At 37.4% G+C, this 72,089-nt stretch overlaps 1 protein-coding gene across 3 annotated transcripts; it reads right to left on the bottom strand.

Moving 5' to 3' along the window:
* Positions 1-27,917: 27,917 nt before the first annotated feature.
* LOC113762369 (protein LONG AFTER FAR-RED 3) lies at positions 27,918-52,961 on the bottom strand. Of its 3 annotated transcripts, XM_027305792.1 has the most exons (15): positions 52,796-52,961; positions 52,540-52,703; positions 51,636-51,737; positions 39,585-39,657; positions 36,139-36,245; positions 35,934-36,057; positions 34,198-34,392; positions 33,763-33,848; positions 31,995-32,102; positions 31,776-31,871; positions 31,587-31,685; positions 31,386-31,460; positions 29,848-29,979; positions 29,590-29,705; positions 27,918-28,405 (listed from the first exon to the last, which is right to left on the bottom strand). In XM_027305792.1, exons 1-15 carry the CDS (start codon positions 52,914-52,916, stop codon positions 28,231-28,233), a joined length of 1,773 nt encoding a protein of 590 aa, XP_027161593.1. In that variant the 5' UTR covers positions 52,917-52,961; the 3' UTR covers positions 27,918-28,230. The 3 variants fall into 3 exon arrangements, with proteins under 3 accessions (XP_027161593.1, XP_027161594.1, XP_027161595.1); XM_027305793.1 differs by lacking the exons at positions 39,585-39,657; positions 52,540-52,703; positions 52,796-52,961 and having other exon boundaries at positions 51,636-51,722; XM_027305794.1 differs by lacking the exons at positions 39,585-39,657; positions 51,636-51,737; positions 52,540-52,703; positions 52,796-52,961 and adding an exon at positions 37,004-37,084.
* Positions 52,962-72,089: the final 19,128 nt, after the last annotated feature.

The following is a 72,089-nucleotide window of genomic DNA, read 5'->3' as shown; positions in this document are numbered from 1 at the left end:
AGTTGCTTCATATAGGCCTTTTGTTGAATGATGAAGTTTCATTCAAGAAAATCACAAGGCTGGTTTTGCTTTTTTGCTGCTGCACATGTCTTCCATGTGATTCTTCACTTGTCTTCATTTGATTTTAATGGTTTAGTGTTCATGATTGGGTTGCGTTAATCATAGTGGCCAGCTGTTAGGTGGTGTCGAGTGATGCTCTTTTGCTGAATTTTTGTTTGAAGTCCTGAAGGAAAATCTGCATTTTGAGAGCTTGAAGTTGCAGAAAGCTCCAAATGTATGTTGCAGAAGAAAGCCTTCTACGTTGCATGCATGCAAATGCTTTTTAAAATTGCACTTTAGCCTCCCAAGTCTCCCCTCGTTCTACTATGACCCAACCAATTGAATAATCTCCTCAATTTGGTCCTTGGTAGTTTTAATTTTTGCAACTTCATTGCTTGCTTTGCTTCAATTAACTACCATGCTTTGTCAATTGCACTTAAGTCATGACTTTGGGGGCTTTACGATCAAGTGAGCTTTGTATTTGCGCATTTCTTTTAATTTTTCTCAATTAAAGTGGTACCTTGACTTTTTTATTGTTTTGAAGCCATTTTTCTTTCATTTGGACACCATTCCAAGGGAGGTATAACTGCTTTTATCTTTTTTGTCTCTCCTCTATGTGATCCAACGTGCTAAGTGACAATTGCATGTCTACTTTGCTTTCCTTGCCTTTCCTTAATTCCTTTCATTTATTTCATTTCCTTTTGCTTTTATTAAGTTATTTTTTTATGGGGTATGTGTACACCTCTTGGCTTGTAATAGATAGGCCTGGCGAGCATTTTGTCCATTTTTCCCCTTCCCCTTTTGTTTTAGTTAGCAAATGTAATAGGTTCAATAGATTGATTGCTTGCTTTTGTTGCTACGTGTTAATTTGCTTTATTAGGCTCTTGCATTTAGTCGAGCATGCTAAGTGTTATGTGCTACGTGCTTATAGGTGATTGGCATGTCTACTTGCTTTCTATAGTCGTAGATGAATGTGATGGATGAATGCACGTCACCACACTAGTCCAACGCTAGTTGTGGCTCATTGTCCCGTTTTCCACTAGTCCAACGCTAGTAGGAATTCATAGATATGGGCTAGTCCAACGCTAGACCCTTAGGGATTTCCCTCGCTAGTTCATACTTGCATGTTTCACTACACTTCATGCATTTTTCTTAGTTTTCTAGCATTTGGCATGCTCCTCCAACCCTTTCCCCTTCATTTTAGGCTTTTGCATCTTCATGCTAGTTATAGGGTACATTTGCCTGAGAGTCCCCTTTCGATAAGGGAAACGAGCGAGTGTGGCTACAAAATAGCCTTAGCACACTAGTTCTTCCTTCTAATCAAAGGGAAAATTAAAGTCATGAAGTTAGGAGTCATTCCCGTACCCGACTTGATGCATTCCTATAGGTTCATACACTTTCATTCTCATCATGTCACTCCCTCACCCTCTTATCCACATTTTCTCACTACTTATATCCTTCTCAATACAAATGCCATGTTCACACATTTTTCTTCTTGTCACTTGTTTTTCTACCTCACAAATTGCACCCAATTGCACTTATATGTATCTACTATCATATTTTCATCCATTTGCACACAAACACCTTTATTTTCCCAATTTGCACACATGCACTTGTCTTACATTCGCACACATGCACGTTTTCTTACATTTTCACACTTGCACTCATATTTGAGTCTTCATTTGCATCATTCGCGACCTCTATGAGGACTTTCCTTATTGGCCACCACAACTCATGTGGTTGGGACCAAAAAGCCTCGTAAGAGACATTTTAGATTTAGGATTGCATTTCTTTTTCATATCCATTAGTCATATCCAACATGCAACGCATATTTTGGGTAGAAGAATTAGGAAACGTGGGGCTAAATCGCGCAACTAGCTTTGGCTAGGGTAAGGGAGTGCCTTAGGCTTTGCCTTTGCCTTCTCCCTTATCAAATGTGACCCCCGATCCCTTTCTTTGGTTACGTAGACCTAAAAGTTCTTAAAAAGGGGTTTGTTTACTTTGCTTTTCAAAAAATTCATTTTTGGGTGACTTGGTACACCCTAACTCTATACCAAGTGGCGACTCCATTTTTCATGCAAAAAATCCTTTTTGAACTCTGTTTGGACAAATCGTCGCATTTTCAAGTCCCACAGGCTTTTATTTTCATTTTCACACACATTCACATACATATTCCACACACTACTTTCACACACTCAAAAAGTGGGGCGCGACAGTTACAAAACTTCACCAATTCAACCAAAAATCAAGATATAATCCATAAAAGTGCATCTTATACTACCACCAATCATGAATTAAGCATCCTTAGAGGGAGGAGAGGGGTCCTTCACAACTTACCTTAGCAACACAAGAGAGAGAGAGCAACTAGTCACTTTAGCCTTCCAAACAACTCCACAAAACACCTCACTATCACTCCCTTAAGGGTTTCTATGGAACAAAAACAAAATTCAATGGTTGATTTGGTAGATTGAAGCAAAACTTGGAGAGCTTTTCCCTTTCTTTTTTTCTTGAAGTGGCCGGCCAAAGAGAAGAAGAAAATGGTGAAATTTTGGTAATTTTTGTGATTTATTTGGTCAAATGGAAAAAGGTGAATAGTGGTCTTCAAGTCCAACCAATCACTAAGTGACACTTGTCACTTTATTTAATGCATCCCTATCTTTTTGTTTCCTCTCACACCAATCCAAATAGCACCCTCTAATTATCTCTTAACACCCGATAAATTAATTCCAGTATCCAAAACTTAACATAATTGGCCGAATTTTTTCAAATTTTCTGCACTATCGGGTCCCACGTCCGATATATACTCTTAATTTCTCAAAACTAACCGATACTAGAAAAATCATTTAAAACCTATATTTACTCATAAAATTTATTTTTAAAATTTTTGAATAAAGAAAATGTGGAAAAACGTGCAATTAAAAGAAATTAAAACCTAGAAATTAAGAAAATTACGGGTCCTCACACTCTCTCCCCCTTAAAGAAATTTCGTTCTCGAAATTTTCTTATCAACGGAATCTATCAACATCTAAGGTACCCAACGGACAATACCTTCTACGTCCTCAGACGAGTCGGGATCCTGATAGTGTTCTAAAGAGTACACCTGAGCCGGTAACTTGGATCCAGTCCCTTCTTTTTCCGACTGTCCAGGGTTAGTCTTAGTTGGTTGCGGGGTCCCTTTTCCTTTTCGCAATCGAATTGGGCAGTCAGCAATCCGATGATCGGCACTTCCGCAGCGCAGATATTTTACCTCTTTCTTCCAACAATTTGCCTCCGTATGATTTGGCCCTACACAATATCCACAGGGACCACGAGTAGCAGAGACCGGTCTCCCCTGAGAGACATCACGCGACACCCCTGGTTGTCGTACTCCTCCGTTTCTTTTTCCAATCTTAGGGGGCGTACTTGTACCTTCTTGCTCAGAGCTACTCCCAGGAAAGCCCCTTTTATTGGCTTGAAAGTTTTTCACCTGCAGCCTAGCATTATCTACTCGTTGCGCCTTCTCTACGGCCTCGCTAAAAGCATTAATCTGGGCCACCGCGAGGTCCTTTTGAATTTCTACGTTCAAACCCTGGATAAAACGCCTTATTCGCCTCTGCTCGTTCATGATCAACTCAGGAGAAAATTTGGACAGGCGGGTGAACTGGCTTTCATATTCCGCTACAGATTGGGTCCCTTGGCGAAGTCGGATAAATTCATCTTCCTTCCGCTCCTGAACTAGGGGAGGGAAGAATTTCGCGTTGAACTCCCGCATAAAATTCACCCAAGTCCTAGGCGTTTGTTCCCGTTCCCATTTTTGCCGAATAACGTTCTACCAGGAACGGGCCGCCCCTTCTAGTTGGAAGACGGCAAGAGTCACCTACCTTTCTTCGGTGTAATGCAGGGCCGCAAAGATATCCACCATCTTCTCGAGCCACCTTTCGGCGACATCTGGGTCGAGCCCCCCAAGAAACTTGGGTGGAGCAAACTTTTGAAATCTTTCGAGAGCTCTGTCCTCGCTCTCGATGTGGTTGCCAGGGTTTCCAGGATTAGGGTTCGGGTTTTGGCCCTGTTGCTGCACCACTTGTGCCAGCAAGTTGGTCATTTGCTGCATAGCGGCAGCTATTTGCACGTTGGGATCAACCCTCGGTTCAGGATTAGGTCCAGATGAGGTTTCCCCAGCACCCCTGTCCGGCGTGGGTTACCTCCGCCTGCGCCCACATCCCCGGCCACTACGTGTGCCCTCCATCAATCTAAGTCAATCTAGGGTCGAGGTGCAAAGATAATATTAAAGATAATTATAAGCATAAGCAAATAACAAAAGGTACACACATATCAAAAACATATATACACACAACTGGACCGAACCAGTCACACAATAGCAGTCAATTAGATACAACTATGAAAGATCCATGAAAATAGCGGGGTCATCCGAAAGTACTATAGAAAGGCTAGGTCACGAGTACAAAATAACTCACGAAGAGCTTTTCCCCCTCTAGGGCTCCGTCCATAATCTATGACAACAACACCATCTATATCTTAATCAAGGTTGATTACGCATAACCACACCCGAACAGACCACACGAAGTTCCATAGAATCGCCTTTCTCGTCTCGCCTAAGTCCTTTCTAACCTAGGCCCTATGCTCTTATTAATTTACTAGCCGGGCACAAGAATCCCAAATAAGATAATTCACAACTCGAGCCAGCCGGTCCCAAGAGTAAATCATCCATATTGTAGATTTCTACCCGACATACATATCTATCTTCCTCAAGTCCCATGATAATGATCCTTACACTTATGACATGCATAGTTCTTAGCTTACGCTCAAAAGAGCACTTATACCTTTTGACGCATTCACGCAAGCAGGGCCATAACACCACATGGCCCAAGCTCTCTCCGCGCAGAGACCACGTGAAATGGCTCTGATACCACCTGTGACAGCCCCACTTTCCCCTAAGGCGTACCTAAGGGGTTAGCGGACTGCCTGCCTAGCTCTCGCCAGGACTCAGTCGAGTCGTTAAAAGAAATCGCAAACGTTCAGGAAGATAAGAGCGTACTCAAACGATTCAGAGTCGCCAAATGGCAAAACGAAAATCAACACCACAATGATTAGTGTTGCCACATCACCACTCAGCCAGGAGCCCAACGAATACAGATATTGCCATATGACTCGGGAAAACATTTTCAATCCAAATAGTATACATGAACAGGGTAAATAGTTTTATACACATGCGTTTGTAATTTACGGAACAAAAGAAGATAATCAGATCAAAATACATTTAGGGTTTTCCAACTATCGAGGAGCTTTACAAAACTAGAATAAAACTAGCTCGACTCGTGTGTCAAAACATCTTAGCCCCAAAAGTGGTTTCCTGTAAGGAAAACAAAGATGACGGGATGGGGTGAGCTTACGCTCAATGAGGTACCAAAATAATAGCAAATAAGAAACATGGAACTTCATATTCAATTAATCACATATGTGTATCAAATAAAGAAGTGAACTGATACAAGACGCGGAAGCTACTTCGGATCTAGAGGAACACGATGAAGATTTGATGGAGTTGAACCCGAACTTGGACCACTCAAGAACAGATTTAACGGTAGAGGACGCCACAATCAAGTATGTGTGCTTGATTGATAAGTCAAGAACAGCCTAGGATCGACTCTAGGATGTTCAACTTAGCTTTCACAAGCTAAGGGAATTTGCCACAAGGAATGGACGAAATTCTGGAAATTTTATTCAATACTCTCAAAAAACTGCATGTAACATGCGGCTTGAGGCTATTAATAGCCGTGACTAAGACCTAATAAAATGGAAAAATAACAAGGAAAGTTCGGCCAGCCCCTTGGGCCTATACTTGACCGAAAGCTAGCCCAACTAACTATAGATCATAAGCTTCGGGGGCGTTGCCCCCGAACCCCCGACTCGCCCCCTTGGACCCCCAAGCCAGGGGCGCGTCTCCCCCTTGGACCCCCGACTCGCTGACCGGACAGCGAGATCCCCGTACGGCTCAGCGAGGGTACTTAACTGCGGCTCAGCCCGCCGTTTGGAGCTTGAACACTCGCATCTTCAATTGTAAGCAGCATTTTAGTAGTCGTGCAAGGATATTCCAACTCAATTCCTTCAATGCCCGGTTTCTCTTGGGTTTGGATGGCACGTACCAAGGCTTGGAGGGACTCCTTGAATCTTTTAGCTCGTGCTCGTGTCACTGGGCCTTGGGGCACCTTCACAGGGTCTACTTGTACACTTTGGGCCTCGTGCTCAACCGCATCATTCCCCTCCTCTTGAAAAGGATTTGCCCTCAAATCGTACTCGTCCCCTGCAATAAATGGACTTAGATCAGCAACATTGAATGTAGCACTAACAGTATACTCACCAGGCAGATCTAAGCGATATGCGTTGTCGTTGATGCGCTCAATAACTTGAAAAGGCCCATCTCCTCGTGGTGACAGCTTGCTTTGCCGTTGTTTTGGAAACCTCTCCTTGCGCAAATGTAACCAGACCCAATCACCTGGTTCAAAGACAAGCTTGCGCCTGTGCTTGTTAGCTTGTTGGACATATTGGGCCGTCCTCCTCTCGATGTTGGTACGAACCTTGTCATGTAATGATCTCACGAACTCAGCTTTCTTCTTGCCATCTAAGTTCATATGCTCAGAAGAAGGTAATGGCAACAAATCTAAGGGAGTTAAGGGGTTCAAACCATACACAACTTCAAAAGGCGAGAATTGTGTAGCACTATGCACAACCCTATTGTATGCAAACTCAACATGAGGTAGACACTCCTCCCATGACTTGATATTTTTCTTTATGATTGCACGTAGGAGTGTGGATAAAGTCCTATTGACTACCTCAGTTTGTCCGTCCGTTTGAGGATGACTAGAGGTAGAGAACAACAGTTTGGTTCCCAACCGACCCCATAAAGATTTCCAGAAATAGCTCAAAAACTTGACATCTCTATCGGATACTATTGTCCTAGGTATGCCATGCAAACGAACAACCTCTTTAAAGAATAAATCAGCAATGTGTAAAGCATCATCCGTCTTATGACATGCAATAAAGTGAGCCATTTTGGAGAACCTATCTACCACAACAAATATAGAGTCATGGCCACGCTTTGAACGAGGTAAACCAAGCACGAAATCCATGGAGATGTCAACCCAAGGTTGGTGAGGTATGGGTAAAGGAGTATACAAACCGTTTGGGTTGACCCGAGACTTAGCTTTGTGACACACACCACATCTTTCAACAATCCTCTCCACGTCCTTGCGCATGCGAGGCCAATGGAAGTGTTCCTGCAATACAGCTAATGTCTTGGTGACACCAAAGTGTCCCATTAGTCCACCACTATGTGATTCCTGAATAAGTAAGTCGCGTATGGACCCTCGAGGAATGCACAGCTTGGTAAGATAAAATAAGAACCCATCATGTACAAAGAACTTTTCAAAGTCAGATTTTCCCCAATTCGCATAAGCGTTGGCAAAATCCAAGTCATCCTTATACAACTCCTTCATGAGCTCAAAGCCTAGGAGTTTAGCATCTAAGGCAGTGAGCAAAATGTGTCTCCGAGATAAAGCATCAGCTACTACATTAGACTTACCTGTTTTGTATTTGATGACGTATGGAAAAGACTCGATGAAAGCTACCCATCGGGCATGCCGTTTGCTCAGCTTTTGTTGTCCTTTTAGGTGCTTGAGAGACTCATGGTCAGTTTTGATGACGAATTCCCGGGCACGTAGGTAGTGTTGCCATGTCTCCAAAGCACGTACGAGGGCAAACATCTCCTTGTCATAAGTTGAATAGTTGAGGACCGCGCCATTTAATTTCTCACTAAAGTAGGCAATCGGTCTCCCTCCTTGCATGAGTACGGCTCCTACTCCTACACCTGATGCATCACATTCCACTTCAAAAGTGAGATCAAAGTTAGGTATTGCAAGGAGTGGTGCATGTGTGAGTTTGTGTTTCAGCAATTGGAAAGCCTTATCTTGGGCTTCCCCCCAAAAGAACTTCTCGTTCTTCTTTATGACCGCGGTAAGAGGTGCAGCAATGGTGCTAAAATCCTTCACAAAACGACGGTAGAAGCTTGCTAATCCATGAAAGCTGCGCACATCACTTACAGAAGTAGGTGCTGGCCACTCTTGGATAGATTTAATCTTCTCTTCATCTACATGAATGCCCTGCGCACTTACAACATATCCTAGAAACACAACACGATCAGTGCAAAATGTGCACTTCTTAAGGTTGGCATATAGCCTTTCCCTTCGAAGTACTGCAAAGATGGCTTTGAGGTGCTCAAAGTGTTCCTCTAAGCTTCTACTATAAATCAGAATATCATCAAAGTAAACCACTACAAATTTCCCAAGAAAAGGTCTCAAAACATGGTTCATCAAACGCATGAAGGTACTAGGTGCATTAGTTAAGCCAAATGGCATTACTAACCACTCATATAGACCATGTTTAGTTTTGAAAGCGGTTTTCCACTCATCTCCCTCTTTCATTCTTATTTGGTGGTAACCACTTTTCAAATCAATTTTAGTGAATATAATGGCACCATGCAATTCATCTAACATATCATCTAACCTAGGGATAGGGTGACGATATTTTACCGTGATTGCATTGACTGCTCGACAGTCGGTGCACATTCTCCACGCTCCATCTTTCTTTGGCACGAGAATCACTGGTACAGCGCATGGACTTAGACTTTCTCTAGCCCAACCTTTCCTTAGCAATTCCTCCACTTGCCTTTGCAATTCCTTTGTTTCCTCAGGACCCATTCTATAGGCTGGTTTGTTAGGCAATGGTGCTCCAGGAATGAGATCGATTTGGTGCTCGATTCCCCTTAGCGGTGGTAGTCCATCAGGTACATCCTCAGGAAATATGTCCTCAAATTCCTACAAGAGATGTAACATAGTAGAAGGCAAGGAGTCAGTAGGTATGGATGAATTGACCAACTCTTCTTTGCACACAAGCATAAGTAAGAGTTGGTTGGAAGACAAAGCTCGCCTTACATCTTTGGCTTTTGCTAGCAAGCTTAGCTTCCCCTTATTTTCTTCTCTCATAGCCGACCCACTTGTTGCCTTTTTCTTCCCTAGGGGTTCGGCCCTACTCTCTCCTTTTTCTTCCTCACTTTTCTCTCGCTTTTTCCTCTCAAGTTCTAGCTCATACTCCTTTTGGAGCCTCATTTGATCTTCATACACTTGTTTTGGGGTGAGAGGTACAAGTGTCACCTTTCTATTGCAATGAGTAAAGACATATTTATTAGCTCTTCCCTTGAATTCGACATCGCGATCATATTGCCAAGGCCGGCCAAGAATTAGGTGACTTGCTTGCATTGGCACGACATCACAAGTAACCTCGTCTTCATACTTGCCAATTCGGAATGACACTTTTACTTGTCTAAACACACGGACTTCTCCTTCATTGTTCAGCCATTGAAGGCGATAAGGTCTTGGATGTTTGATAACTTGGAGCCCTAGCATTTCTACCATGAGTAGACTAGCGACATTGGCACAACTCCCACTATCAATAACAACACTACACACCTTATCCTTGATATGACACCTTGTGTAGAAAAGGTTGTCCCGTTGTACCTCCAGTTCCTCCTCTTTGGCGCGGGTAGTGAGGACCTTTCGAACCACTAGGCATCCAATCTCCTCATGCGTAGGTATCTCCTCACTCGATTCATTCTCTTCCTCTTCTAGAGGTGGTATCCCCTCGTACTCCTCTTCCTCATCTGATACAATTTCCCCATTTGGCAACATCAGCATGGTCCTTTGGCTGGGGCATTGAGAAGCGATATGGCCAAATCCTTGACACTTAAAACACTTGGTGTCTCGACCACGTGGTTTGGTAGCTGCATTATTAGCCTTAAAGTCAGGCTTGGGCGCTGCCTTGGAAGGGAGGTTATTCGGCCTTGGAGGGTAAGAAGGAGCTGCGGCTTTCTCCTCCCTTTTTGGTTGAGAAGTACGCCAATTTCCAGCTTGATAAGTAGTGCTTTGTCGCACAGTACCCCTCCTCTTGAGGCGCCGTTCAATTGTAACCGCCTTCTCGAGCATTTCATTCATGTCGAGGTAGTGTTGGAGTTCCACTACTTCGGCAATCTCGGGCCTCAATCCATGTAGAAAACGAGCCATAGTGGCCTCTCCATCTTCACGCAAATCCGCCTTCATGATGGCCATTTCCATCTCCTTATAATAATCCTCAACTGACATGGACCCTTGGTTGAGAGCTTGCAGCCGACGGTGTAGATCTCGACTATAGTAGCTCGGAACGAACCTTTTTCTCATCAGACTCCTCATTTCCTCCCAAGTTTCCACAGGTCTCTCACGATTTCTCCTTCGGCTTAGCCTAAGTTGGTCCCACCAAATGGAGGCGTAGTCAGTGAATTCTACGGCTGCTAGTTTCACCTTTTGCTCCTCCGTATAGGTGTGGCATTCATAGACTAACTCAATTTTCCGTTCCCACTCCAAGTACGCCTCGGGGTCCGACTTGCCTTGGAATGAGGGAATCTTGAGTTTGACACCTTTAATGGTGTCATCTCCTCGACGTTGGAACCTTTGATCATTTTGGTACCTTCCCTCAAACGCTTCCTCTTCATCGTTTGAGTATGCAGATTCTTTGCCCTTACTCGGGGTAGGTGGAGGTCTCGAGTTCTCCAACTGATCAATTCGATCATGCAATGGTTCAATTTCATTCTTAAGCAATCGCTTGAACTTCCCCATCATGGCTTCCAACTGTAGTTTGATGTCCATGGTTTGGCTACCCACTCCACTAGACATATTTAGTTCACCTGCAAAACAAATAAACAAAAACGAGTTCCTCTCTCTCTCTTTTTTTTTTTTTTTTTTTTTTTTTTTAAATACGATGTATAGGTCACTCACACTCGTGTTTCACTCAAGTGTATCACTCTCTAATAATCTTACCAAGCAATTCCTTGGCTTGCTAGTTGCTCGAGTTGAACAAACTAGGCGTCACCGCAGTGTACGTTCTTGACTAGTCAACAAGTGACACACAAGCTAGTAGCAATAAATGGAGGTGAATGACTGAAGACCTAGACACGACTCAAGACTCAGAATATAGCTGGACAATAACTAACGACTCAAAAGAAAGTAAGACAATTAACTTGAATGCTGAAATTTTGAAAATCCTAGAAAACTCTACCCGAAACCCAAATTTCTGGAATGTGTTGAGCTGCTGGTCCGTGGTCTTTTTGGTCCGTGATCTGATTTGGACACTTGGGGTTGCCAAGATTAGAAACCTTGGAGTTTGGTCAGATTTGGGAGTCCCAAGTGGTCCAAATTCGAAATTTTGGGGCTGGTCAGATTTGGAAGTCAGATTTTGCACAAAATTTGGTAAACTTGTAGGCTGTCAAGAATTGGATGTTGTTCAGATTTGGAAGTCCAAGTTTGAATCAGATTTGGTGGCTTGAATGCTGACCAAGACTAGGGCTGTTCAGATTTGAAAGTCCAAGTTTGAATCAGATTTGGTAAAACTTGAAGGCTGGTCAAGAATTGGAAACTAGAGCCGTCTTTCTTGAAAATTTTTTTTTGACCTTTGAATCAGATTTGGTAAAACTTGAAGGCTGGTCAAGAATTGGAAACTAGAGCCGTCTTTCTTGAAATTTTTTTTTGACTTCTGTTGGGGTGTTTTCACACAATAGCCAGCTAGCTTAGACCACAATTTCACAGCAATTAACGTAAACAACTTGGACAGATTTGGTTTCAAGATCAAAGTTCCATGAAAACAAGAACACGGTTGAAGGTTTATTTCAGGTTTCAAGACTGCCAAGATTAACCTCTTTGATCCAAGAAGCTCAAGACTTCCCCAATAAGGTTTTGATGTTCGAGTTTTGCAAAGCAACAGCACAAAGGTTCAAGAAACAAGTGCAAACAGATTCGGCAACCCAGCAATTAATTCCATCAACGACTCAAGGGAATGACAATAAGGTATGCAACACAAGAGATTTTTTTTTTTTCTGGATTTAAACAGAACATAAACACAAGACAAAACTGGACAGAAAATTTCGGACAACAACTAAACAACAAAGACAGATTTCTGACAAGGAAACAACCAAGACAGATTTCTGACAAGGAAACAACAAAGACAGATTTCGGACTTGACAAACCCGAGCACTTGAGCTACGAATTTAGAAGACTAAAATAGATCTAAAAACGATAAAAAAGGATATTCGTGATACCTCTAACTAGCTCTGATGCCAGCTGATACGAGACGCGGAAGCTACTTCGGATCTAGAGGAACACGATGAAGATTTGATGGAGTTGAACCCGAACTTGGACCACTCAAGAACAGATTTAACGGTAGAGGACGCCACAATCAAGTATGTGTGCTTGATTGATAAGTCAAGAACAGCCTAGGATCGACTCTAGGATGTTCAACTTAGCTTTCACAAGCTAAGGGAATTTGCCACAAGGAATGGACGAAATTCTGGAAATTTTATTCAATACTCTCAAAAAACTGCATGTAACATGCGGCTTGAGGCTATTAATAGCCGTGACTAAGACCTAATAAAATGGAAAAATAACAAGGAAAGTTCGGCCAGCCCCTTGGGCCTATACTTGACCGAAAGCTAGCCCAACTAACTATAGATCATAAGCTTCGGGGGCGTTGCCCCCGAACCCCCGACTCGCCCCCTTGGACCCCCAAGCCAGGGGCGCGTCGCCCCCTTGGACCCCCGACTCGCTGACCGGACAGCGAGATCCCCGTACGGCTCAGCCCGCCGTTTGGAGCTTGAACACTCGCATCTTCAATTGTAAGCAGCATTTTAGTAGTCGTGCAAGGATATTCCAACTCAATTCCTTCAATGCCCGGTTTCTCTTGGGTTTGGATGGCACGTACCAAGGCTTGGAGGGACTCCTTGAATCTTTTAGCTCGTGCTCGTGTCACTGGGCCTTGGGGCACCTTCACAGGGTCTACTTGTACACTTTGGGCCTCGTGCTCAACCGCATCATGAACAAACACCATAGACAGAAAGGATACGGGTGGCTCTCAGGAGCCAAATTCCCATTTGCTTCACCGAAACTTGATCGAAATAACAGTTGACACTCCGTCAACGTTACAGAAGTAACCAATACCGTAGACTCCACTTTCTTCGATTCCTTCCACCACACATACCCCCACCGGACCCGAAATCTAATCAGATCAGAAATGATAATACTCGAATATACCGGAATCAAGGGTCTCAATACCCAAAGATCCCAAAACAGACTACCGTGGTTCGTTATCTAATCGATCAGGCCCTTGCCGGCCCGATTCGAGTAACTGGCCACAGGTGTTGAGCTCAGAGGTCACAGAAAGGTCGTTGGATACAAGCTTCCAAACGACGTCAGAACAGATACAGATAACAAATACAGATACAGATAACAGATTTAGATTCGCACCAAAATTGGCATATGATTAGACAAGAGAACGAGTGTGATAAAGTACACCCTCGTCTCAAACAGAACAAACAGATAGTACAGTCATTCAGATCACAGATTGCAAGTGCAGAAATCAAGTTAAGTAACAAATAAGGGGAGTGGTACACTCACCGGTGTCAGTACAGATACCTCAAAAGTTTTTGCCCAAAAGAGAGCTTTAATCACCGAGAAACCCTAAAATAATCAAAGTAAACCAATTGAAGGTTTCACATCCAAAATCGAGTAAACGGAATGCACAAGTGAGGCTCGACTACACGTCGTATGCCTCGCCAAATAATTATTAACGCAAGGGTGCAAAACATGATTTTTGGGAACGAAAAGGTAACATGAAGACCTAGACTCAAACAACCCAAAAGCCCTTCATTTCTACCAAAAGGCAATTCAAACTTAAAGGAACCAAACGGCCTAGAAAATTGGACAGCACTTCCCCTAAATTTGCTTACTTTTCCAGCCGTCATGGCTTCATTATTTTCCTCAGCCAGTCCCAAAGTCACACACAAAATAAGTTCATTCAATAGCCGCTCAGTAAGCTCCAAGTAGTACAAGTACAATGCATGCTAGGGAAAAGTCCGGAAATGAAAGTCAAGCCCTAAGATATTCAAATAAGCACGATAAGACTCGATTACAAGTCATAAACCAATTCCAAATACCACCAAAATAGGGCTCCATAAGCATACATAAGCATTAGAGGAAACCAGAAAAATCCGGAAATGGAGTTAAGCGTTAACCCGAAAAAAATAGTTTTTGACATCATTTTACGGTTTTGGTACCAATGGCACTACGATTGTCGGATGAAGGTACAAGACCCACCGTTTCGAAGCTAAGAGATAGGGGTACAATGTTGAAGAAAGTCACTTTGTCCAGTTTCGAGTGTAACTAGGTCGAAAATGCAAGATACTAAACCAGAACCGCAAAAATAGGTTTACAAACCGCATTCTGGTTCAAACATCATAAGTCAGGCTACCTAAGTCCAAATCAAGTGATTCCAAAGCCATACAAAAGCTAAGATACACGAATACAATTCATCAAAAGACCTCCACAATCAAATCAGAAGCATTCCCAACCAAAGTAACCAATTTCAGACGCAATTCTCAAGTTCGGGTGAAACCAGGGCAGCAAGTGTAATTCCATCTTTTCTCAAGCTATACTACTCCGATTGACCTGAAATTTTGCAGACATCTCTAAAATATCATTTCCTACAACTTTCATGTTTTAACCCAAGGCCAATTCGGCCTCTAACTATGAGCTACTGTGCCGGGCAGAATGTACAATCATAAAACCCTAACTTTCCAAATTTCTTCCAAAACAGAAATTGCTTGCAATTAACCACTTTTTCCACCTTCTAGCTTCCTTAAGTATCATTTCCAATCATCATACATGACCACATAATCATATTCATATGAAAACAGAAAAATCTCCAATAATTACAAAACTTCACCAATTCAACCAAAAATCAAGATATAATCCATATAAGTGCATCTTATACTACCACCAATCATGAATTAAGCATCATTAGAGGGAGGAGAGGGGTCCTTCACAACTTACCCTAGCAACACAAGAGAGAGAGCAACTAGTCACTTTAGCCTTCCAAACAACTCCACAAAACATCTCACTATCACTCCCTTAAGGGTTTCTATGGAACAAAAATAAAATTCAATGGTTGATTTGGTAGATTGGAGCAAGATTGAAGCAAAACTTGGAGAGCTTTTCCCTTTCTTTTTTTCTTGAAGTGGCCGGCCAAAGAGAAGAAGAAAATGGTGAAATTTTGGTAATTTTTGTGATTTATTTGGTCAAATGGAAAAAGGTGAATAGTGGTCTTCAAGTCCAACCAATCACTAAGTGACACTTGTCACTTTATTTAATGCATCCCTATCTTTTTTTTCCTCTCACACCAATCCAAATAGCACCCTCTAATTATCTCTTAATACCCGATAAATTAATTCCAGTATCCAAAACTTAACCTAATTGGCCGAATTTTTCTAAATTTTCCGCACTAGCGGGTCCCACGTCCGATATATGCTCTTAATTTCTCAAAACTAACCGATACTAGAAAAATCATTTAAAACCCATATTTACTCATAAAATTTATTTTTAAAATTTTTGAATAAAGAAAATGTGAAAAAACGTGCAATTAAAAGAAATTAAAACCTAGAAATTAAGAAAATTACGGGTCCTCACAAAGTATATCTTGAAGAGATAATAGTATCATCCATTTGTTTTGTAAAATCAAAAACTAGGAACTGAGATCAACATTCTAGTAAGGATCGAAGATAAACTAAGAGGGGGGTGAATTAGGTAGTTAAAAAACTTGGACAAGTTGTGAGTCACTTTTTGAGTGATTGCCCTCTTTTTCTAAAATACCACACAATGAATCAATTGATGAGAAAGTACAAGTGCTTGTGAGTAGAAGAGATCAGCAATTTATATATCAAGATAGTAAGTAAAAGAGATAGAGTATCAAACCGAGCACCAAACTACTCTTGACTTTGAATATCATTTTATAGAGCGAACTTCTTCAAGTTGATCAACTTACAACCAATCTTTTGTGTACAAAGGAAGAATCACTTCCTCCTTACCTCAAGCCACACTTGGTCAAGTAAGAAAATTTTACTATCACTCGGATAACTCTCACAAAGTTACACTATTGAAATAATTGAATCACACCAGAAAAACTTATCGAAAATTACACAACTAAGAGTATAAATCTTCTTTGAAGAGTATTTTTACACTAAAATCACTCTAAATCTCATGTAGTCTCAATGTGCAAAGTTATTTGAAAATTCTGACCACACTCTATTTATAGGAGATCGAGAAAGTGCTTCATTAATGCTTCCAACGGTTATAAAGTAGCTGAAGAGTCAACTAGCCGTTGGGAGTATCGGATGTCTGGTACTCTTATTTTTTGCGTCCCACAGCAGGCAGTGAGTTTGATAAATTTTCTTCAATTCTATCGAACGTCCGGTATTGTCTTTGTGAGTGTCCGACAGCTTTAGTCGAGTTTGAAGGATCCTATCAGACGTCCGGTACTTCCGTCCGATAACAGAAAAAGAGTTTGAAAGATTCTATCGGACATCCGATACTTGCGTCCAATCGAAGACAGTGAGTTAGGGGGAATGTCTTATTTCCTTCGAACGTCCGGTGATGGAGTTCTTCATGCGTCCGAAGTTGCGCAATGATTATCGGACGTCCGATCCTGTCTTCATCAGCGTCCGACAGCTTTCAGCAACTTTTGCTTCTTTCTATTGCACTTGATCTTTGAATTTGATTTGCTTCATAACTGAAAGTATATCTTGAAGAGATAATAGTATCATCCATTTGTTTTGTAAATATCAAAAACTAGTACTAAGATCAACATTCTAGTAAGGATCTAAGACAAGTTAAGAGGGGGGTGAATTAGGTAGTTAAAAAATTGGACAAGTTGTGAGTCACTTTTTGAGTGCTTGCCCTCTTTTTCTAAAAGACCACACAATTGAGCAATTGATGAGAAAGCACGAGTGCTTGTGAGTAGAAGAGATGAGAAATTTATATATCAAGACAGTAAGTAAAAGAGATAGAGTATCAAACAAAGTACCAAACTTCTCTTGAATTTGAATATCACTTTATAGAGTAAGTTTCTTCAAGTTGATCAACTTACAACCAATCTTTTATGTACAAAGGAATGATCACTTCCTCCTTGCTCCAAGCTACACTTGGTTAAGCAAGGAAGTTTTACTATCACTCGGATAACTCTCACAAAGTTACACTATTGAATTAATTGAATCACACTAGAAAAGCTTACCGAAAATTACACAACTAAGAGTACAAATTTTCTTTGAAAAGTATTTTCATACTAAAATCGCTCTAGATCTCATGTAGTTTCAATGTGCAAAGTTATTTGAAAATTCTAACCATGCTCTATTTATTGGAGATCAAGAAAGTGTTTGATTAATGCTTCCAACGGATAGAAAGTAGCTGACGAATCAGCTAGCCATTGGGCGTATCGGACGTCCGGTACTCCTGTTTTTGCGTCCGACAGCAGGCAGTGAGTTTGAGAAATTTTCTTCAATTCTATCGGACATCCGGTATTGTCTTTGTGAGCGTCCGACAGCTTTCGTCGAATTTGAAGGATTCTATCAGACGTCCGGTACTTCCGTCCCATAGCAGATAAAGAGTTTGAATGATTCTATCGGACGTCCGATGCTTGCGTCCGATCGAGGTCAGTGAGATAGGGGGAATGTCTTATTTCCTTTGGACGTCCGGTGATGGAGTTCTTCATGCGTCCGAAGTTGCGCAATGATTATCGGACGTCCGATCCTGTCTTCACAAGCGTTCGACAGCTTTCAGCAGATTTTGTTTCTTTCAATTGCACTTGATCTTTGAATCTGATTGAGGTTCATAACTGAAAGTATATCTTGAAGAGATATTAGTATCATCCATTTGTTTCGTAAACATCCAAACCTAAGAACTAAGATCAACATTCTTGTAATGATCGAAGACAATCTAAGATGGGGGTGAATTAGGTAGTTAAAAAACTGGCCAAGTTGTGAGTAACTTTTTGTGTGCTTGCCCTCTTTTTCTAAAAGACAACACAATGGAGCAATTGATGAGAAAGCACAAGTGCTTGTGAGTAGAAGAGATCAACAATTTATATATCAAGACAGTAAGTAAAAGAGATAGAGTATCAAACCTGGTAACAAACTCCTCTTGAGTTTGAATATCACTTTATAGAGCAAGTTTCTTCAAGTTGATCAACTTACAACCAATCTTTTGTGTACAAATGGAAGATCACTTCCTCCTTGCCCCAAGCCACACTTGGTCAATCAAGGAAGTTTTACTATCATTCGGATAACCCTCACAAAGGTACATCATTGAATTAATTGAATCACACTAGAAAAAACTTATCAAAAATTATACAACTAAGAGTACAAATCTTCTTTGAAGAATATTTTCATACTAAAATCGCTCTAGATCTCAGTAGCCTCAATGTGCAAAGTTATTTGAAAATTCTGACCATACTTTATTTATTGGAGATCAAGAAAGTGCTTCATTAATGCTTCCAACGGATATAAAGTAGCTGACAAGTCAACTAGCCGTTGGGAGTATCGGACGTCCGGTACTCCTATTTTTGCGTCCGACCGCAAACAGTGACTTTGAAAAGTTTTCTTCAATTCTATAGGACGTCCGGTACTTCCGTCCGATAGCAGACGAAGAGTTTGAAGGATTTTATCAGACATCCGATACTTGCGACCGATCGAGATCAGTGAGCTTGGGGGAATGTCTTATTTCTTTCGGACGTCCGGTGATGGAGTTCTTCATGCGTCCGAAATTGCGCAATGATTATCGGACGTCCGATCCTGTCTTCACAAGCGTCCGACAGCTTTCAGCAACTTTTGTTTCTTTCTATTGCACTTGATCTTTGAATCTGATTTGCTTCATAACTGAAAGTATATATTGAAGAGATATTAGTATCATCCATTTGTTTTGTAAACATCAAAAGCTAGGAATTGAGATCAACATTCTTGTAATGATCGAAGACAATCTAAGAGGGGGTGAATTAGGTAGTTAAAAAACTGACCAAATTGTGAGTAACTTTTTGTGTGCTTGCCCTCTTTTTCTAGGTATCAAACTAGGTACCAAACTCCTATTGAGTTTGAATATCACTTTATAGAGCAAATTTCTTCAAGTTGATCAACTTACAACCAATATTTTGTGTACAAAGGAATGATCACTTCCTCCTTGGCCCAAGCCACACTTGGTCAAGTAAGGAAGTTTTACTATCACTCGGATAACCCTCACAAAGGTACACTATTGAAATAATTGAATCACACTAAAAAAGCTTATTGAAAATTACGCAACTAAAAGTACAAATCTTATTTGAAGAGTATTTTCACACTAAAATCATTCTAGATCTCATGTAGTTTCAATGTGCAAAGTTATTTGACTATTCTGACCATGCTCTATTTATAGGAGATTAAGAAAGTGTTTCATTAATGCTTCCAACGGATAGAAAGTAGCTGAAGAGTCAACTAGCCGTTGGAAGTATCAGACGTCCGGTACTCCTGTTTTTTGCATCCGACAGCAGGCAGTGAGTTTGAGAAATTTTCTTCAATTCTATCGGACGTCCGGTACTTCCGTCCGATAGCAGACAAAGAGTTTGAAAGATTCTATCGGATGTCCGATGCTTGTGTCCGATCGAGATCAGTGAGTTAGGGGGAATGTCTTATTTCTTTCGGACGTCCGGTGATGGAGTTCTTCATGCGTCCGAAGTTGCGCAATGATTATCGGACTTCCGATCCTGTCTTCACAAGCGTTCGACAGCTTTCGGTAACTTTTGTTTCTTTCAATTGCACTTGATTTTTGAATTTGATTTGCTTCATAATTGAAAGTATATCTTGAAGAGATATTAGCATCATGCATTTGTTTTGTAAATATCAAAAACTACAAACTAAGATCAACATTCTTGTAAGGATCGAAAACAACCTAAGAGGGAGGTGAATTAGGTAGTTAAAAAACTGGCAAAGTTGTGAGTCACTTTTTGAGTGATTGCCCTCTTTTTCTAAAAGACCACACAATGGAGCAATTGATGAGAAAACACAAGTGCTTGTGAGTAGAAGAGATGAGCAATTTATATATCAAGACAGTAAGTAAAAGAGACAGAGTATCAAACCAAGTTGCAAACTCCTCTTGAGTTTGAATATCACTTTATAGAGCAAGCTTCTTCAACTTGATCAACTTACAACCAATATTTTGTGTACAAAGGAACGATCACTTCCTCCTTGCCCCAAGCCACACTTGGTCAAGTAAGAAAGTTTTACTATCACTCGAATAACCCTCACAAAGGTATACTATTGAAGTAATTGAATCACACTAGAAAAGCTTATCGAAAATTATACAAGTAAGAGTGCAAATCTTATTTGAAAAGTATTTTCACACTAAAATCACTCTAGATCTCATGTAGTCTCAATGTGCAAAGTTATTTGAATATTCTGACCATGCTCTATTTATAGGAGATCAAGAAAGTGCTTCATTAATACTTCCAACGGATAGAAAGTAGCTGAAGAGTCAACTAGCCGTTGGAAGTATCGGACGTCCGGTACTCCTATTTTTTGCGTCCGACAGCAGGCAGTGAGTTTGAGAAATTTTCTTCAATTCTATCGGACGTCCGGTACTTCCATCCGATAGCAGACAAAGAGTTTGAAGGATTCCATCAGACGTTCGATACTTGCGTCCGATCGAGATCAGTGAGCTAGGAGGAATGTCTTATTTCTTTCGGACGTCCGGTGATGGAGTTCTTCATGCGTCCGAAGTTGCGCAATGATTATCAGACGTCCGATCCTGTCTTCACAAGCGTCCGACAGCTTTCAGCAGCTTTTGTTTCTTTCAATTGCTCTTGATCTTTGAATCCGATTGGGTTCATAACTGAAAGTATATCTTGAAGAGATATTAGAATCATCCATTTGTTTCGTAAACATCAAACGCTAGGAAGTAAGATCAACATTCTTGTAAGGATCGAAGACAACCTAAGAGAGGGTGAATTAGGTAGTTAAAAAATTGGCCAAGTTGTGATTCACTTTTTGAGTGCTTGCCCTCTTTTTCTAAAAGACCACACAATGAAGCAATAGATGAGAAAGCACAAGTGCTTGTGAGTAGAAGAGATGAGCAATTTATATATCAAGATAGTAAGTAAAAGAGATAGAGTATCAAACCAAGTACCAAACTTCTCTTGGGTTTGAATATCATTTTATAGAGCGAATTTCTTCAAGTTGATCAACTTACAACCAATCTTTTGTGTACGAAGGAAGGATCACTTCCTCCTTACTCCAAGCCACACTTGGTCAAGTAAGAAAGTTTTACTATCACTCAGATAACCCTCACAAAGCTATACTATTGAAATAATTGAATCACACTAGAAAACTTATCGAAAATTACACAACTAAGAGTACAAATCTTCTTTGAAGAGTATTTTCACACTAAAATCACTCTAAATCTCATGTTGTCTCAATGTGCAAAATTATTTGAAAATTCTGACCATACTCTATTTATAAGAGATCAAGAAAGTGTTTAATTAATGTTTCCAACGAATAGAAAGTAGTTGAAGAGTCAACTAGCCGTTGGGAATATCGGACGTCCGGTACTCCTGTTTTTTGCATCCGATAGCAGACAGTGAGTTTGAGAAGTTTTCTTCAATTCTATCGAACGTCTGGTATTGTCTTTGTGAGCGTCCGACAGATTTCGTCGAGTTTGAAGAATCCTATCGGACGTCCGGTACTTCCGTCCGATAGCAGACAAAGAGTTTGAAGGATTCTATCGGACGTCCAATGCTTGCATCCGATTGAGGTCGGTGAGATAGGAGGAATGTCTTATTTCCTTCGGACGTCCGGTGATGGAGTTTTTCATGCGTCCGAAGTTGCGCAATAATTATCGGATGTCCGATCCTGTCTTCACATGCTTCCGACAACTTTCAGCAACTTTTATTTCTTTCAATTGCACTTGATATTTGAATCTGATTTGCTTCATAACTGAAAGTATATCTTGAAGAGATATTAGTATCATTCATTTATTTTGTAAGCATCAAAATCTAGGGACTAAGATCAACAATCTCCCCTTTTTTTATGATGACAAAATAATGGATGGAAGAAGGAAAAAAGATTGAGTATAAGTTCCCCCTTACTCATTGCATCCATTTCTCTCTCTTTTTATCATCATAAGATGAGAGTAAAAAACAGCAACCATAATCCAGCAACAATAATAGAGAATCCAATATTCCAAACAAAAATAGAAAAATGATACCAGAATTCAGCAATTATCAATATACTAACATTCAGCAATCATCAGCCAAAAAATAGAAAATTGATAACACACAGAGAAATAACAATCAAAATAATTATCAAATCAAATCATCATTAGATCAGCATTATTCTTTTCTTCCCCTTTTTGTCATCGTAAAAATTCAGTAATATCCAAAAATATCAAGGAAAACTCAGTTCAAAGTATCAGAAATATCAAAAGAAAATTACAAAAGAACATTATGAACAAAAATCTCACCAATATCTCCTATTCCAATTGTTTTAGTTTTCATGTCATCTCCAAATTTCACTTGCCACAAGACTTTGACTTGAGTTTTGATGCATTGTGATGGATTACCGGTCATGTGTCTTGAACATTCACTGTTTATGAACCACTTTGATTCCTTAATAATGTTCTCCAAGTTCACCTACTCAAGAGTTCAAGAACTAATATATGGTACCCAAAAATTTTTGGATTCTTGAGAGTTAGTATCATGTCTAATTATCCACATGCATTTCATGCCTCTTCTCATGTTCTTCCTCACATAGCAATTGCTTTTCATATGACTTTTTTGATAACAAAAATTACACATAACCAACGAATTATTTACATAAACAGATTTAATAAATCTTACTTGTCTTCTCTTATAAACAATAAAATCATTTGCACCAGAATTTATTTTCTTCTTATAAGTGCCAAGATGAGTCTTTGATTCATTCCTTTGAAAACAGTTTATTTTTTATGTTGGAGTAACTCATTTAAATTATCCATTCTTTTTTTCAAATCACTTTGTTCCTTTTTGAACATTTCACAAAGCCTTGTTTTTCTATCAAGTTTATTTTGTAAATCAATCTCATTCTTTTTCAAGAAATCATTTTTAGTTTTCAAATTTTTGTTTTCTTGAAAAAGGCGTGTATTATTCTGAAGAAGAAAACTGATTTTGTGTTTTAATTCCTTATTTTTAACATAAAATTTTTTCAAACTATCATGCAACTTTTTAATGAAAGATTCAAGATCATCATCAGTTTTATCATCACTTTCAAATTGAGGGTTAGAAGTTGTTATCTCATTATTTTCAATGGCCATAAAAGCCAATTGAGCAGATTCTTCTTCCTCTTCAATTTCACCATCGGAATTGCACTCATTCCATGTGAATTGGAAGTTGTTGAATCTTGATTTTCTTCATTCTTTCTTCTTCTTCATTGGACACTCACTCATGTAGTGTCCAAGTTGGCTGCATTCATAGCATTTATCACCTTACTTTTTGTTAGCCTTATGCTTTCCTTTGTTTCTTACAATGTTGAATTGATTAGAATCTGAATTACTAGGTTCCCCTCTTGTGAATCTCCTTTTATTGAGGATTCTCTTGAAACTTTGTATGATGAGAGCAAGATCATTGTCATCAACATCCAAATCTTTTCCATCCAATGAAACCGAATCATCTACATCTTGAGATATTTTAGAGCAATGCTCCTTCTTACCTTTGCATCTTCTTCTTCTTGTACCTTAGACTTAAGTTTCAGCTCATAAGAGATTAGAGAAATAATAATAGATTCAATAGGCATAGAATTCAAATCTTTTGTCTCTTCAATAGTAGTCACTTTACTTTCCCAATCATTAGACAAAACATTCAAGATTTTTCTATTTTTCTCTCCTAAGATATATTCCTTTTCCAAAATCTCTAAATCCTTAATAAGATAATTGAATCTACAATACATTTGATCAATATTTTCATGAGGTTCCATCTTAAACGACTCATATTTAGTAACTAAGATGAATTTCTTTTGTTCTCTAACATTCTCACTACCTTCATGATTTTCTTTCAATTTGTCCCAAAATTTTTTACTTGACTTGCAACCTTTGACTCTAATAGATTTATTTGAGTCTAAAGCACTATATAAAACATTCATGACTTTTGCATTTAAGATGAGATGAACACTATCAACTGCAGTCAATTCATTTCTAGTTTTTGGTTTTGTTCTATGAGTAATATCATCTACTATAGAGGTATCATATGAACATTCATTAACAATAAATCACAATTCAATATCAATCGATTGTAAGAAGATAATCATTCTTTCGTTTCAACTCACATAATTCGACCCATTAAACATAGGTAATCTAATCACAGATTGTCCTTCCAAAAACATGACATTGTTGGTTATCATCTTTACTCCTAAGCCGCTTGAGCTTAATCTCTAAGAGACCAAACTCCAATACCAATTGTAAGGATCAAGCGCTTACCATTGCACCAAAAGTTATAACTGTGACAGCCCCACCTTCCCCTAAGGCGAACCAGAGGGGTTAGCGGACTGCCTGCCCAACTCTCGCCAGGACTAACGGTGCAGTTTAGAGCGATCTATTGCGTTCCGGAACTTATAACGCGCGTAAACGAGTCAAAATGGCAAAATAACCCAAAATAAAAAAAAAATAAATCCGGAGTCGGTCATGAATAGTAACCGACCCGTCAGAATCCAACCAAATAGCAAGCAAATATTCACATCTTGAACTTTAGCAATTACAACCCAAAGTGGCATACAAAAGTTTTCAAAAGTTCATATATACACGGGTTGCCAAATTAAAAGTGAAAACGGCCCCAAAGATACATTTAGGGTTTCACTTCAAATACAATACAAAAGAGATATTCATCAAGTTCATTCGGCAACCATCTATCAAGATTCATTCCAAAAGAGTCATATTCCTGTAAGGAAAACAAAAGGAACGGTGTGAGCTAATTGCCCAGTGAGATTACTACTCAAGCAACCAAGTTCATAGATGCATCAAGCTTCTCAGTCCAATTCATCAAGAGTAAATAAAAACACACATCAATAATGAGGATAAAAGGATACGGGCGGCTCTCAAGAGCCCTTTTCCTCGTTGGCATTCTTGATCGGATCGTATTGACTCTCCGTCAATGTTTAAAAGTAACCAACCGTAGACTCCACTTTACTTCCGTTCCTTCCACCTAACATCCCCCTACCGGGCCCGATATCCAAACACTTGCACTTTGGTATTACTCGAGTAAACCGGAATCAAGAGTCTCTCATACTACAAGATTCCATATAACACTTCCCCAAGGTACATTAATTGGCACGACCAAGCCCTCGCCGGCTCGATTCAATCAACTACCAATGATAACAAGGATAGAAGGCATATAGTGAGAGTGATAAAGTACACTTTCACTTCAACCAATTAACATTCAAAGCATCAAGTTCAAGTATCAAAGCCATATATTAACACACAAGTGAGTAGTACACTCACCAAGCTCGCAAATGTGGTTTCATGCACCTCCGTCAAAAGAACGTTGTGCACCAACGTCACGCCCTAAAACATGCAAACAAGTACAATGAGACTCGATAACGAGTCATAAACCAATGCCAAATACAACCCCAATAGGGTTCCATAAGCAAATACAAACATTAGAGTAAACCAGAAAATGCGGAAATGCAATTACAGGCGCAATTCTTACATTCGGGTAAAACCAGAATAGCAAGGGTAATTTTGACTTTTCTCATTCTACGCTACTCCGATTGACCTGAAATTTTGTAGGAACCTCTAAAATGTCATTCCCTACAACTTTCATGTTTTAAGCCAAGGCCAATTCGGCCTCTAACTAGGAGCTATAAATTCGGGCAGAATGTTCCCTAACCAAAACCTAACTTTCCAAAATTTCTTCCAATTCAGCAATTGTTTGCAATTAACCACTTTTTCCACCTCTTAGAGTCATTATATACCATTTCCAATCATCATAGATAGCCACACAATCATGCTCATATTAAAACAGAAAATCTCCAAAAATAATAAAACTTCATCACTGCAACCACAAATCAAGAAATAATCCATAAACTTGCATCTCATACTACCACTAAGCATGATTTAAGCATCAATTAAGAGAGGAGAGTAGTTCTTCACAACTCACCTTAGAAACAAGAGAGAGAGAGCAATAGATCCTCTTAGCTTTCCAAATAGCTCCACAAATCAACTCACTAACACTAATTGAAGAGGTTTCATGGAGAAATTGCAAGTTTCAATGGTTGGTTAGATGGATTTGAGCTAAATGGAAGCAAAACTTGAAGAGTTTCTTCCTTTCTTTTTGAGAGAAAGAGCCGGCCACAATGAAGAGCAAAATGGAGAAATTTTGGTTGTTTTTTTTGATTTATTTAGTCAATTGGTAAGACCATGAATAGTGGTCTTAAAGGTAAACCCACTCAAATGGTGACACTTGTCACCTTTTATTAAATACTTACCTAACTTGTCTCTCTTATACCAATCCACTTAGCACCCTCTACTTATCTCTTAACACCCGGTAAATTAATTCCAGTATTCAAAACTTAACCTAGTTGACCGAATTTTTTCGAACTTCTCGCACTAGTGGGTCCCACGTCCGGTATACGCTCTTAATTTCTCAAAATCTATTTGATACTAGAAAAATCATCTAAAAACTATATCTGCTCCTTAAAATTATCTCGAAATTTTTCTAATCATGAAAATGCAGAAAACAAGCCATGAAAAATCCTAAAACCTAGAAAATAACAAATTACGGGTTCTCACAATAACTGTTAGCGAAGGCGCAACTTTATTTCCTTAACCACAATGGCAGCGCAAAGCACCGTACCACGTTCGGCCAGCATGAGGGGCTGCACCCCTAGGTGCCACGGGTTGGGCGGTTAATTCCTTCGAGTCGGGATCTGAGAGATGTTGCTAATTAGACCAACAAATACTTTCTTTTGGCATTCTCATATGTGCTTTTATATGTTGGTCCTTGCACAAAATCTTGTTAACAAAATTTATTCATGAACATATTATCATTTACAACAAAATAATCAAACTTCCTTACTTATATTCAATTGGTTATTTACTTTGTTTGTCGTTCTGGTATTGACTAATTGAATGCATAAGATATCAAGTCTCTGTCCTTGTATTTGCAATTTGCATAATCACTTCACATAGCCATAATAATTTTGCAAACCACTATAATATACAATTTAAAACATTGCCCAAACCAAAATTAATTATTGAAGTAGGAAGACGCTACGAAATTGGCAAGTCTTACAGCCAGCAAATACATCTTGTGCAGAGGGCAGCTTAAGAAGAGTAATCTCGTCAGTTAAGCTTACCACCCCACTTACAACGGACAAACAAATGTACAATTAGTATGCATACCTTCATTGCTGCAAACATCTAGGATTCAATTGTTTAGGGTGGCAATTTTCGATACGACCTAAAAATATGATACAAACTTAATATGAAATTAAACCTAACATGAAATTAAGATTTTGTGGGTTTGAATCAAAATTGGCTCCATTCCAATAAACCCGAAAAGAAAACAGGTCAAATTCAGATCATCCACAGATTGACCCGATAACCCGTTTATAAATTAAAAAAAAATTTAATAAATATAAAACTATTTTATCCAACTAAACTAAGTTATTCTTTTTTTTCTCCCAAAGTCATTAATCACTTAATCCTGAATAAATTTGTTTAATTTGTGTAAAGTTGAAATTATTATGTTTGGACAAATAATATATTACATTATTTTCTACTTTTATAGTCTTAGTTTATTTTAGATTTGATTTGGAATAAAGTACTTTTACAGTGTTTTAATTTATTTCAAATCTGATTTGGAATTGTTTGATCGAGATTTTTATTACTTGATTATGTAATTAGCCTTGTACAAAATTAATTCTGTTAAAAACTACAATGGTAAATTAGTAAATTAAAATTATGTTTCAGGCTATATCAGATCAATCCGAAAGTTTTAGGTTCGTGTCATTTATCACCACTAAATTCAATCCTTCTAAAACGAACTAATTCCTAACCTAGCCACTGACTGCAGCGAGGTACCCACCTGAGGCTGTTACCTTTGCCTTCTGATATCGTTCATACACTGATATCGGCTCCTGTCACAAAGCTTAACTTGCCCCACTGAAATCGTCCATAAGATGGAAAAAGAATTTGAGATCCATCAGGTATTTGACATTTACAGTTTCCTTCATGCACATAATCAAGAAATTCATGGAAATGCCCTGATGCCACCCATATATGTTGCCTCAACATAAGCAGATCCTTCTCTTGAAAATTCATCCCATGAATCAGTTGATAGTACCACGAAATCTGCCAATTTTCCGGGAGATACTGATCCAACATCTTTATCAAGAAAACATCCATGAGCAGCCCATATGGTATATCTACATGAAAGAGATAAATTAGTATTACACTAAAATTGAGAAGAAGTTTTTGCGATCATTTGTAATTATAATCTGTCTGCATGAAAGCATTATAGGATAGAAAACCAAATCTCCGATTGAAAAGGGAGTAAAATCGAGAAAATTGCTTGATTCTGAGACAGGATGATGCATTCTGGAAAGTGGAAGTTTACATAACATTTTCCCACTATACCAACTCATGCAATTCTTTTCTCAACCAGCTTCTTTTAGTTAAAAAAAGAGAAAAATAATATGGTAGCACGGAGAAGAACAAAACTGATACCAGTTTTTATGGCACCTAAAGAAGAGTATGACTATATGATCTAGATTTTAGCAAAATGAATGCACATATCCTATGCGCAAAACATAGATAAATTGCTTGATAATATAGGAGAGGTGTCTTCTCCCTCGAAGGATGGTATATTAGCTTACACACACGTATTGTCCTATGTTCCCCAGGGATGGTGGACTTTAAACCCTGGACCTCACATGTGAAGGAAATGTCAAGGATCTTCAGCACTTCTGCTAAAACTTATTCGTAATCCAAGAATGCAGTAAGTATAAGAGAAAGCAAGGCTCATAACATATGAAAGGAAAGCCAAGACAACCAATAGTCAAGTTGTAAAAAATGTCTCTGTCAATTTCCCAGCAGTGTGCTTCATTTAGCCATACTGTGCACATTGTCAATTATGGAGTTGGGTAATTTTGCATTCATTTTAAGTTAATTCAGACAATCAATTATGCTGAAACATCTTCAAAAGCAATAATTCAGCAATAAAAGTTTTCTTTTTAGCTAGGGCCAGCCAGAATCACTCTCACGTCGAGTTAAATCTTTGCTCCAGTGATATCCCCATTTCTATTTTGCTTTATAAGCTACTATTCTACTTAAAATTATGCTGCAGAATTTTGTGTTTTGGAATAGATTCAGCTTCACACTCGGGAGTTTATGATGGTAAGCTACCAATAAATCTTGAAGCAATTATAAGACAATCGATGCTTAAGGCAAAAGCAAAATAAGATAATTGAAATCAACAAGAAAAATCCTTGGTTTCTTTGACCTTAAATCCTGATAAAGGAAAGGCCCCATTGCCTTGAAGAAAAACATAAATCATATCAAGGTTAAATATACAGATAACCAAAGTAAAGAGTTTGAAAATGTTTCTTACGCTTTTAATGCATCACTCAGATTCATGCACTCTGATGATGACCAAGCCTCGTGCCAACCAGAAGGTATTCTTTTCATTGCTGTCCTTATGCTTCCTAAAGGATTAATATCTGCAACCTGAAACAATCAAACAAGATGATTTGAGAATGCAACTTTCACTGCGATAAACAAGTCCAAGTATTTTGACTGAACCCATTGACAAGAACACAATAATAAATGTGGGATCTCAGCACAAAACTTGCTGGCAATAAATTCTCACCGGCCAATCGGAGCCAAATGCCAACTTTGTACCACTGGCAAGAAGTGACTGGAAAACATAAGATCCTTTTGTTGCTCTCTCTATCCCAAGTTTCTTTATTGCAGAATCAGCATCATCCAGCATGTGATCAGGCTGCAAGATATTGGAATTTAACTAAAACTACTAATGCAAAAATGTGGAAACATGCTTGTAAAAATAGCAGAGAGACGTGGATTCTGTGGCTGATCTTGTGTTGGAAATTACACAAAGTGAATGTAGAAAAGAAGAAGCAAAAAGCATGCGCACTGGAAAATCCAAAAGGGGTTGCACCACAGGGTCTGGGGAGCAACTGGAATTCTCATTCCTCCCCCTAAATTGAAGGAAAGATGTTCGTCCATTATAGTGTTGTAAAGCTTTTATAAGAGCAAAAGGATCCACAGCTTCCCACTTACCCAGTCATCCACAATTTTTCTTTCAATGGATTTCAACTATTAACACCCATCCAAAATCCTGATACACGGTTTAATATGTATGAACCTTTGATTTTACTAATGTGTGTCTAGATAATGTCTCCAAGGATCACCTCGCATGTTCAACTTTTATTTATGAAACAACACACATGAGTTCTGAAGGTTCCAAATATTGGTAAAACACAACATAGATTTATTTAAGAATGATGATCTTCTCAGTTTACTAATAGAATAGTTGCTTATGCTTTAAAACTTACAAAGGAACAAATTGTTCGCTCTTCCATTAGGTCGTTCTAATGTGATACATCTTAGTTGTTCTCTTATACTTTCATTCTTTTTCTAAATTTTAATACATCATTCAAAGAGGCTTAGAAATTTAGATACAGAAATCCTGTTGTCATAGATTGGAGATACACAATCATTTGATACTTTTCAAAGGCAAGGATTGACAGTCTTGGATCATTTTTTTCCCACCAAATGAATTATGTTAAACAAAGCAAAAAGAAAAGAAAATGGATGGGATCCAGTACTTACAACAGGAGCTAATATAGAAATATTGCAGACTCATCCAGTTAAGCCAGGGGAACATTTTTCATCTAGAGTGTTTACATAAGACCATTCCAGTCAAAGAAGCTGTGCATTAAACGTGCAAAGCAAAGGGATGCATTTTACACACTATTCATTATGGCAGAAGTCTGGACAGTGTTTATGGTGTTGATTGCACAAAGCGAAGTTGTCACAAGAGCATATTTGAATTTCAGGAGTTTATGAATGGAAGATAAAAAGAAACAGAATTTAATGAGGAAGAGTTAGTAAAGGGAATAAATTATTAAGTAGCATTAGCCAGCAGAAGTTGCGAGCTAGATTAACCCTGATGCAGCAGTGTTCTTTTTTTCTTTTATTTTTTTTTCAAGTGCACGTGCGAGGGCTCCAAACCGGGACCTCTCACTTGCACTTCCTCCCCTGGAACCGCCCAACCGCATGCCCTGCCCCCCCCCCCCCCCCTGATGCAGCAGTGTTGAATGAGGTTAGTGACAAAGGATTAGGATATATAGTAATGCCGCAATTTTAAGCATGTAAGTGAGATACCTGAACTGAAGCAATAATAGCTTGTTCACTAAATCGGGATGCCATACCAGGCACCAAATGCTGAGCATGTTCAATCTGCAAGTATTCATTAGTATTGGAGATTCATCTTACTGAAGAAGAATAGTACCACAAATCAGGCAAGAAGAAAAATGAGAACCCCTATCTTGCACAAATTATAGTCCATCAGTTTTTAAGATTTACCCTAAACCTTCTGTCCCTGAACCCATTGTGAGAGACCACTGATGCATACATGTCCAATATCAAGGCATTTGCCTTGTCACCTATTGCATGTATGGCAACCTGGAAGGATGCAGAAGCAACATTGTCAATATCTTTAAACACGAAGAACTAAAAAAGAGGATCGGATCTATGCAACATGATATAAATCACCTGAAGGCCAGCTTTATCTGCTGAAACAGTCATTCCATGTAGACTATTAATATCTGCTACTTCTAGACCAGAATTATGAGGTTCATCAACATAAGGCTAGATAAAAAGTGGATATGTATTAGTATGATTGGGTAAACTCATAGCCCAAGAGGAAAATATGGCAAACAGAAGTTCACCTTCAAAAAGAAAGTTACTTTAGCGTAAGAAAATCATGCTTACCTCATGGAAAAGCGCACTACTTGACCCCAATGATCCATCAGCAAAAGCCTTTACGCCACCCAAGTATATCTTTTCACTAAGCTTAGGGCCTGCCTTATATTTTAAATCCTGGACAAGAAAATACAATCATTTAGGACGAAAATTAAAGGTCATGAATTAAGTTAGCAACCCATGGTTTCACGCATTATACTCCAACTGGCCCAGATTGAATGTCTTTGTTTGACTGGGCACAGATTTCAAAGAGAGTTAAAGATATAATAATTGAGAATTCAGCAATATGGGGACTCCACCAAAGCAAGTTTATTAACATTTAAGGAGATAAAGGGGAACTTGCATCAGGCTTCTAACTTCCTTCATGTATATAACTGTTGAAAGAGAAGGTATATGCTTCTAGCCGATAAAAGTAGCCATTATCTTGGGATGTACTTTAACAGCAAGTAGGAATTCAATTTGGATAATTGGTATTGATAGACCTTCTTGTTCAAGATTCAATAAAACACTGCAGCATTTTAAAAAATAGTTCAGTAAAGAGACAATTTATGGAGAAGTGAAGATACATGGTCTACCTCTTGTCCTAGAACTCCACAATAATTTCTAGAAATATCAGTATAAAAGTAACTCTTTTCTGTCCAAACCCTTAGAACTGAATGGAAGGATGGTACTAAATTACCGGAGGCATAATTCCATCTCCTAAAACAGAAGAGCTTAATGATTGATTAGAAAATAGAGCATTCAGAGGCATAATTCTAAGAGAATCAGAAACATCCTAGAAATTCACCTTAAACTAGATGAAACAATAGTCTTGGAACAAGATAAGTGTTTAGGCAATCTTCGACACATTATAGATTCAGCACCACATACAGCAGCATAAAAACAGCATTGTTCAGGATAAGTTGTCATCTTCAAGTCACATAATCACATTACTGGAAACCATATCTTAAGACAAAAAGGAAAAAAAACAGCGGTCTTCAGAACACAAAGAGAATTTACAGAATCTTCTAAAGATTATACATGCAGTAAAACATACACCAGTACAAGACAGAAGCAAGAAAATGGAACAAAATAGTAAAATGAATTGAAGTGAAAAAGACAATGAGCTAAGGAAAGATTGACCACTTCAACATAGTGCAATTAATACCTTTGCCCTGCAACACCGCAAGTAAATCTTTATGCTCCTAATATTTAGTCCACATGCATGTGAAACATTAACAACCTCCATAAATATATTTTTTTCAATAAACTGCCAATCATATCCAGTAGGTGGGCCTGGTTACCCATTTTACTAATAAACAACCTCCATAAATATAGTAGCATAAAAGAATCTCCATACTTTTTCATTCCACTTATCATGTTGATATTTGTGTAGCCTAATGTCATGCCCTGACCCTGCAGACCAAAGAAGCAACCTGAGAGTCCAGCTGTTTGGGCTCTGTACTCGCTAGCGCAAAATGCATATCCCAAGTTGGACTTGAGTGCTCAGACTTCTGGTATCACACTCAAACCCCCCCCCCCCTCCTTCTTCTTCTTCTTAGGGCCCTTGCATCCTCACAAGGCCCAGCCATAACATCACTAAATCCAATAATTACAAAATCCTTAGTATATACTCAAACCAAGTATTTTGCAGTCTGCTATAATTATGTTGTTGCCCCATTCAAAATATCGCCTCACTTAAGGTGACTAAGCACCTTTCATAAATATTTAAACAGATTTTGCCTTTCCCAATAATCTAAAAACAGACATGTATTGCTCCCAAAAAAAAAAGCCATACACGTAAACGTGCCCATGTTTCTATTGGAAAGAATAAGCAGACTCTGATCAACATCTTTCCAACCAAATCAGCCCAAGTATACACATCTGCAATCATGAAAAAAGAGTAAACTGAGTTTATGCTGGATTGATATCCTTAATAGAGCACTCAAAGACATGCTTCACAAGTTCAATAGAACCAGACAAATGAGCTTTTAATTTGTTGGATCCAGACACTTAAATTTTCGAATCAACTTGAAAGTAGAGATACCAATTTGGTTTCCCAATTATTGCATTTAGACCTAATTACTAGCTTTCTTGGTCCTCTCCTAAGTGCTTTAGCTATTATCATAGCAATAGCAACACTGAAATATTCTAAGAACCTTTTTGTAACAATACATGATAACATGACATACATTCAAAGAAGAAGTCTCAATGACGAGCATGAAGCAAGAACCTGAAAAATCTTCCCATGAGGTTTCTGTTGATGAACCAGGAAAATATCTCCCAACATCAACAACTGTTGTCACACCCCTCATTAATGCAAGATTGCTAGCTCTCATAAGAGCTTCCCTTCTCACATCTACTGAGACTTCTGGAATGCATGACGTGATCAGTTTCATTGTAGAGTCAACCAATAAGCCTGTAGCTTCTGCAGTCAATTTCTCCATTATGAGGAAAAGTAAAAAATAATAATAATAATACTAATAATAATAATAATAAATAAATAAAACAAAACAGTCTAACTTCTGTTTAGCAAGTTGAATCTTGCCATGAATTTGAAAACGGAAGTCAACATGTATGCTGTCTTAGAACTGTGGCAGTGTTCATAGGTGTTTTAGTTGACAGGAATCATAGAATTGCATTGTGAAGAAGATGGCATGCAGCCCGAAGTACTGAGGAGATGAAGCCACCATGTAATTAAAATTATGCCTAATAAGTTGCTGTTTGGTATTTATTGCTGTTTATCTATCAGTCTTTATTAGATACAATGAATCTCATTTTAAGATCAATGAGAAAATGGTTTTCTCAATCTCATTGACTGCTTGGGAGAAATGAAAGCTCTTTTGCAATGCTATAAACATTCACCGAATTGAAGCCTACAAGAGCACTGAGTTTGGGCTACCTTTAGAGAAAGACTCCAACAACTCAAAGTACATTCAATTACCTTATAAGTTTTTTAACAAAAAAGAAGTAAATTCATCCAAGCAAGTAAAGTCCCAGCCCAAATGCAATGACAGCAAGAGCACTTTTATTTGCACTAATTTCAAACTAGAAATCCCCTAAAAACTTTGAATAATACAAAGCATCTTTCCAGACCTAGATAACTCAGCAGCCATGAAAGGAACAGAACCATCTTATAACTGCAAATACCTCTCAAGTAGTTGGCTGAAGAATTCGCATGAAGTAGAATTTTCAACATTTTCCATTCCTACTTTCCTTCTCCTGACCATCAACCAACCGTCCTTCTAAACACACTAAGCATGCCTAATTCATCTCCTAAAAACGTAAATACCTTGAAAAGTTGCAGAATCACTATACTGTTGCAATGTTAAATGTTACCAGAGGAAGCGCGTACTGATATCTCTGAGAAAATCTTGGATAAACAGAAAAAAAAAAGTCATTTTAAAGAAAAACGATTGGATAGACAAAGCAATTTTTTTTTTTTTTTAATAACATGAGAGTAAAACTGCAAACAGGTTACTATCTACTCTTTTAGGGGCCAGTTTATCCTGTATTTCCAAGCATAAATATTTTGTTAACCACTACGAAGAATCTTTCCTTGCTGCAAAGAATGGTGAGAATTAGATTAAGTCTAGTTTTGTGTGACTGCAGCTTATTGTTACTTGCGTCTACTGAAGTCCACCCACTTGTCTTGACACAGACAATATTGCGATTTAAACTACCAACAACTTGGCCTCAGGATGAGAAGAGCTATTCTGGAGGAAAATTACAGCGTCTTGAAAACAAGAATAATTCATAGATAATTGTTCTTAACTGCACTCTTCAATAGACTTGTATTATTGGAGTCAAACTACTGATCCATCTAATCATTTCTTATGTAAAACGGAGAATGAATAACACTTTTTCTTTGACTACCTTTAGTATTAACTAAAGAGTCATTCTTCAATTGGAAAATTTTGCCCTGAAAATCACAAGCAAATGATAGACAAAATCGTAAGTTGAAATTACCCCCATTACTGTTTCTAATAATAGCTCCACCATCTGGATCATTCATGTAACTAGATGTCCCCGCAAGTTTTAGTGCTAAAGAGTTAGCCAAGCCCATGTGGCCATCTATCCTTGACAGCCAGACCTGCATAGAAGAATACATGAGCTTACAACGACAATACCTGCATCCCATGGTAATTCTCAAGGTGAAGTGCAAGCAACTTACAGGATTATGGGGTGTAATATCATCAATCCAAGAAGCCATTGGCAGTTCTCCTCCCCAGAAGTCATTATTCCATCCTCCACCCAATAACCAAGATCCTTGTTTCATATCTTTATAAGTTTTGGAAACAAAAAAGGGAGGGAGATGCTCTAAGTTGAGGCACAAATAAATGATAAAAAAGAAAAAGAAAATTTATGCGGGCAGCAAAATAAAGGAAAACAAGAATCAGGAATATTCATAATTTGGTGCAACTGCACGGAAAGCCCCTATGAGACAAGTACAGATCAATCTTCATGTTCTTTGAGTTATTAAACAAGTACAGGCAGCTTAGAAGATTTAGCCTACTGATAATCATGTTTTTTACTTCACAGTCGCAAAAACCAAAAATAGAATATATACATATCTCAGTTCTAATGGCAGAACAATGTACTCAACATCTGCTAGTGTGTGAGTACAGAATTTGGTGTTTCCACCGATCTGAGGAATATTGACACAACTCTCACACTCTTCTTCCTGTTTTTCTGGTTATTTTTCCTCAATCTTAAACGTCAACAGCTCAAAGGCTGAAATCAGCAACTATTCTGTCCTCAAGATCCTCTATTTTCCAGAGTTAATAAAGCCCATTCCATGACCAGCCTTTAGAACACCACATTTGAGATAATCAAACTAGAGTCCGAAGAGAGAGAGAGAGAGAGAGAGAGAGAGAGAGAGAGCAGAATATAATACAACTATTGGACTTGTTATTCAAAGCCTAAAATCCACAAAATACATTTATGCAGCAGCACATCAAATTTAGCTAAAAAGAAGACAACTCCATCATGGGAAAATTCATTTCAATAAATCAGAAAAGGTTACACCCTGTAATTACCATCATAGCCCTTCTCTCATATATTCTGATGCTTCAGATTTGAGACAAATTCTCCACCAGATAAGTTAATTTAGAGAAAGGTCGACTTAGAAAGTGATTCCTAATGCACCGTCGGGCAATTTGAAGGCAATTTCTCATCTCACCTGGAGTAGATTAGGAGAATGAAACCTTTCAAATACAGTTATGGGGTGATCAACAGCTTTGACCTTGATATCACAAGTCTAGTACCTTGAAACCTTGTTAATGCCTAATGCGAACTAAGAACTTATCAGAGCTTCTCAATTAATAGAAACATAATTAGCAATAGGAGAGAAGTCAGTAACATCACCAAATGGCATAACCTACGCAAATTATGTAAAAAAGTATAGGGTAAAATACCAAAAACCCCCCTGTGATTTGCCTAATGTACACTTTACCCCCCTCTGGTTTGAAAACCTACAATTTAACTCCCTGCCGTTTCAACTAAAGTGAAAGTCTGACGGAAAACATCTAAACTAACATCTGAATGGAAAATGTCAAAATTACCCCTCTATAAGTCAATCCTCTTTTCTTCCGGTCTCTTCTCATCACAGAAAAACCCAATTGGCCTCAAACAACTAAAATCCTCCCGTTTCTTCTCCTTCCCCTCTCCATCTCCAACCCCATCATCAACCAATGAATCCCATCCATTTTTCTCCAAAGTACTACCAGTAATATTATCTACTTCCACACCTAAATTATGCTCATCTTCCACCCTCTTTTCCACAGCATTAGCCCTGATTTTTGTCTCCTCTTTTTCTTCTTTTCCCCAAAATTAACACCTAAAATCTCAACATTTCCATTTACCAAATTCTTCTCCTCCCCCTGTGCCACTACTTCCCTATCTGCAGACTTGACAAAGTAAGGAGAAACAACTCGAACTTCCTTTTTTGCCTTCTTCCGACCACCCTCTTCGCCACTTTTTCTTTTCCTTGATGCAATCCCACCGTTATTTCGAGATCCATTTTCCAAATTCTTCTCCTCCCCTAATAACACTACTTCCTTCCCAACCATTTCTGTCCCATTCTTCAAATGACCCTGTTCCCTCTCCATTCTCTCATCCCTCCATTTCATGATTTTTTCAGCACAAGGCCGACGAATTTGCCAACAGGAAGCACTGCTTTCAACTTTACTGCCCTTATAAACAAACTGTGAAAACAAATTATCTAGTGCAGTGTTCATCGAAACCACCGAATTACCAGGAACATTATCCTGACTTCTGATTCCGGAGTCCATTTTCTCGCCAACACTGCTCCAGTTCCTCTTTGATTGGGTTGCTACATTAAACAAGTTGATGATTAGTCTTGCTGGCGGCATGTAAAGCGTGACCAATTCATTTTCACAGCAATCCAAGTGGTCGGAAAGCTATGCGTGCCGTACAAAATGGAGCCCTGATCTGCACTGCACACTTCTCTAGCACCAAAGGAATCCATGATCATTTGTCCACTTTTACTTGGGATAATCCTGAACTTGGTAGAGAGAATGCTTTCGATAAACACACGGGGGTATCTTTGGCAAGTGAAAATATTATCACAACCACAACTCTTAGCAGAAGTGCGTGGCACTCAAATACTGTTATTGTAGATGTTTTCCATCAGACTTTCACTTTAGTTGAAACGGCAGAGAGTTAAATTGTAGGTTTCCAAACCAGAGGGGGGTAAAGTGTACATTAGGCAAACCACAGGGGGGTTTTTGGTATTTTACCCAAAAGTATAACACTTTCCACCAACAAAATGCTGCACTAGGAAATCCACTGATATCAAAGCAGATTATAAACCCCAGCTTCAAAGATGTATTCCAAAAGCTTGAATGTCTTTTCGTAAAACTATGGCACTTTGGATATTGAGATTCTTAAAATTGCCAAATCTCTTCCGGTGGCTGCTCTTCTCCTCCCCCGCCCCCGCCCCCGCCCCCCCAAAGCCCCGGGTGATGTTCCTCTGCCAGCACATCTGTCAAGATAATGCTTTTGGCTAATAATACATCATAACTAATAGCATTCAAAGGCTACAAAACTAATCAGTTCGTGCTGAAGGCAGAACATATATCCCATGCTTATGAGCTACTAAAATGCATACAAAGGATAAGCATTTTTAAACATTTCCCTTTTGACTTTTAGACATGTTTTATATTTAATGCCTTGAAACAAGAAAGTTATAACCAGGTTGCTTTGTCCCCATAAAAGAACCTCTTTATTCAATCATCAGAGTTAACATAAAGACTTGAAATGACTAATAACTAAAACCTCATGGACATGTAACACAGACGTTGAATGACCAAGACTATCGCAATGATACAAGACCCCATATGAAAGCTACAAGACTATCGCAATGATACAAGACCCCATATGAAAGCTACAGTAGTAGCATAATAGGTTGACTAAACACTTAAATCAGGCCCCAAGGACCAAGCTTACCATTTGAAACATTAAAAACACATAAAGACATAAGATGAAACATATCGAGTATGATATTCAATGTGTGGAAAAGAGTGATACAACCCCTTTGGAATTTTTAGTTTCGTAACAAACAAATAACCATATGAGAGGACATAAAAAAGAACATACTTGCTACAGCTTCCTTCACTTTGTCCACAAAATGATCTTTACTTTTTACATCATGAAGCTCTACACGTGCCATCTGTTTCCCATTTCAGGATCAAAGTTAGTATAACAAACTTATGACATCTCCTAAGCACAGCAAGGGCCATTAATCTGGAAATTTACCCCTAACACTGAGGCTATTCTTCATTCGATTCCCAAACAAAAAAATAAGCAACTGAGGATGGAATAGAGTTCCAAGTGTGAATCCCCTATTTTATTGTCTTATGCAAGTACGAAGTTGAGTTAAATAAGTAAACCTTTTTGTACGAGCAAGATAACCCATATCAAAGCCTTTTATGTAATTCTTATATCAAGATCTTGGAAGTAACAGATGCAATAACCTTCAATAATCAGTTGCATTGATGGTGAAGTGAACAAAAAAGATAAATTGCTTTTCTTTCAGACCTGTGTGCTCAAGCATTTTAGTAGGCCTAGGTTTGGGTTAAAAGGTAACAGAATCAGATTAAGTAGCAGCTAATTTACTCACGTCTTAGCTCTTTATATGATGTAAGGTGCTTCATTCTTTTTATATTTCATCAACCAATATTAGAGCACAATGCTTTTGAATCTTTTACAATTAATGTTTCTAATAGTTTAACATTAATTGCCACATAAATATATTTATAGCTTGTATTAAGCTCATATTTTGGGATCCCAACAATAGTTGAATTATTCTTATGATCTTGCTTAGGATAATAGTTAAAGGTGAAAGATCACAATAAGAAGCAAGAATTTCAACAGAAATGGGAAGCAATAACCTTCTTTACTATAAAAGCCTAAAAGCAGCTCTAGTTAATGACCATCTAATTGAAGATAGGGATACACTTCAAAGATTAGAAGTAGATTATTTCCAGAGTAAAGGGAAACAATAAGAAACAAAAAAAAAAGGAAAAAAGAAGATATAAAAGAGAATTTTCTTGTCACTCAAGCCTGTGACAGCCTGCGACAATTAATTGTGGCATTCTTTTCTTCAAAAGAAGGTTTCTGTGTTAAATAAAGCCGTATGGAGTTCGATAATCTGGTCTGCTGTTGAGAATGGAAAAATGACATTTTTAGTTAGATTGATCCAAAGAAATTGTAGCTTTTAGAATCAATCAAGAAGCCAATTTTCTACCAATTAGATATTAAGAGCCAAAATTTATTACAGTAATTAGCTAAAGGACCTAAAAAATTGAAGCTTCAAGCTTTGGATAATATAGCTACTGGTTATGACCATTTGTCAGGCAACTGTGAACAAGAAGGATATAGATGATCAATAGGACCCAGAGTATTTCCAGCAAATACTTAACAGAGCAATCTGTTGGCAAACTCTCCTAACCCCAAATTACCCCCACCCACCTGCCCAATTTATCACTTTTATCTCCTGTAGAGTCAAAGTGATAAAAGTGGCAAGTAGTCATCCTGCCCTACAGACATGAGTAATTTGATGACGCAACTCATAGAAACATGTTAAACTTTGATCTCATAGGTCTCCACTAATGCCTAAAATTACCCTAATACTTGATGCCAGACAAATTAAAATAACTGTCATGCAAAAGGCTTATGTTAAATTCATGGAGCTCCAGAAAAAAAATATGTAATCACTTCATTTCATTACTTGTGCAGATTTTGTTCATACTGATTCTCCGAATGAGTACACGTGAGTTGGTTAGAAAGTTAGTTAGAAAGAGAATAAAATTCAGTTAGCCGAGTCTGCAAAACAGTTGACCAGTTATCACTTGTATATTGCTATAGCTGACTGTAGGAGTTGGGATCATGCTTGTACATTTCTGTGAATTTCTCTCCCCTCAATAAGAATTCTCCTGCTTCCCTTTCTCTCTCAATCTCTCTCTCTTCTTTCTCTCTGAGCCTCTCTTTACTATCTCTCTACCTTTTCTCTGATCATAACATCTGGTATCAGATCTACTGATCCTCGGACCAGTAGATGCGATTCCTCCACAAAAAAAATGGCAGAAGGAACTCGATTGAAAAACAGTTGAAGAAACAAGAAGGGAAAATTCAAGGATTAATGGATTCTACACAGGGTGCCATAAGATCATTAGAGGAGAAATTGGGGGCCAATTCGGGCAGCGTTGAATCATCAGTAGCAGAAATGAAGGGATTTATGGCAGCTCTCTCCAATCAATTCAATAATTTGATGAAATTAGCAAATACAGAGAGGGACTCTGGGCACTCCTGACAGAGTCTTACAGGGGGAAGGACCTAGGTTTGGGGAAACTGGACGGGTGAATCAAGAAAGAATTTTGGCTTTACCAGGGGTTCCAAAAGGTGGAGTTTCCCCATTTCAATGGTCAGAATCCCAGAGAATGGTTGTGAAAATGTGAAAAATTCTTTCAGGTGTATCAGATTCCTGAATGTCAATTAATGAATCTAGCTAAATTACACTTGGGGAACAACTAGGCAGACATTTGGTTCCAGAGTTTCAAGCTAGATAAAGGGGAAATGAGCTGGAAGGAATTTGGGAATGAGTTGTACGGAAAGTTTGTAGAAGTGGGAGAAATGGATGGTGTTAAGAGAATATAAGTATTCTTGTAGATAATAAATTAGTAAGGGTATTCTTGTAAATAGTTTTTTAAGTTTGTACTCCTATAAATACTAGTTGGTCACTCATAATACTGTGACTAAATGTTTTCCTCCTAAAGTACCTGTTCTCATGGTATCAGAGCAAAAGTCTTAGGGTTAGGGTTAAACATCTAGCAAAAGTCTTGCTCACGTGATAGTGGTCATCGCGTCACGCGATACTGTTCATTGACTTGTTCATGCGACTGTTCAAAAATACTGTTCACGCGTTACTGTTCATCGCGAATTTTGACTGCCTTTTGTTTGAAGTGCTATTCGCTATCGTTGAAAGTTTTGCTAATGCGGTTACCACTGACCAAGTTGAATCAAGTTCTTCAGCACATGGGTCCCAGAAGACTATTACTATATCCGAGAAAGATTATGTTAAATTCCTATAGTACCAAGTTACAAATCATGCATCTCTTCCCTCTGCTTCTTTAGCACAAAAAGGTAATGACTCATGAATTATTGACTCCGGGGCTACTGATCATATATCAGGTACCTTTAAAAAATTTTTTAATTTTCAAAAGTCTACTTCCTTTTCTCATGTTTTTTTAGCTGATGGATCTACCACTAAAGTTAAAGGATTAGGCACTGTAGAAATTAACCCATCTCTTCCGCTGTCTTCTGTTCTTTACGTACCCAGTTTGCCCTTTAATCTAATTTCTGTTAGTAAGCTCACTAAATCTCTACAGTGTTCAGTTACTTTTTCTCCTGATTTTGTTGTCATTCAGGATTTAAAGACAAAGAGGACGATTGGTGGAGGGCATGAGCATAATGGTCTTTATTTTCTCAACTTCAATGGTCCGATTGCATGTCCCGCTACTGTTTCTCCTCTTGAAATTCACCGTCGTTTGGGTCATCCGTCTTTACAAAATTTGAAAAAGTTGGTTCCTACTTTGAGTCAGTTGTTTTCGTTAGAATGTGAGTCTTGTCAGTTAGGAAAGCATCATCGTGTTTCTTTTTCTCCTAGAGTCAATAAACGGGTTTCTGAACCCTTTATGCTAGTTCATTTTGATGTTTGGGGTCCTAGTCGAATCGCTTCAAAGTTAGGTTTTAAATATTTTGTAATCTTTGTTGATGATTTTTCAAGAGCTACATGGCTTTATTTAATGAAAGATCGTTCAGAATTGTATTCCATTTTTTGTGCATTTGTTACAGAAATAAAGAATCAATTTGGTGTGCCTGTACGTATACTTCGCAGTAATAATGCGAAAGAATATTTTTCCACTCCTTTTAATACCTTTATGACTAAGTCCGGTATTATTCATCAGTCCTCTTGTCCTCACACTCCACAACAGAATGGAGTTGATGAAAGAAAAATTGGACATTTAATCGAAGTTGCTCGGACACTTTTGTTGCACATGAATGTGCCCAAACAATTTTGGAGTGATGCAGTTCTAACTGCATGTTAATTAATTAATCGCATGCCATCTAATATTCTTGGAGGCCAATTACCTCACTCCGTTCTTTTTCCTCATGAATCTGTGTTTAAATTACCTCATCGTATTTTTGGATGTGCGTGTTTTGTTTATCAGCTTGCTCCCTGGGTGGATAAATTAGATCCTCGTGCTATTAAGTGTGTTTTCTTAGGATACGCATGAGCACAAAAAGGGTATAGATGTTACAGTCCAGTTTTAAATCGATTTTTTACTTGTGCTGATGTTACTTTCTTTGAATCCACTCCATATTTTATGAAACACAGTATGCCTTGTGAGTTAGACCAGTGTCCCTCTTTTTCCTCTCCTGTTTTACCAGTCCCTTCATCTTTATTACCTGAGTTATCTAGTCCACCAGATTCTATAGCTCGATTATCTCGTCCTAATCTTCAATTTTATTCTCGTCGTTCCATGGTTGAGCAAGTTCCTGATATGCCACGCACTTCACCAATTAACTCTCAATCTTTAAATCCAGGTATGACGCCCTCCTCTGAGTTAGATCTTCCTATTGCTTTACGCAAAGGTAAGAGACATTGTACTTCTCATCCTATTTCTAATTTTATTTCTTATTCTCGTCTCTCTGTCATATTCTTCTTTTGTTGCTTCCCTTGATTCTGTCTCCATTCCTAAGTCTATTACCCATGCTCTTAATCATCCTGGTTGGAGATTAGCTATACAAGAAGAGATGTCTGCTTTGGAACAAAATGGTACTTGGGATCTTGTCCCTCTTCCTTCTGGTAAGCCTGTTATTGGTTGTAAATGGGTGTACACTATAAAAGTGCAGCCTAATGGTTCTATTGATCGATTGAAGGCTCGTCTGGTAGCTAAACGATTTACTCAGGTGTATGGAATAGACTACTTAGAAACATTTTCTCCTGTTGCAAAGATTACCTCGATTCGTCTTCTTATCTCTTTGGCAGCAACTTATAATTGGCCATTGCATCAGTTGGATGTGAAAAATGCATTTTTACATAGAGATTTGGAAGAAGAGGTATATATGGAACAACCTCCTGGTTTTGTTGTTTAGGGGGAGAATTCGCGGTTGGTTTGTCGTCTGAAAAAATCTTTATATGGATTGAAACAGTCTCCTAGGGCTTGGTTTGGCCGGTTTAGTAGTGTTGTCATGGAATCCGGTCTGACAAGATGTGGAGTAGATCATTCTGTATTTTATCGGCATTCTAATGTTGGTAAGATTTTGTGAATGTTTGGATACCAAAATTATCCCAAATAATATTTCGCTTGCATCACAAACACATTTTCCAACCTACCTTTTTATATTTCCAACTACTTTTTATCTCACATACATCACATCACAAAAAGTGCTACAGTAATTATTCCAAATAATATTTCAAATAATACACTATCCAAACAAACCCTTTATTAGTTGTTTATGTGGATGATGTTGTGATTACAAGTGATGATATTGTGGGGATCCAGAAACTTAAATCCGATCTGCAAGCAAACTTTCAGACAAAGGATTTTGGTCATTTAAAGTATTTTCTGGGTATTGAGGTAGTTCGATCTAAAGATGGGATTTATTTATGTCAAAGGAAATATGTACTAGATATGCTGAGTGAAATTGGGATGTTAGGTTGTCGACCTATGGATACTCCTATGGATCCTAATGTGAAATTAGTAGGAGATCAAGGTACATTACTAAATGATCCTAGACAATATCGAAGACTTGTGGGCAAATTAAATTATCTCACTGTAACGAGACCTGACATTTCGTTTCCAGTGAGTGTCGTTAATCAATTTCTTGAGACCCCTCGTACTAGTCATTGGAATGCTGTTATACGGATTCTTAGGTATCTTAAGAGTGCTCCTAGAAAAGGGTTGCTGTATCAAAATCATGGACACACTGATATTGAAGGATACAGTGATGCAGATTGGGCTGGTTCTACCTCAGATCAAAGATCGACCACAGGATATTGTGTGTTTGTTGGTAGTAATTTAGTGTCGTGGAAGAGTAAGAAGCAAACAGTTGTCTCCAGATCAAGTGCAGAATCTGAATACCGCACTATGGCTCACACTGTGTGTGAGTTGGTTTGGTTGAAGAGCATGTTACTTGAACTTGGATTTGAGCATAAACAGCCTATGAATTTAGTGTGTGATAATCAGGCGGCTGCTTATATTGCGTCAAATCCAGTGTTTTATGAAAGGACAAAACATATTGAAGTTGATTGTCATTTCATTCGAGAGAAATTGCTTGATGGAGTCATCAAGACATCTCATGTACCGTCTGTAGATCAACTAGCTGATTTGTTTACCAAGAGTTTAGGGGGCTCTAGGGTGAAATACATTAGTAACAAGTTGGATGCTTATGATATATATGCTCCAACTTGAGGGGGAGTGTTAAGAGAATATAAGTATTCTTGTAGATAATAAATTAGTAAGGGTATTCTTGTAAATAGTTTGTTAAGTTTATACTCCTATAAATACTAGTTGGTCACTCATAATACTGTGACTAAATATTTTCCTCCCAAAGTACCTGTTCTCAGATGGGATAGAAGCTTTCAATAAGCTGCAACAGACCACCTCTGTGTTAGCCTACTAGGAGAGATTTGAGGAACTTTGAGCCTGGTATGGATGAAAAATCCTGGCTGGAGTGAATCCTTTTCATCTCCAGTCTCTTGAGTGGTTTGCAAGATGAGATCAATGCAGTGGTCAAGATGCATAAACCATTCTCACTTCAAGAAGCCTTTGAAACTGATAGGGGTCAAGAAATTGCTCTTGAAGCATTCTCCAAGAAATCCAAATCTTCCTTCAAGAATAGCATACATTAGCCTAGCTCTGGAGTTTTTTTTTTTTTCTGGGAACAAGGGAGAAAGCAGTTCCAAGCAATCTGTAGGGTCCTTCTCTAACTCTGCATTCAAGAAGATGAAGACCACATGGTCTAGATGAACTCTTGTTTTGATGGCTAACAAATAATGATGTGAAATACTAATGTTTGTGATTTGTTAGATGGCGTAAACTCAAGCTTGGAGCTCACAAAGTAGAATGTTCAAAAAGCTTCAAAAGAAAGTGCTCAAACATTTGGGAAAAGTAAAGATGAAAAATAAGAAGGAATAAAGATTGTCACTTGATCGGACGTCCAAAGCACCAGAATGAAGATATTCCTTATTATCAGACAAAGCATTGGACGCATAATGAATGGTCGGCCGTCCGGACATTGAAGCAAATCACATCAGATGAAGTGTCAAACATTAACTCACTCCATCAGCGGCCCAAAAATTAAATGCAAAACTTGAAAAGCTACCGATCTCTCTCAGACACACGAATCACCTATCAGCCGTCTAAAATTCCAAGAGAAAACAACCCACAATTTGATCGGATGCAGTATCGGATGAAGACGCAATCAATCAGACGTTTGAACCCTCCAATGACTAGTTTTTACCTAGTCATTTGACTGTTGGAGAGAAGTTTGGGGCAAAATTTCACTATCTATAAATACCTCCAAGTCTGAAAATTAAAAAAACTTATGCCTACATGAATTACAAGCTTTGTAAGAGTGACTTTACAGAAAAATACTCTTTATGTGTGTACTTGTATTCGGTGTGTGAGGTTGAAAAGTGAGAAGAATTCTTCATTGGTTGGGTGGGCATTCAATTGAAGCTTAGAAAGGATTGACTAGAGAGAGTTGTAAGACCATTTGGCTCAATTAGAGTAGGGAAACTTAGTGTGAGTAAAGGGTGAGACCTTCTTTGTACAAGTTGGTTTACTTCACCAACATTGAAAATAGCTCTTAGTGGATTCAACTCCAAGTTTGGAGATTTGGGAGTGGACGTAGGCACCAAGGAGGGTGGCCAAACCACTATGAATTGGTTTGTCTATCTTTTACTTTGTTTCTCTTTTCATTTGATTGTATTGTGTGGATTAATTGTCATATTCTTATTGCATTTCATTTGGTAGAAAATATTGGGTGAATTCGCTATCATTTGTGAAAATTTCTATCAACCTAATTCACAACCCCCCCTTAGGTTGCTTTAGGCCTTACAAAAGATCACACCTGCAAAAAATCCATATAGGAAGTAGCATCATTTGTGTTTCAAATGTGGAAAGAAATTTGGTCCTGCTCATGTGTGCAAAAGCGAAGGTATTCACATGCTTCTAGTGGATGATGAAGATCAGAGTCAAATAGAGGAAGTTGAAGGCAAAATTATTGAATACAGTCGAAAGATCAGCAAGCAAGATGTGGAGCTGTGTGTCCATTCAATGACAGGAGAAATGGTTTCTAGTACAATCAAACTGATTGGACAGATGGAGGATACTGAGTTGGACATACTCTTTGATAGGGGCAGTACTCACTGTTTCTTGAAAACAGCAGTGACTGAAAACTTTATAGATCAATTCGAAGCCCACAGACCATTCAAAGTTAGAGCATCTGATGGAAAAGAACTAGTCTGCAGCAATTGGATTCCAAAGATGAGATGGTCTATGCAGAGCATACCTTTGAGCAGGATGTGCACATCTTGGATTTGGAGCCATATGACCTGATTTTGGGGGTAGATTTGGATGAAGGCCTATAGTCCAGTTTCATTTGATTACAAAGAGTTGAAAATAGCATTTGACAAGGATGGAGAACAGGTGGTGTTGTTTGGGAAGAGGCAGCCAAGGTGTCGCAAAATTGGGCAGAAAATCCACTGAACAGCATTACAGGTCAAGGATGGCTAGAAGAGTCATGCAACAATGTAGCATGATCAAAGTCAACAACTCACAAGTAACCACAGATCTTGATTCTTTACATAAACTACTTGCTGAGTACAATGATGTGTTTGGAGAACCTAAACAATTACACCCCACCAATCATTGGATCATCAAATTCCCTTAAAAGCTATGCCAAACCATTTAGGATACCACCTTATAGATACCCTCACCTGCAGAAATCTAAAATGGAAAAACAAGTCAAAGACATGTTGAAAAGTGGCATCATTTAACACAGTCATAGTTCATTTGCTTCAGTTGTTTTGTTAGTCAAACAAAAAAGGATGGAATATGCAGATTCAGTATTGACTACAGACAACTAAATAGGTTAACCATCGAGGATAAATTTCCAATCCCCATTATTGATGACTTATTTGATGAGTTATATGAAGCCAAAATTTTAGCAAATAAGACCTCAAATCTGGTTATCAGCAGATCAAAATGGATCAAAAGACATCCACAAAACAGCTTTCAAAACTCACCAAAGTCTATGAATTTATAGTCAAGCATTTTAGCTTGACTAATACCCCAGCCACCTTTCAAGCCTCGATGAACTCCATCTTTGAACCGTATAATAGGAAATTTGTCTACAAGCCAAACTTGAAACTCACTTACAACACCTCAAACTTGTTTTAAATGTTCTCAGCACCAATTCTCTACTAGCCAAACTCTCCAAATGCTCTTTTAAAAAGTCAAGTAGAGTATCTAGGACATGTGGTTACAAGTGCAGGTGTGATGGCTTTGAAAGCATGCTTTCGTGGCCCAGGCCTATTGATGTCAAAAGTCTCAGGGGATTCTTGGATTGACAGGGTATTACAGGAGGTTTATCAATTGTAATGATTTAATTGCAAAACCATTAACTAATTTGTTGAGAAAGAATACTTATGAATGTTGTGAACAGGCCAATATAGCTTTTGAGCAATTGAAAAAGGCAATGAATAGTGCTCCTGTTCTAGCTCTCCTTGATTTCAGTAAATAGTTTGTACTTTGAGACGGATGCTATCCACAAAGGTTTAGGGGCAGTGTTAATGCAACAAGGTCAGCCTATAGCTTTTATGAGCCAAGCGTAGGGATTACAGAACCACTCTCTATTAATCTATGAAAAGGAACTACTGGCATTAATCACAGCAGCGAATAAATGGAGACATTATTTGCTGGGGAGTCACTTTGTTATTAAAACTGATCACCAGAGCCTTAAATTCCTATTAGAACAGAAGATTACTACACCCTTACAATAGAAGTGGCTTACCAAATTCATGGGACTGGATTATGAGATACAATACAAGAGGGGGAAAGACAATGTGGTTGCAGATGCTTTGTCTAGAATAGGAGTAAATGAGGGTGAAACTTGTGCAATCTTTACAGTTAACCCACTGTGGTTGACTGTTGTAGTGGATAGCTATAATGGTGATCCCAAAGCCAAAGAGTTGCTGGTTGCTTTGACAACTAAAGCTGCTGACATGCCAAAATTCTCTTATAGTCAAAGATTAATCAAATATAAAGGCAGAATTTTCATAGGAACAAATGGCATTTTGAGGCAGAACTTGTTATCTAGTATGCATGAGTCATGTTTAGGTTGTCATTCTGGAAATCAAGGAACTCATCAAAAATTGAAGAGCAATTTCTACTGGCCCGAACTCAAGAAAGAAGAGGAGTTTGTGCAGAAGTGTGAAATTTTATAGTTGAAAAAGGGAGAGCATTGCAAGTATCCAGGATTGCTGCAACCATTAGCTGTCCCTGATCAAGCTTGGCAGCACATATCCATGGATTTCATAGAGGGGTTGCCTAAATCAGAGGCATGCAATGTGATACATGTGGTGGTGGATCGTTTCACTAAGTTGGCCCATTTCTTTACTATGACATCACATTTCACTGTCAAAGGAGTAGCATAGGTCTTCATCAGGTGTTTAGGTTACATGGACTACCTCTTAGCATTGTCTCTGACAGAGAGTTTTTACAAGCATATTCTGGAAAGAGTTGTTTTCCAAATTAGGAACACAACTGAATTTTTCATCAGCATGCCACCTCCAATTTGATGGACAAACAGAGGGTTAACAGGTGTTTCGGAACATTTTTAAGGTGTATCTGTTTTCAACAGCCACATAAATGCAGGAATGTCTCACAGCTGTTGAATGGTGGTACAACACTAACTTCCGTACCACTTTGAAAAAGTCACCTTTCCAAGCACTATACGGTTATCAACTACATCAGTTGAGTCTTAAGGGTGGATCCTCAGCAGTGGCTGCAGTTGATGACTAGTTGAATGAAAGGAGTTAACTGGAACATGTAACTGAAGGAGAACTTGCTCAAGGTACAAAATATGATGAAGCAAGCGGCTGATAAGAACAGGACAGAAAGGAGCTTTGCAGAAGGAGAGTATGTATATATGAAGTTACAACCTTATAGGCAAACTTCTGTAGCATTAAGGAAGAATCTTAGACTGTCTTCAAAATATTATGGACCTTATAAGGTGCTGCAGAAGATTGGACAGGTGGCCTACAAAATAGAACTTCCTGTAGGGTCATCGATTCATCCAGTGTTCCATGTGTCCCTACTGAAGTCATCAACAAAAGGGAACGTTGTGCATACAGAATTGCCTCAATTCACAGAAGATGGAGTAATGAGGGTGGCACCAATTGCTGTATTGGATAAAGGGGTCAGTTAGAGGAACAATCAGAGTGTCGATCAGGTGCTAATTCATTGGGAGAATCTGGATTTAGCTGATGCAACTTGGGAAGATGTGCCTGTGATCAGGACTCAGTTTCCAAAATTTCAATCGTACACACTAGGATTAGTTTAATGGGGCAGTGATGCAATGACTTCATTTCATTACTTGTGCAGATCTTGTTCATACTGATTCACTGAATCAGTACACATCTGAGTTGGTCAGAAACCTAGAAAGGGAATAAAATTCAGTTAGCTGAGTCAGCAAAACAGTTGAACAGTTATCGCTTGTATGTAACTACGGCCGACTGTATGAGTTGGGATCATGCTGGTACAATTCTGTGAATTTCTCTCTCCTCTATAAGAATTCTCCTGCTTCCCTTTCTCTCTCAATCTCTCTCTGCTCTTTCTCTGAGTTTCTCTTCACTTTCCCTCTATCTTTTCTCTGATCATAACAAAATATAAGATAACATAATCCTGTATGTATAATTTAGCCATTTCACAAGAGATACAGATTAAAAAGGTAATCACCCACAGCTGCAAGAATCATATCACAAAGCATACTTTATGTTTATCAAGACAGCAACTTATAAGCATATACACTTGAAAAGAGAAATGTTACAATTAGAAAAGTAGAATGCTGCTGAACCTGTAATCCTCCAGAAATTAAGTGCACGTGGGAATCAATAAATCCAGGAACCACCATTTTGCCCTCAAGATTTAACTCCCGAGTGCCCGGTCCAGCCAAATCCTGAGTGGACATAAACTCGGAATAAGAAAAAATAACAGTTAGCAATCTGTCATATAAAACAGCCATATAACCATTTTGCTTTATTTCTCGTTCCAAGAAAGGTGTCCATCATTCTACTTGGTAACAGACAAGATTCACATCAAAGTGCCTTTTCTTTCTGTTCCTTCTTTTAAATGGCTTACGAGTTATGGAAGAACGAACCAAAAGAATAAACAGCTTTGAAAAAGCAGAAACTGCATCTGACTGATCTTGATATACATAACTGGAATTAAAACTTAAATCTTGTGAAATTTCTAAGACTAATGCTTGCAACCGTCTCAAAGAAACAATATACCAGAAGCTGGGCAATTAAGTTCGGTTATTGGTCTTATTAAACATTAACTACTTGCATTTGGGAACGGGCTATAGCAACTAAAAATCTGTTACTGCCTACCAATTGGTAGAATCTTATTGCTTTTTGAATCCCATCACTTCTTTTGTTGTTTCAATTATCATCTTATTATTCCTTGTTTACTTCACAAATATTAACATCTATTAATAATATTATATATAAACTTAATTTCAAGAAATCCATCCAATTCAACAAAATTACATACAAAAATCTGCCGAACACCAAATGCAACAAATTTTCTCTAGGAACAGAGTCAAGTTTTCTACCTTGCTAAGACATCATTAGTTTCCCCAATTAAAAAGAGTACTCAATCGAAATAAGTAAATATAAATTGAAGAAAAAACAATTGAGAACTGCGTGAAATAAGACCAGAAATTTAAAGCTAAGGACAGAGAAGAGTTGCAGTTTTACCTGGACAGAAGAGTAGTCACCAACTTGAATAATTCGACCGCTGCGAATGGCCATGGATTGAGCAAACGGCAGAGAATCATCACTGGTGAAAATGGTTCCATTGGTCACAATCAAATCTGCCACTCCTCTTTGTACAGTTTTACTTCGAAAAATCTTCAAAAAATCTAACAAAAACGGAAAAAAGTTCAATTGAAATGTAGACAAATGCTTCCTCACATAAAAAAAAAAGGCAAAATAAAGAAAGATTATCACTTACTTGAGAAGGAGGAGGAGAAGGTGGTGCAATTATTAATGGTGTTTTGGGTAAGAAGAGGAAGGGAGGCTATGGAGAGAAGGATGGCCATTGTGGCTGAAACACTCAACCACCGTACTCTCATCTTTGTCTAATACTGAGTGTAAATTTCTGTATGATGGATGGTAGGTATTGGAGAAGCGAAGCATGATTTAATTTTATCTGTTGACATATTAAATGCAGCCTCAGCCTCATCAATCGAGCCTCGAACAATCTAAATGTTCTATATTATTATTTAACAGTTTTTGGGGTCTTTTTTTTTGGATAGTTTTTTAGTGTAATAATTCAAGCATGTAATCTTTTAGTGTTTGTTTCTTGTTTACCAAGTTATGTCTGATTCAAAAAAAAAAAAGAGTTATGTTTGATTAAGAGAATTAGGTTGGATGATAATTAAAGAGGATTGTAAGTAGGAAGTTCTGAATTTAATACCTTCCACTTATCTGAAAAAATAAAAATTCATGTTTGATTATAAGTAAGGAGTATTGACATTATTTTTAGTTAGACTAAATGGTCCAAATAATCATTAAACTATTCAATAAAACATCAAAAATTTCTCCATCTCAAGTGTATCGTTATTTTTATTTATTTATTTTCAAAAAAATGATGAAAAAAACTGATTAAGTAATTATTTAAGTTTATTTTTGTAGGTTTGTGCGAAGAAAAGTAAGACAAGACAAGGAAAAAAATGAATGAAAATTCGGGAAAATCAACAAAAATAACCCATTTTCCTTGCCACCCTAAAACCCAATTCCTTAACCCAAAAAACAAAAAAGGATAAACAAACCCAACAATAATCACAGGCAAAATGAGATAAAAGGCCATGCAAAACATATCAAATGAGAAGAGAAAAGGCTGAAAAAAGAGAACCCATTGGCTCATTCTTTTAGCTAGGAGTAGCCCTCCACATGGCGGCCCCTCATTAGCCGCCAGTGATGAGGCTGCCCCCAGCCTCACCTCTCAAACCTCTGTCGAGCACATGTAAGTATGTAACTTCGATAAATTTTCTTCTGCTCCACGATCGATTTCGTAGAAGCCCTTTCCTACTCAATTTTTCATCAATTTTGTTGCATTTTTTAAAAAATTTTGCCATAAACACACAATACCATCTCCCATCTATAACTTCCAGCTGATATTCATCTAGAATACCCACGAAATTCGCATGAAAAAGGGTCCCAAAAGACACTTGTCAACCTTTTCTAAACCTTTTTTCACCTCCCATTCTACACCATTAGATCTAGGTTTAGAGGTAGTTTTGATCGATTTTAATGCTACACACATACACTCAAACATCTTTTGGCGTTTTAGGGTTAGGGAGGAGAAAGGAGTAAGGGAGCCACAAAAGAGAGAGAAAAAAAAGAGATTTTTCTAGAAAAATAGAGAAAAAAGTGCTGTTGAACCAGCCTTGTTCAACTACCTTTTTCTCCTTTGTTTTAAGTCCATTTGGAGCAGTTCTTGTTTCTGCATTTTGCTAGAATTATGGAGGAACAATTTCTCTATCAAAGTCTTTCGGGAATAATCATTCAAACCCCCCTCGAAATCATACTTGAATTTGACCCTTTTTTAACTCTTAGAACTTCTAGGTTCTTCAAGGAAAAAGAGGAGTTACCTTCATTCAATCTTCACCTCCGATTCATTGCTTCTACAATCTTCAAGAAGCATCTAGGTAACTTTATCTACCTTCTTCCTTCTTTTAATGAAGATTAGATTCATGTTTGAGTAGAGGAACTTCTCTTATGTTTTCTTTTGGATGCAAATGATAGATTTTGATGTGGTTGTTTTGAAACTAGAAACTTTAGCATATTGTACTCATCTTCTCAAGAATTTGAATATGTAATCTAGTTTGAGGTTTGTTGAGATTTGGGGTAGAAACATGGCATTGAAGTCTCTTTATGTTCTTGAGTTTTGGTCACTTTTTTCATGAGAATATGAAGTTTTTGGTCTAGATCTGATGATTTAGTCACGTTTCTAGCATCCCGTGGATTATTTTTGTGCAAAATGTGCATGTTAAAAATCATTGGAACGTATTTCCAATACAGATGGCCGGGAAGCCTTGCAAATTTCCAATGAACTTCACTGGTCAAGAACGAGTCAAAGTCGTTTGACCCGAGTTGACCATCCCTTCTTGCTTTCCCCAAAACTATTGCTTTCATCTCTTGTTTCCAACTTTGTTGCACTTTCTTTTTCTATTTCTTTTCTTTCCTTTCGTTTCTTCTTTTTTTTTTTCTTTTTTTCCATATGTGATGTAGATGAATTTATTTGTTTTAGTTGTACTGGTTTTAGATTGTACCATGGACTAATTTGCATTCCTATGTCAGACCTACTTATTGTTTTACCTTGTCTTGTTTGTGAAGTTGTTCATGGACTGAAAATTGAGTTTGATTAGTTTGTAGAGAATAACTTTGTTAGGATTTAAGTTTGAGTTGCTTTAATTTTGAGTTGGACTTGTTAGTTCATTTTAGTTAGGCTACATGCATTCTATTAAAGTTACTTAGGTAGTCTCGTTTGAACCAACAGACTTAGGCCTAATATCCAGATTTGTTATGTTAAAGGTTGAGTTAAGAAATATGGACCAAATTTTGTTTGATCTTTTCTTTATTTATCTTTTAATATGTAGTTTCAGATATTTTATGTGTTTTAGGCATTCTTTAGTTTTTGGATAAAATATAGAAAACCCCCTTAAGGTAAAGTGAATATACAAAAAAACCCCCTATAGTTTCAAAACATACAATTCGATACCTCATGGTTTGAACTAATTTAAAAAAGTAATGAAAATTGTCAGAATTAATGGGTTTGAAATACATACACTTCTTTTGCGAGTATTTGTACCAGAAATAAATAAATTTTCAGTTGATATACCTATTATATCCTTAAAGTTATAATACAGAAAATCCCCCTATGGCTAAGCAAATCTATAGAAAAAGTCCCTTATGATTTCAAATCATACAATCCAGTATCTTGTGGTTTGAGCTAATGTGAAAAATTGATAAAAATCATTTAAATTAACGAGTTTGAGGTTGCTTGACATGGAAAATAATTTTTTAAATCAAAATTCTAGCTAATATACCTATTAAACCCCTTAGAACTCATAAAATTTTCAAAAACAACCCAAAACTCCCAAAAACAACTCACCTTATTTCTATATATAAAATAAATAAATAAAAATTCTCAAATAAAACTCACCTTATTTATATACACAAAATAAATAAATAAATAAAAATTTTCAAAAACAACTTACCTTATTCTTATGCACAAAATAAATAAATAAAAGTAAAATGTAACCATAAAAGGCTTTTTCATAGTTTGGCTTAACCACAAGGGGTTTTTCCGTAAGTTTGCTTAATAGGATGATTATTAAAAGGTCTTTTATTGCTTATATATATTAGGGTAATTGTGTCATTTCATCCACCTCCGTTAGTTTTGACGATTTCAGTTGACCATAAGGGGCTTTTCCGTAAGTTAGCTTAACCACATAGGGTTTTTTTGTATTTTACCCTTAATTTTTTGAAAATTTTGTTCATGCTGTTAGCCTGTTATGTTCGTTGATCTTCATCTGAGCCCATAAGAAATATTTACAATTTGACACCTCATTTTTTAATAATTATGCTAAGTCCCAAAAATAGTGAAGATGGATAAATTTCTCCTTTTTGGAGTCTTGGTCTTTCTTTATGGTGTTTATGCATGTTTTGGTGAATTAATTTTGACATTTCAAGCATAATTAGGGTTTAAGTAAATTTATTGAATTTAGGATTTTTATTTGATAACTTTAAAAACTAGTAGAACAATCCTTGGTTTGTAGGTTTGTAAATTAGTTTGGTAGTCTAATTAGTCTAAATTTGAGTATATTATGAATAAAAGATTAGTAGAAACTTTTTTTTGCAAAATTTATATTTTAGCCCCTAGATTTTAAAAATTTATATTTTTGCCCTAAAAAGTTTATTTTTCTCATTTTAATCCATGGAAATCCTTGTTGCCTTTGTCATTAGGATTGTCTTTGGCTCTTTAATGCTTCATTCATGTTTAGAAAGTTAGTTTATTATTTGTTTCGGGCAATGTTGTTAAAGTCAGACTGGATAGCGACTCGGCTAAACTACTAGGTCAGGGATCAACTGGTCGAATCGGTCGGACTGTTCTAAAAAATGTGTTGACATTAGCATGATGTTATAATTATTTAATATTTTTATAAGTTTCAAAAATATTGAAATTAAATTCTTGGTTATATTTGGCCAATCATGAAAAATGTTCCAAAAATATTAGACTTGCAATCAAATATACACCTAATAATTATATATAAAAATGTAATTTCATGATTAAAATGTCTATTCTCCAAAATTACTTGAAAAATTAAATTGAAACAAATTATTGCAAGTTGGAATCACTGATGCTAAATTAATGAGATCATAGGGATGAAAACATCTTGATTTAGAGATCATTTAGGAAAGCGAGTGATTTTGATATTTATAAATAAAAGTGTTACAATTTAGGTAACTCAAATTATGTTTGGAGGAAAAAAATTATGTTTGGGGAAAAAAAGAAAAAAAATTTTGAGAACCGGGTCAACCAGTCGAATCGGATCACTGGTTTAGTCGATTTTTCATGGTTTTGACTGATTTTTTACCAAAACAATTTTATACTACAAATCAGTTCGAAACGGCCGATCCAGTCCGGGTCTAACAACACTGATATTGGGACATTAGTGAGTTTCTTTTTTATGAATTAAGATTTTTATCTCTAATGATTAATTGCCAATTAAATTAGTGTTTTGATACTTTTATTACTTTTGAGTAATTAATAATTCTTTCTCCCCTCATTTAGCCACTACTTTAAAAGGAAAGTACCTATATAATCTCTATATTCTTGAAAATACGTGCTCTTGTATGCCCCAATGTGTTAATATGCTTTATGTGTTTTTCTTTAAGCTTTTATTCATTTTTATGTTTATTTATTTAATTCAAGTCTTATAATTATTTAAAGAGTACTTGAGTGCCCAAGATGCAATAGGTAGATTATATTTTCTTTTGTAAGAAATATAATTAGATAGGTTTATTTTCTTAAATTTTATCCCTCTTAGATTGTAGTTAGTTCCCCAAAGTAATAAATATGTTTTGTATGCTTATGTGGCTCATTTATTTACATGTTTTACTCACTTTTTTAGGATTTTTCATCTAGATATCATACTCATGTGCTACGTGTTCTATGTGCTTTATGTGCTCATATGTGCTTACTCGCTTTTAATTTATACACTGTTGGTTTTATTATTATTATTACAATATATGAATGTGTGACGTTACCACACTAGTCTAATGTTAGTTGTAGTTTCTCCCTCCATTTGTTTAGTAGTCCAATGCTAGTGAGAACTTGTAGAAATGGGTTAGTCCAATATTAAACCCTTAGATCATTCATGCGTTTTGCTATTCACTATACTTTTCATGCATTTTCCTAGTTTAAGTTATTTTTCTCATTTGCATGATATTTTCTCTTATATTATTCCCTTATCCCTATATGCATGAATCATATTATTAGACTTACATTTCATTTAAAAAATTAGAAAATAAGTTAGTTTATTTGCTTGGTTAGATTAGAAAAATCACCCTTCGAATGTAGGAAATGGGTGAATATGGCTTTTCTAACCTTAACATGCAATTACCCCTCGATAAGAAGGAAAATTATGTTATAAATTTTAGTCCTCCATACCCATTATGTTGCATCTCCCATTTCTTTTACCACTTATATTTATACATTCAAGTTTTAATTTTCTTTTTTTTTTTCTTTGATTCTCATTTTTGCATTCTCGTGGCCTCTTCAAAGCAGCATTCTTAGGTTTTACAATTAATGCGATTGGTACCAATTAAATTTTAAAGGAGCGAAAATATCCCCTTTAAATTTTGTTGACCTTGGTCGATCAATTCTTGGTTTTGATGATTAACAAACTAAAATGTAGATTTGGGCTAATGTTTTTATGTGAGCAATTTGTTAGAACAGATTCTTGTGGCACAAAAGAAGAAGCAAAAACAGGGCACTCATGTGGGACGTCCGAAAGGAAGCTATCGGACGTCCGAAAGGATGAAGAACATCAAGAAGGAAACTCTGTCGGACGCTCGTGAGGAAGCATCGGACGTCCGGAAGGATCGGACGCATGCATCGGACGCACATCGATCGCATCGGACGTCCGAGAAATTTCGCAAAGATTTGATGACTCTCTGACGACGTTCGGACGCATGGTTCGGACGTCCGACAGGTGGTTTGGACGCAGGGTTCGGACGTTCGACAGGTGGTTCGGACGTCCGACAGGCCAACGGCTAGTTTTGACAGCATTTAATATTTGACCGTTGGAGAGCCTTTTGGAGCCATTTCTCACCTTCTATAAACACCCCAAAGCACAAGAAGACACAAGACTTTTGCCAACACAAAATACAAGCTTACAAGTGAGATTTTTGAGTAGAAAGATTCTTTGTTGGTTGTATAAGGGGTTGGGGAAGTTGGGTTGTGAGGTTGCTCAAGTGAAGGTTTCTCTCTAGGAGAAGTAAAACCTTGGTGAAGGTGAACCTATCACTTGAAGTGGTAAAACCTTGGTGAAGGTTGAAGTGGTAAAACCTTGGTGAAGGTTGCCTCATTTGTATAAAATAGTTCTTAATTGGGTGAGTGATCTTTCAAGTGTAGGTTGTTGAGGGTTAACTAGAATAGTTGTAAAACTCCTTGGCTCAACCAAAGTGTGTTTGGGGTGAGGAAGGAGTGAGCCTTCACTTGTACATCTTGGTTAGCATCGCCATCAATTGAAGAGGCTATTGGTTTGATATTTGGTTTGCATTTCTTATCCTTTCTCTTTAATTAAGTTTTCTTTATTGTGCTTAAATTTGATATATCTTTGTGCATCATTGTGAATTTGTTTGTACTCATTGGGTTGCACCGGGCACTTACAATTGGTATCAGAGCTTGGTCTCCTTGAGACTAAGCTCAATCGGCTTGGAGTAAAGATCATGGCAACCATAAAAGTTTCTTTTTTAGAAGGGCAATCTATTGATAGACCACCTATGTTTAATGGTTCTCATTTTAGCATGTGGAAACAAAGAATGATGATTTTCTTACAATCCGTTTATATTGAATTATGGTATGTGGTAGAAGATGGTCCTTATGAAGCCAGAATAATTGACTCTACCACTAATTTGAGTAGATTAAAGACTAGACAAGAATTGAATGAAAAAGACAAGAGATACCTTTCTTTGAATGCCAAGGCCATGTGTATATTGTACAATGCATTAGATGTAAATGAATCTAGTAGGATTAAAGGTTGTAAATCAGCTAAAGATATTTGGGATAAATTGTGTGTATTTCATGAAGGTAACCAAGATATTAAAGAACAAAAGAAATCTTTGCTTGTTTCTCAATATGAATTTTTCAAAATGCATCCTCTTGAAAATGTTGATGAGATGTGTAGTAGATTTTGTGACATTATTGAAGATCTTAAATTGCTTGGAAAAGAATATTCTTTGGGTGAGAAAAATAGAAAGATTTTGAATGCCTTGCCAAAAGAATGGGAAAACAAAATAAATGCTATAGAAGAGGCAAAGGATTTAAATTCTATGTCCATTGAATCTCTTGTGGATACCCTAACCTCTTATGAATTAAAGCTGAAATTCAAAGTGCAAGAGGAAGAAAATGCAAGAATGTATAAGAGAGGCATAGCTTTTAAAGCATCTCAAGTGGGGGATAACCCATCCTTCATGGGTAATGAAAACATGGAAGTGGACAATGATATAACTCCTCACATCAAAAGTTTCAAGAAGATCTTCAACAAGAGAAGTTCAAGAGGAGATTGCAAAATTACATGGGATGAATGCAATTCAAAAAGAGAAAAAGAAGAGTTGGCCCAAATGGCACTAATGGCCGTTGGAGAAGATGAGGTAAGTTCTTATCACTCTTCTTGTGATGAAGATAATGAAGATGATGATGTGAAAATTCTTATGATTAAAATGCATAAAAGTTTGAGAAAATCTTATGCTAAAAATAAAGATTTGAAAACAAAAATAAATGATTTGTTGGAAGAAAACTCCAAACTTTTTCAAGAAAACAAATGTTTGAGAATGGAAAATGATGATTTAAAAAATCAAAAAAGTGTTTTTGATTGCAAAAATAATTTGAAAAGGAAGTTGGAAGAGAAAACAAAGTTTTATGAAAAAATGTTGGAGGAACAAAATGTGTTAAAGAAAAGAATTAATGACTTGAACGAGTTTCTCCAAAATGAAAAATAAACGTTTTCTCAAACAAAAGAAAGCAAATCTTTTCAAGGTACAAATAAGTTTGCTATGATAAGAAGTAAGAAAATTAGTTGCATTAAATCCACCTATGTGCAAAATACTTCTATCATGTGTCACTTTTGTTGCCAATTTGGACATATGCAAAATGATTGCTATGTAAAGAAAAATATGAGAAAAGGTATGAAATCCATGTGGATTGCTAGATCATGTTGTACTAACTCCCAAGAACCCTATAAAAAATTACAATTGGTATCATGAAAGTTTTGTCATTCTATATGGTCTTGATTTGGAAAATAAAGGGGGAGTAGGATTTATTGAAATTTCTTTGTATGTTGGCATTTTCTAAGGGGGAGTTTTATTTGAACTTATTTGATCAAAGAAATCTTCATTTTGTTTGTCATCATCAAAAAGGGGGAGATTGTTGACCTTGGTCGATCAATCCTTGGTTTTGATGATTAACAAACTAAAATGTAGATTTGGGCTAATATTTTTATGTGAGCAATTTGTTAGAACAGATTCTTGTGGCACAAAAGAAGAAGCAAAAACAGGGCACTCATGTGGGACGTCCGAAAGGAAGCTATCGGACGTCCGAAAGGATGAAGAACATCAAGAAGGAAACTCTGTCGGACGCTCGTGAGGAAGCATCGGACGTCCGGAAGGATCGGACGCACGCATCGGACGCACATCGATCGCATCGGACGTCCGAGAAATTTCGCAAAGATTTGATGACTCTCTGACGACGTTCGGACGCATGGTTCGGACGTCCGACAGGTGGTTTGGACGCAGGGTTCGGACGTTCGACAGGTGGTTCGGACGTCCGACAGGCCAACGGCTAGTTTTGACAGCATTTAATATTTGACCGTTGGAGAGCCTTTTGGAGCCATTTCTCACCTTCTATAAACACCCCAAAGCACAAGAAGACACAAGACTTTTGCCAACACAAAATACAAGCTTACAAGTGAGATTTTTGAGTAGAAAGATTCTTTGTTGGTTGTATAAGGGGTTGGGGAAGTTGGGTTGTGAGGTTGCTCAAGTGAAGGTTTCTCTCTAGGAGAAGTAAAACCTTGGTGAAGATGAACCTATCACTTGAAGTGGTAAAACCTTGGTGAAGGTTGCCTCATTTGTATAAAATAGTTCTTAATTGGGTGAGTGATCTTTCAAGTGTAGGTTGTTGAGGGTTAACTAGAATAGTTGTAAAACTCCTTGGCTCAACCAAAGTGTGTTTGGGGTGAGGAAGGAGTGAGCCTTCACTTGTACATCTTGGTTAGCATCGCCATCAATTGAAGAGGCTATTGGTTTGATATTTGGTTTGCATTTCTTATCCTTTCTCTTTAATTAAGTTTTCTTTATTGTGCTTAAATTTGATATATCTTTGTGCATCATTGTGAATTTGTTTGTACTCATTGGGTTGCACCGGGCACTTACAAATTTAGACTTATGTTCATATAGAAACATCTAAATATGATAAATTTAAGGGTTATATTACAAAATTTTTTATTAAACCTTGCAACTAGTTTGGGTTAGATTAAAAGAATGGTTTAAATTTAAATCGATCAAATCTTTGCCTTCCCAGTTTTTCAACTATGGCTCCCAAATCCTTTTCTCTTGTTTTCAAAGATCTGACGTCATCTAAAAGAGTTTTATTATTTTTTTGCTATAAATATTTTTGCATGACTTGGTACACCTAAAGTCAATATCAAGTGGCAACTCCCTTTTTCTAAAAACATTTTTTAGACTATTCTTTTGGACCCAACCTATCGTATATTTTAAAATCTCATTTTAGACCCTTTTTCTTTTACTTTTTTAAAATAAAAAATTTCATTTTTTACATCTTTTTATTTCATTCAAAAAAGGGGGCATGACAACTTAGCGATTCCATTAGAGATCACTAGCAATCACTAGTGAGTTTGAGTACTAGGTCTAGTCGATCTTTTTTAATTTTACCCTTTTAACATATCACATTTGAATGTCTTAGGTTGCATTCTTTTAGGATTTTTTTGCTTTTCACACTCATATCCATTTCTCACCCTTTGTGTGTGTAATAAATGATTTATTTATTTACTTGTACTATTTATCACCCTTTTACATTTGGGATTGGGGGTGATGTTACCCTAGAACCTTCATACGTATTTAATGGTATTAATCCTTCTCCTCAAAGGAGCACTTCATATGCACGTACGTTGTTTTTTTTAACTCTTCATTTTTTTTCTTTTAGTGGTTGTCATAGCACTTTTTCCTAGTCCACTTGAACATGTGGCTGTGGCACAATATGCACATAGCAGTGTCTGAGAGATTACTCAAGCCACCAACTTGGAGTCTTGGAATTGATGGCCCTTTACCCTTTGGTCTAAAGGCCTGGGGACTTGAGACATTATCGAGTCCAACCTCATGCATCCATTTTAGAATTACTAGGATAGAGCGTCCTTACCTTGTTAGGAACACTAGGCATGAGGGAACAGATCTCACCCTTTTTCTTTACTTTATGTTTCTATACCATTTGTTGCTCTAATGTGCTTATGTGTTATTTGTTAAATGAACTAACCTTATTCTCTTTTCTATCTTGTATGCATTCATAAGCCTTAGAGATAAGAATCCTAATATGGTACTTTTAGGAGAAACCACCTTTTTTAGATAGGTTATTGTGCGTTTAGTCTACTACATTAAAACTGAATATTTATTGGATATCATTTTTAGATTTATCCTGACATCCAAATGGGGTGCCTTTAGGTCATCTTTTAATTGTCACGTTGCGTATTTACTCATTTTAATTGTTACGTTACATATTTAATAAACTGGTATCATGCATTAGTGTATCTTAGAGAGAATGTCACTTAGAGAATCCCATTTTAGGAATATGCCAACCTTATCTTTCCCTAGGTATCTAACTGTTTGTGAGATTTTTATGTTTAAATTTTAGTAAAACTAGAGAGATGAAGTCCGTAAGTAAGGTATTTGACCCAGACTACATGCTGTAGATGGACAGAATTTGATGAGTTAAACAACTGTTGGTGGTTCCAGTGGAGGTTAAAAAATGGTTAAGACTTCACTCATCTAGTGAAATCCATTAAGTAGCATCTTACCTCAGACCGATTGGGAACTTTTGTGACAGCCCCACCTTCCCCTAAGGCGTACCAAAGGGGTTAGCGGACTGCCTGCCTAGCTCTCGCCAGGACTACTAAAACGGCAAAACAGTAACTCAAGTCGTTCGGGAATCTACTAGCGCGCTCAACCAAGCCAACAATCAAGAAACGGAAAAACAAAAGTTAAAACGTAAAGTGAATAGTGACTACCACGTCACAATCTGCCAGAACCCAATCGAATACAAGTAACTTTTTACAACCCCTGAAAGGAATATATACAAGCCAAATATAATACATTGAACATGAGTACACACACTGTGGCGACCCCACTTCCCCCTAAGGCGAACCAAAGGGTTGGCGGGCCATCTGCCCAATTCTCGCCAGGACTCACGCAAGCATTCTAACCCAAAACCTTTCGAAGAATAACCTAATCTATTACAAAACAATTCCTCCGAAGAAGACCGTCACTAAAACCACATTCACTTCAGAGATAGCAATGATTTAAAATAGCCAAACGACGGCTCCTAAACATTTCACGCATTGCGAACTGCGGAATAGAATCGTACCGTCCCAACTAAGAAAAAAATTCATACAACAAAATACAACAATCAAGCCAAGCATCCAAATTAAGTTTTACACATTTTCCAGCTTCAAGTGGCAATCCAAAATAAAAGTACATTATCCAAATTTAACACACTACAGCCCACACAAATAGTCATAGTATACAAACACATCCCAAAACGAAACATGGATAAGTTTCAAAGCTTTCAATTTCCAGAACCTGTCAAGGAAAACAAATAAACGTGGGGTGAGCTAAAGCTCAGTGGTGCCCCAAAACATGCAGTCACGTAAATCAAACAGCGAGTAATAACTTAACCAAATTGAACAGTTAGGAAAGCGTATAACAGCACAAGGTAGGATACAGGGGCTCTCAGGAGCCATTTTCCTCGCTTGATCACCATTCATCGTAGTTGACCCTCCGTCAACTCTCACTACTTATAGTCCATGTAGATCCACTCATTTTAATCCTAACCCGTCACCGTTCTTACCCCTGTCCCGGGCCCGAACACCGACTAAGGACGCAGTATACTCGAGATATACCCGTAGATGATTGGTCGAGGGATTCACCCAACGACGTTATTGTAGTTAGATTCATGCGTCGAGGGATTCACCCAACGACGTAACTACATTTAGATTCATGGTAGTTGGATTCAGAAGTCGAGAGATTCACCCAACGACGCAACTACATTTAGATTCATGGATTCACGAGAAAATGATTCACGCAAGTCACCACTCGAACGGCTAGTGCGATAAAGTACACACTGCTCACTTCGATGGATCAAAAACTAGTTTTGCAAATTATCACATATTGAGTCAAGAAAGCACTTTAACCAAGTAAGCATAGAACAAGCAGGAACACTCACCAAGAGTGAAGTTACTGATCAAGTTGGGAATCAAAATCTGCGTCCTCGCTAAACCCTAAAAACCAAATTCTGAAACTATAAGTTCTCTATTCAATTTTTTTAAACTTATTCGTATAGGGAATTATCTAATATATTACTAGTTTACTTTCTCAAGTAATTTCAAAAATCTACTTAGGTTGAAACTTGACAAAAGTAGTAAAAATGTTTCTTATAGTTTTCCTTGAGATACTTTTCCTTAGAAAAGGGTAACTAGTATTATTTTCTTGAAACAATTCGACCATCCACTTAGGATTGAAATTTAGTAAAAGTAGGAAATGTTTTATATGGCTTTCCTTAAAAATATTTTTCTCTATACGAGTGCGGCTAGTACTATTTTATTTAGAATAAGTTTTCTTGCCGAGGAAGTTTTCTGCTATTTTTAGTTAAAGTCACTAAAATCTTGTATTTTGGAAATTTTCCTCTAGACAATTAGCCAGGGACAATTTTAAGGAAAGAAAAGGAAATAGATCAAGACTTAGGGTTTTAAAACTAGTGAAATCATTTTCTAAAAGTAATAAGGCTAGTTCACGCTTAAAGGAGAAATATCGAGTTGGCAAGGTTTAGAAAATTCCTACACGAAATTTCTAACTTTAACATACAGTGCTAAGTTTTATCGTACCATACTAGAGTGAAGATATATTTAAATAGCTTGCTTAAAAAAAAAACTTCTCAAGTTCACAGGACAAAAATGGATTCCTTACGATTCCAATTTACATAATATTTCAGATTTGTCAATATAACCAACTCACATTTCAAATAGAAATCTCACTAGGGCTTCGTCAATCATTAGCCCTAGGTTTCAACAGATTCAATTCTGATCAAGAATAAAACGAATGACCAAGGCTTCGTCAATCATTAGCACTTGGTTTTGGCAAGTTCATATCACATCTTAACTAAAACAAAATGAAGGTAAGGCCTCCAAGAAATTCCAGCAATTAAAGTTCATCATCCTTTAACATTTATAAAACCATTCAAATGGCCAAAGGCTTCATCAATCATTAGCCCTTGACAACCATCAATCACTTCCAACTACAATTCAATCAGGAATTCAAATCACAATTAAGCTAAATGTTCGATCCAAGTCAAAATTCAGTTTCATGAAGAAACAGGACATTCAAGCAGGACAGTCTACTTTGAGGAGTCACGGACAGCGGTACACATGGAGGAAAAATATGAAATTTCTACAGAACAAAGGCCCATGATTCTAGTTTCAAATGCCACTGACGGCACCTTAAACGGATTTTCCTACACCAAGATATAAGCATTTTACTGAGACTGGTCAGTGAAATCCGAAAATCTGAAAATTCATTTTTCACTTGTGAGAAACTCCTTTTTCTCTTTTAACACCATAAGGTTTTTATTCAAACCATCCATTCATTTCTTATAGAACCCTAAAACAACATATTCCAGGCATTTCCAACCATTATGTTTCAAAGAAAAAAATTTCGAAACCAAGCTGAGGTTCCAACTCAACCTTCGGCTATCACAAAAGAAATTCCAGCATTTATGTGCCAACACTTTTGGTTCAATCTTTCCATATATCCAATATTTCATTGCTAAACAACTTAAAATTTACATCTCCTATGTATTACTAAACCATTATATTCCAAGGGAAAAATAAAATAAATTTCCAGAAACCAATTAAAATTTCCAAAGACAACCTGAAAATTCTGGTTCATACCCCTCGGCTATCAATACTTTTCCAGCACTTAGAGTTTTATAAATCCAACTTTTCCTTGGCTAAAGCATGGTTTTAGATTCTCAAATTCATCATGTGAACCTTTGGCTAACTAATTAACATTTCTGGTTCAAAATCGAATTCGAATAACAGGTTCAAACATCCCAAAAATTCCAGAAATCTGTCCAGCTAGCTACGGATGAACATGCATGAAGAAACTTCCTGTTTTCATTTTATTTTCTCGGTTACAACATAGTATTAAACTCTCAACTTCCTCATGCATTTACTTAGCTAGACAATGAACATTTCCAGTTCAGGAGTTGAATTTAAACAATGGTTACCAACCCCACAATTTCCAGGTTTAAACCTCACGGCTTATCTCAAAATTTCCAGCAATAAAAATGGTTCTAAAACCAGATTTTCCTTGGTTAAGTCGAGGTGTTAGGAGCTCAAATTCAATATGCAGATGCTTAACCAGTGATTAACATTTCCAGTTTAGAAATCGAGTTCAAATAACAGCCATCAACATCAAAATTTCTAAAAATTATTCCAGCTTGGCTCGGATGAACATGCATGTGGCAGGTTGCATTTTGATTTTATTTTTCTGGTTTAAACTAATTAATTAACTACATGCAGAGCCTAATTAACTTGTTATTAACTAGCTAATTATGATTATAAGCTCAAACAACAAAATTAAACCAAATCAAGCTGTATTAATCAAATTAAGCTCTCGGCAAATTCAAACTTGCACACATCAGTTTTCTTCTTTTCTTAATTACAAATCCGGCTGCCTAAACTCACATGCATGTTCCTAGATGACTTAACCTTCTTGTTTTTAGTTGGTTAAATATTTAATTGAGCTCAGATTGTCGCAGGGAATCAGAAATAATGCTACATTTCCAAACCAGTTCCTCGGCAAAAACATTTCATCTAAACAGAATTTTCTAGTGTCTTGAATTCATCAATCGATTGCACAAGCAACACATGCAGGCTCTGATATGTCTTTATCTATTAGTAATTAACCTAATCTAGCCCAGCAAGTACCTCAGAAACAACTCAGCTCCCACACGAAAATCTGGAAATTTCTTTCCTTCCTCTCGGCTTCACGCGCAAGTTTGATTCTGGTTTGATGAGTTGCGGCTGGGATGGTGAAGTGCAGCTTGGTTGAGGTTGCAAATGGCCACGGCTGGGAGAAGGGAAGGTACAGGATCGATTGCTTTCACTCGTGGTCCTCTGATTTCTGCCCTCAGCTCGCGATCAGAACGAGGGAAAGAAAATTTCTGCAGCTTGTTTTCTCGCACTCTTGCTCTCGGATGGCTGGTTTCTCATCTCTCTCTCATTTACTCTCGGTCTAAGGCAGAGGAAGAGATGAGGTGTTGTTGTGAATCAGAGATGAAGTAGTGGAGTGTGGTGGTATCGCGGTATTGAGAAGGAAGAGAGAATGGCTTGCGGTTTTGGAGGAGTTGGCGTGTATGAAATGGTTTGCGTATAGAATTGGTGAAAATGTGATTGGCCGATTGGGGCGGTGATTGAAATGCGGTCAGAGGGATTGCTTGGTTTTGCATGGAAATGTTGTGGTTGTAAGGGCATTTTAGTCTTTTCACTTTGCTTCCTAACCTCTACTTAAATTCTCCATTCTAACTTAATTCCAAAAATTATCTCCAAGTGTGATTTGAACGCCTAATTATACACTAGTATACTTGAACCATTTTTATCGAATATTTATTGATCACAATTTAATATTAAGGTTCCTAACATTATTTAGCGATTAAATTAGTTATCAGAATATCCAATTATTTATTCTCAAGAAATAGAGTTAGTCTAACTCGAAATTTATCAATTTAGTAATATAGAATCAAACGAAATAATAATTTACTACCAGTGTGTCAATTTGCACATAAAATTATTTTTACGCACTTATTGTGAAAACAAAGAAGGATAAGACTATAATTATCGAAATTTTCACGCCTTAAGTATGTTTAGTATATTAGTATCATGTTTATAAAAAATTCATTGGTTTTCATCTTAACGCGGAAATTCCTATTAACATTTAACATTAGCAACTAATTGGAATTAATCATTGGAATTTAAATAATTTGTTTTAAGATAGTAAGTTTATCGACTCAAGTGTCATTAATTTCGCATAAGGGAATTTAAGTATTCTAACATTTTATGCTAAGGCGAAAAATTTAATCTAACTCTAAAGATATTAATTTAGTCTAGCAAAACCAAGAAATTTCATAACTTAGGAAAATTATATTATTTTTCACACAACCCTATTTTTACGTACTTAGTTGCGAACAAGTAAAAGTAATGCTAGAAATTATTAAGGAATAAAAGAAATGCAAATGAAATATGCACTGGCTTATATATATATTTTCAGGGTTCTCACACACACACTGTTACAAACCACATTCGTGTGGTTACAAGCCAAAAGGAAGCATTTAAATCCCAGTACAATTAAGTTTCCAACTATTGAGGAGCTATACAAAATCTCTCAACTAGCTCTACTCAACTCATTCTTCAAAATCAAAAGTCCAAAAGGTAAATCCCTGTAAGGAAAACAAAATTCACGGAGTGAGCTTTCGCCCAATGAAGTACCGTCACGTAAATTTACCAGGATCACATAAACACAAGAATATTCAATCCAAATACGTACGTCCAGCAAGCAAAAACAACAACACCCAAGTATAAGGAATAAAAGGATACGGATGGCTCTCAAGAGCCCTTTTCCTCTTTTGCCATGCTTGATCTCATCTCATTGACTCTCCGTCAATGTATACCAGGTAATCATGACCGTAGACTCCTCTTTACTCCAATTATCCGTCCACCTCACTTTCCCCTTACCGGGTCCGAACACCAAACAGTACAGAGTTGGTATTACTCGAGTATACCGGAATCAAGGGTTTCATACCCGAAGATTCCCAAATACAGTCCCATGGCTTGTCAAATGTCCCCGACCAAGTTCTTACTGGCTCGAGTCCATTGACTTCCAATGAGTAGAGCTCAGAGTGAACAGTAAAGATTGGTATCCAATCGACACCAAATCAAGTACAGTCAAGAGTATTCAAGTGATACAAGTACAGTCAAGTAAGCCTAATATAATAACCAGTCAAGAAGGCCAGAGAGTACGAGAGTGGTAAAGTACACCCTCGCCTCACCTAGCTCAAACAATCATCTCAACTAGTCCAAATCACAGAATTCAAGTACAAGAAAGCCACGGAATAACAAACATGTGAGTAGTACACTCACCAAGTTCAACAAAGAAATTTCACAAGTTTTCGCCCGACGTGAGCCTCGGATCACCGGCACGCCCTATAACAATCAAGAAAGTACAATGAAAACTCAAACACAAGTCGAATACCTTTTTCTAGGAACTATTAAGGCAAGACCCAAATATAGCTTGGAAATGAAAAATACATAACATTTAGGGTTAAAAGTAGAAATAAACCCTAAGATTATTCATTTCTATCAAATCTCAACCCAACTCATAAGAATCCAATACCCTAGACACTTGGACAGCATTTTCCCTAAAATTTCAGCTTTTCCAACCTACAAGACAACCATTAAAAGCTATCCAACACAACCACAAGCACCCAAACAATTCATAAGCCATTCAATATACTTCATTGGGGTCATAATACCCCTCAATTATAGCCAATTAGAAGCTCAACTATCAACCATAGAAAACCCCCAATTAGTAACCCTAAATCTGAAATTTTCCGCACAAGCGGAAATTTTCCGCAATTAACCACAATTAACGCACAAGAGAGCTATATAATGCCATTTAGAACCATCAATTCCAGCTCAATCATCTCAATCATAGGAAAACAGAAAATTCCCACAAAAATCAGAAAATTAGCTAGCTTCACTCCAATCCACCAAATCTTCCGAAAAATCACGTATATAGCTACTATAAGGCACCAATTGGCCAAAATTAAAACCAAAAGATGAGTTCCAAGCAAGATACCTTAGTTCTTCAAGAAAGGTTGTAGCTTAGGAGATTTCCTTCCAAAACAACACCACCAAGTTCGTCAAAGACCCTTAGCAAGATGATTTTATGGACTAATTCAAGAAATAATCGGCTAGTTTTCAAGATTGAGCAAGGATTTGAAGATGAAAGGTTGAAGTTTTTCTCCTTTGTTTGCTAGAGAGCTTTGGCCAAGGCAAGGCTGAAATGAAGATGATTTGGTCAACATTAGCCTTTTAGTAAAGTTAGGGAAAGTTAGGCCAAAAGTTAGGCAAGTCTAATCCAACCACAATTGGACACTTGGCACCTTGTTGTTGCTAGAAGTCATTTATTGTCCCCTCATGGTTAATCCATCTAGGTAACCTCCAACTATCTTCTAATACCTAGTAATAAAATCCCTTTACGCAAAACTTTAACCTAATTGGCCGAATTTCTCTCACTTAATGCACTAGCGGGTCCCACGTCCAAAATATATTCCTAATTTCTCACGAACTACCTTATACTAGAAAAATGATTTAAAAACTATATTTACTGATAAAATGTTGATAAAAGTAATATAATAAAAAAATAAAAGAAATCGGGTGCACAGGAATAAAATAAAATTTTTTTAATTTTTTTTCTGGGTTCTCACACCCTTTCCCCCTTAAAGAATTTCGCCCTCGAAATTTCTCACCTGGGTTACTAAACAGTTCAGAATATTTCTTTTGCATCTCTTCCTCCATCTCCCAAGTTGCCTCTTCTATTCCATGATTCCTCCACATAACCTTCACTAATGGAATTTGTTTATTCCTCAGTTCCTTAATCCTTCGATCGAG

Source organism: Coffea eugenioides, chromosome 2, assembly GCF_003713205.1.
Source record: "Coffea eugenioides isolate CCC68of chromosome 2, Ceug_1.0, whole genome shotgun sequence".
NCBI lineage: Eukaryota > Viridiplantae > Streptophyta > Magnoliopsida > Gentianales > Rubiaceae > Coffea > Coffea eugenioides.
Note: the sequence above shows the minus strand (reverse complement) of the source record. Positions and strands in the feature narration are given on the sequence as shown.

Coding starts and splice junctions, on each gene's coding strand:
- LOC113762369 (XM_027305792.1), bottom strand. CDS start 52,916: ATGAGAGTACGGTGGTTGAGTGTTTCAGCCACAATGGCCATCCTTCTC. Junction 52,704..52,795: donor CTTCTCCTCCTCCTTCTCAA/GTAAGTGATAAT, acceptor CGTTTTTGTTAG/ATTTTTTGAAGATTTTTCGA. Junction 36,058..36,138: donor ATATTACACCCCATAATCCT/GTAAGTTGCTTG, acceptor TCTTCTATGCAG/GTCTGGCTGTCAAGGATAGA.